Source organism: Eucalyptus grandis, chromosome 3 (assembly GCF_016545825.1).
Source record: "Eucalyptus grandis isolate ANBG69807.140 chromosome 3, ASM1654582v1, whole genome shotgun sequence".
NCBI lineage: Eukaryota > Viridiplantae > Streptophyta > Magnoliopsida > Myrtales > Myrtaceae > Eucalyptus > Eucalyptus grandis.
The window spans coordinates 63,268,758-63,340,846 of record NC_052614.1 but is presented as its reverse complement, the minus strand read 5'-3'; the positions used below and the strand labels follow the sequence as shown (position 1 = coordinate 63,340,846).

Below are 72,089 nucleotides of genomic sequence, written 5' to 3'. Positions count from 1 at the left end.
GAGAGAATAAACAACTTTGTTTTATCGTGTACAGATTGCACCTCCTAAGAGCATAATAAACTACTAGCTTGTCTTATCTGAAGTCGTTAACGTGCAACTTTGTTCATTTTCCATTAACGAGGTGAATTCCATAGAAAAACTTATGCTCACTTGGGCGATATACAAAGGAATGTATTCACTATAACATCAAGGGCCTCATTTTTAGGGATTGTGTCTTAAATATAAAGCACATTCATATTAGTAAATTGCTTTAATATGATGTCACTGCCCATATCATTTGGGACTGTGACCTTAAATTAGGCAAGGTACCTGACAAAGGAGGCATTAATTGATAGGGTACAGCATCGAATAAAATCCCAATTGGAATTGGGCTGGTAAGTCTAGGATAGTATAGACTTCTTTTGACTTCACGGTATCGTCCCACGTTGCGAGGGGACTCACGTCAAGTATCCACTAGTATTGCATGTATTAGATACGTATGAGCTTGATGTACTATAATCGTTACATTATATGGTCTCACATATGAATCACTATATCCGTTAGATCACATGTCGACTCTCATATGGTTTCACATGATTCAACATTTCAATTAACTGGGTTCATGAAATTAGTCAAAAAATAATACAAAGTACATAACTTGTCTTGGATATACATACAAATTGATTGGAACCATTACAAATCCAAGCACGTGCGGCAAGTGGGAGCATATTGAGCTATTGGTGGTACCGCCACCCTGGTGGGTCACATAGGTGTTTTGTATGTATAGGATGCAGGACCATACCACCTACAAACATATGGTCAATCTTAATTTACATGGTGAACGTACTGAATTGGGAAAAGTGCCAAAAAAGTCCTAAACATTTTGTCTTTGTTTCGATTTAATCCTAAATATGTTTTTGGTGCCGATTTAATTCTAAACATTTTTATGTTGTTCTAATTTAGTCCTTTCCAACTAATTTTGGTCGGATTTTGCTGAATGGGCCTTGCCAATCTAACATGGCCTGATCGGCGACGCGTGGACAACTTCTAATAATATTTTAATATTTTTGATTTTTTTATTCTTTATTCTTTTATTTTTTTTTTTTTCTCCTCTTCTTCCTCTAATCGCTCGCGGACCTCAACAACCGGCCAAGGTGACGGCGGTGAGGTCAACCTCGGCCTCGCCGGCCACCTCGCCAGTGGCCGTGAGGGTAGCCTTGCGTGGGGCAACGAGGCTCGCCCTCGTCGGATCTGCGAGGGTCGAGCCTCGCCCATGGTTGGCGAGGGCAAGCCTCACCCGCTCGGCGCGAGGCCGCCCTCGAGGCACGGGCAATGACGGCAAGCCCGCCAGCTCGGAGCAAGGAGGCAGCCCGGGCTCGCCCTCGCCGGCCATGGTGAGGCTCGACCCTCACTAGATTCGGCGAGGGAGAGCCTCGCTGCCCCAGCCTCAAAGGTGGCCTCGAGGCTTGATCTCGCCAGATCCGGCGAGGGCGAGCCTTGCCCACCTGGCACAAGGCCACCCTCATGGCCACTGGCGAGGTGGCCGGTGAGGTCAAGGTCGACCTCGCCAACCCTCACCTTTGGCCGATCGTCGAGTTTTGGCAACTAGCTGGAGGAAGAAGAGGAGAAAAAATCAAAAAATCAAAAAATAAAAATATTTAAAATATTATTAAAAGTTGTCAACGTCGGCGTTGATCGGCCATGTCGCCCGACATCCAAAAGGCAAAATCTGGTCAAATGGACGGAAATGACTAAATTAACACAACGTAAAAATGTTTAGGACTAACCCAACAAAACAAAAAGCGCTGGACTTTTGGCACTTTTCCTGATTTTATGAAAAGGTGGAGTTTATCTTTTTCTGTTTGTATGAGATGATACGATAAATCAAATATCATCATTGTTAGAAAATAAACTTATAGATATCATTAGATTCTATAAATTGATATCGAAATTGGGAGAGTTTCAAGGCTTGAAGATTTATAAATGTGGGCTAGGGGTTTGATGGCAACTGATGGTGATGTGTGTTGAGGAGAGAAGGGATTTGTCGGCAATAGTGGCTAAGGTTCATGAGAGGGTTCGCAGGCTTGGGTATTTGTATGGGAGGGTAATTTGGTCTTTTTAAGTGCTTTGTCTAGAGATAGCAAACCGGTGTAAATATGAAGATATGAAAATGGTCATCGAAAAAAAGAGCTAAATTATCTTTGTCAGAACTTTCCAAATAAACTATGGCACATTTTAACTCTATAACTAGGTACATCCGAAATGCTCGATCCATTTAGGTTATATGAAAATTCATATTTTGACTAGCATAAGTGCTAAACGAAGGAATCAGTGGGCCATTTGGTAAATCAGTCCAAAAGCAGTTAGGTCAAATTGTCAAACGTCAATTGAAGCATATCTGTAAGAAGCAAAATCGGATCATTCCGTTGGGACGTGTAGTGTAGCTTTTAGTCGTCGGTAGGTATCTATTTAGGATGGCCAAATTGTCAAACGTCAATTGAAGCATATCTTTAAAAAAAATAAAAAAATCGGATCAATCTGTTGGGACGGGTAGTGTAGCTTTTGGTCGTCGGTAAGTATCTATTTAGAATAATACGGTTCTGTTGACAGTCTTTAGTAGTTATCTAAATAGAAAAAAATTGATGTTTCTAATTCATCTATGTTTGTAGTTTGTTTGTAAAACAAACTAAGAGGTGCCTTGTCGATGTGAGTGCGTATGTAAACGAGATTTTGCACTAATTAACAACCTTTATTTTTATTCATTAAAATTCAAATTAATAATTATAAAATATCACCCACCGGTGGGTAGCTGAGTTGGTTCGGCTTTAGACACTTCATTATAGAGGTCCCGAGTTGAAACTCCATACCGTAACACGTCTTAAGTTGAGGGCCATGGTAGTGGGCTCCTGTACTAACTTCCCCCAAATATTGATACTTGGTCCGAGGTGCACTGTACACTATATGGGCCATGGGCTGGCGATTAGCGTAGCGAGTCGGGCTCGGCGGATCCTGGGTCACCAAAATAATAATAATAATAATAATAATAATAATAATAATAATAATAATAATAATAATAATAATAATAATAATAAATAACTTTTGCGTCCTATTGAAACAGTGTCATTGTTCATAATAGAGTGATGGTTACTTTTTAATTCTTTAAACTAGAATTTATTATTTTTGCCTAATAGTTATTAGGCACTTTTACAACCTTTGAAATGTTGTGTTTGCTTGGAAATAACTTCTTCATCTTTGAAAGGTTGTATCCATTCAAATATAATTATTCAATTCAATTCTTTGCAGAACTTTCAAGTCTTTTCACAATCTTCCTCTCCCCATTTTTGTTTTCTTTCAAAAGATATATAATCATCTTTTCCAAATGTTTTATAGAGAGATCCTGGAGAAATATTAGAATTACTATATAGTATTCTCATTTAAGACTTTATTATATTTTGGAGAAAATTTGCCGATGACCATTAACAACAATTGTGAAGCAAATAAATCTTCAAAGAAAGTAATATCACATCTTAAAGTTTGACTTGATTACTCTAAAGATCTGACTTCAGTATTCTACCCAATTCGAATCAATATTTTCCCTACAATCCATTGTTATCATCTCATGTATGTACAACTATCAGTATGTCGAAAAATTCATTATTCCTTCTCATACTTCAGAAGGGAGTCAGAAGCAGTTGATCACCATTTTTAGATCTTAGATAATCAAACCAAGCTTTTTGGATTAAAGCTGTACTTCGTACACCTGTTTGGATGAAAATATGCTGTCTTTTCTGAATAAGCAAGTCCTATCTAAGCACTCCGATAAATACTTTCCGCTTGACCTGCCCAAGCAAAGTACATACATCCCATATCGCATGGATTACAAACAGCGAACTAGCTAACACGGTAGTGCCAGATACTCTATGGACCAGCTCTTATTTGAACCCGTGAAAAGCACACGACATATACATTTATTGAAGAACGCATACTCAGTTCTCAGTGGGAGGCTTGTGTGGTGGCTTGTGGTGCGGCGGCTTCTCACCCTTGCCCTTCTTCGGCTCCTCGCCTTTCTTCGGCAGCTTGTGTTCGGGGAAAGGCTTCTTTGAGTCCTCTTCCACCTCCTCTACTAGAACGTGTCCCTCGTGTGGTGGCTTTTCTCCCTTGCCCTTTTTCGGCTCCTCACCTTTCTTGGGCGGCTTGTGCTCAGGAAACGGCTTCTTTGAGTCCTCTTCCACCTCCTCTACGAGAATGTGTCCCTCGTGGGGTGGCTTGTGCTTTGGGGGTGGCTTCTCTCCCTTTCCCTTCTTTGGCTCCTCGCCTTTCTTTGGCGGCTTGTGCTCAGGGAATGGCTTCTTAGAGTCCTCTTCGCCCTCCTCTATGAGAATGTGTCCCTCGTGTGGTGGCTTGTGCTTTGGTGGCGGCTTCTCTCCCTTTCCCTTCTTTGGCTCCTCGCCTTTCTTTGGCGGCTTGTGCTCAGGGAATGGCTTCTTAGAGTCCTCTTCCACCTCCTCTATGAGAATGTGTCCCTCGTGTGGTGGCTTGTGCTTTGGTGGTGGCTTCTCTCCCTTTCCCTTCTTGGGCTCCTCACCTTTCTTGGGTGGCTTGTGCTCAGGGAATGGCTTCTTTGAGTCCTCTTCCACCTCCTCTACAAGAATGTGTCCCTCATGGGGCGGCTTGTGCTTCGGTGGTGGCTTGTCGCCTTTCTTTGGGGGTTTGTGCTCGGGGAATGGCTTCTTTTTCTCATCAGCTTCCACTTCCTCGGCAAGCAAGTGGCCGGGGTGGTGGGGCGGTTTCTTGCTGGGGATTGGCTTTTTGTGGAAGTCTTCCTTTTCAACCTCCTCGACAAGAATGTGCTCGTGAGGGTGGCCGTGGTGTGGGGGCTTGTGTTTAGGGAATGGCTTGTGCGAGTCCTCAGCTTCGACGGTCTCCAAGAGACGGCGACCACCAGGGTGATGCTTGTGGTGGTGTTTGTGGTGTGGTTTATGCTCTTTTTTGAAAGGGTGGTGGCCGTCGGAGAGGACGGCAGCGGCAAAAAGCACCGCTCCCAGGAGCAAAACTAGCAAGTACCTGGAAGACATTGTGTCACTAGTTTCAGAGAAGAGGATGTGTGAGAGAGAGCCGATGGTCTGGGACTGGAGTGAAGGGAGCGTCTCAATTTATAGGGGTTTTGAGATTATTGTCGTCGTCAGCGAGCACGTCACTCGCTATTTGGATTTTTCTTTTAGTAAATTTCTTAGGTCGATCGTGATTTTGATAGGGCCCCACTTGGGCTTTCCAACTACTGATTGAATTAGTCGGACGGGGCATATGAAACAGCACATTGAATAAGAAAGTGAGGTGCTATTCTGGACTCTTGTGCTTTGTACTAGCCATATCACTCTTTAATCCAACGTTTAGTCCAATTTTGCATTGTGCGAGTCCTTCTTTTAGATAAATGTTAACTTCGCTTTATGCTTGAACTCAACCGATTTTTTATGCGTGAAAATGTCACATATTATGCCAATCCAAAAAGTGTTCACGTAGGTTCATTTTCCAATAATTGTGGATTTGAAAAAAATTCTTTATTATTCCGGTTCAAGTCGAAAGTTCAGTAGCTTCAATCAATAGCGAACCAATGCTGATTATTCACCATAAGACGGATCCATGCATCATATTAAGGGTTTGAATCAAATTCATGTCAACGCATAAATGGGCAAGTCCCATTCACATCGCTAACTCTTCGCTTAGTTTTTATGGTACTTGGGCAATGAAATTTCTTCACTAGTAATTGAACTTGTAGAAATCTAATTTTTACACCCTTTAATTGGGGTTCTTCCACATTGATTGTGTGAAAAGCTAGTAGTTGGTTTATAAATGTGAGGAAAAACTCCACTCCTTAAGTTAACTTTTGGGACGAGTAAGGCTCGAAATCACCTGATATCATTATTAGAGCCCAGGTTGAGTTACGGATTATCGCGGCTTCCAGTCAACGCCTGATATGTGAGAAGGAGATTATTTGAATTTCGATTGCAGAAGTTGGCAATCAATTTATAAATATGAGGAAAAATCTCATTCTTTAAGCTAACTCTTGAGATGAGAAAATGACAAAATCATTCAATACTTTGCATATCTATGAATAGGGAATTGTCAAACGTGCTTGTGAACACAAGATTATTATATGATTAAATGATTAATGTTCTCATTTTACGAGTAAGCGCACCACAGGGCACGACAGAATCCTACAACACCTACACACAAGTTGCACCCCCATCATTATAAAATGAACAATTTCTAGGATTTCTATTTCTAAGCTGACAAGATTCACATGGGGTCGAGAAACAAACAAGTGCAACTATTAATTGTATCGAGGCTTTTGATTTCAAAAACATGTATTCAATGAATATATTATTATGATATTACTAATTATTTTCTAATTTTGACGTCACTGGCGATGTCAGTTAGGACGGTGCCCTTCGATTGGCAGAGACAAGCTAGATTGTGCCATAACCGGGCGAATAAGAATCGGGTGCAGTTTCACGCACGTGTGGTGAGTGGGGCAGAGAGAAACAGTGCCGACCACCTTTTGTGTGGCTCCCATAGGTTGCGATGGCATTATCATTGCAGGACCACGTCGGCCTGCAAGATCGTCTCTGTATCTTATGCGGTGAAAAGAGTGATTCTAGCTATAGTAGCAGAAAACCCAGCAAGAAAGAGGGTTCGTAAGAGGATAATCTGATACGTAATGAAGGACAAATGACGTGCTATTGATTTCTTATAGTAAACCAACGTTATATAAGCATGACATAAATTGCTGATGGAAAAGCTCATGTTTTAGTTATCATTGTGACATGAGTTCCTAATGTGAGATGACTCGGTACTTCTTACTTCTTGCCCCTATTCTAGATGATGAGAAAACTAGCAACATGTCAGATGATTTAGAGGATATAACCGACATACCATGCTTGAAATACTTTTGTACAGTTATTCAGTGAAACATTAGATTCGTTTCAAACTTATTCATTTATGTTTTTCTAAGAGCTGTCAAGTAAGATATGTATTATTTTCATGTATGTCGTGGTATAATTATATGAATTATCCTCTAAGTAAATTAGACAGCATGTAAGCTTTTTCTGATAGACGTAAATGTCTAGACCCGCATATCCGTGCAAAGTATTCAGGGCCAAAAGTTTCAATGAACCGTATAATTATTAAAAATGATGTACATTGCGAAACTTTGAGTCCTCTTTCTTATACTTTATGTTTTTTTAAAAAAGAATTTGGGTAGGAGTCATAAACTAAATGACAAAAGATAAAAAGAAAGAATATACCAAGCAACTCAATGGGCAGTCCAAGCAACTCAATGGGCACTCTATTAAAGAGCGAAACCTTGATGTTTTCATCCAATTTAGTCAACCATTCAACTCTCACTGATACCATGGCTCAACTAAAATTATCACTTCACATATTGATTTTATATGAGAAATTCAAAGTTACTTTCCGAACACGATAGAGATACCGCGGCTTAACTTTTTAAAATATTGAAGTCAAGAAACACGAAAAGACTGATAACGAAAATAGACAGAAATTTGCTTAGGCTAGTCGTAGTGCAAGGATGAAGAAGTTTGACATGATCACGGAAACCACAGAAAAACGGAAGGATGAGGAGGAATGAGGTGTCAAGAACCTGGGTCTAGTCCACCTCTTACTCAGCAGAATCGGGACTGAAAGCCAGGTAAAATACGCACCACCGATGTCGGCGCCGTTCGAGTCAAAAGAAGATTTTGTCGTAACTAATCCCAACATGGCGAAATGTCCACCATTTCGACCGTTCACACTGGCTTTTGCCACCAAAATCGCAATCGACGGTCGCAAATCCTGTAGCCTCCCGATCCGATCTACTCCGTTTCTCTCTCTCTCTCTCTCGGTTCTTTATTCATTCCGGCGCAGGATCCGGTGAAATCGCTGTCGTGTCTGACATGCGCGGTGACATCATATTTGAATTTAAGTGATTGCAGGTTGTCCTTGGGAGAAGGGAAAGGAAGATGCCGTGCGCACAGAAAACAAAAGGGTGTCGGAGACTTACAAGGTTGTTAGTGAGATTTAGTGTGAATACCATGCTTGAGATATTAAATAACAGATTTAAGCTTTTTAAATACTTATTAGTGATCCCACGAAAAATTTGATTAATATATATTTTCAACTTATGTGCTTCAGTTTTAGCAGAGGCAATCGAAACCAAGTTGACTCAGTTCTTGATCACAAGCTTTAATGTTAGTATGAGTGATTGGTTTCATACATCAAATTAGGAACCAACCCCATGAACATTGGTTACGGAAGATTCGAATCAAGAACCGAACCCGTTGGTTTTGCAACTAATAACCAATCCATAAATCCAAAACAGGTTGGTTATGCATGAGATGGAGATTTAAAGTCTTTTTATATTAAAATGGTGCTCACTTACCCAACCACGGGTGACGAGTTGGTGTGAGTTCTCTCCTCATCGCTTGAGAGGTCGAGGTTCGAACTCTCTTGTTGCTAAAGTGTCCGGGTGGGAGTCCTGGTGTTGGGATCATGGGCTCGTCTAAATAGTGGCTTGCGGCAAGGCTCAATGGTGCCACCGGGACTTGGAGGGTCGTGTGATTCCTGAAGGGCGATCTCCGACGGTTTCTCGAGTAAAAAAAAAAATAGTGCTCACTTTCTAAATCTTATATCAAAGTTTAATTTATGTGCAAGAGGGAGTATAACAGTCATCCAATGCATCTAATAAAAATCCACCTATCCATCTCTTATCACGAGCTCACCTAACAATGTTTCAATGTTCATCCCCCCTAGTTTTCGTGCAAAATGTTGCCTGCGGAGATAAGGAAAAATGTGCAAAATATAAGGAAAATAATAGACAAGATAATAATGAGTGGAGGGCCCTTTTTCATCGTCTCTAATGCCTCCACGTTTTAGTTAAACGTATGAAATCAAAGGGTCCCCATCTGAAATGGGAAACCAAGAAAAGACGCCGCAAAATCCCTCTCTCTACCGGGACTCAACTGATCAGGATCTCAAATGCTCACATGCTGTTCCCTTCATCGTGCAACAATTTGAACAGTGAAACTGGTGCCTTTCAATCGAGCCATCAGCCTTTCGCTTTATTTTGAGAACCCATTTGTTCCCAATAGCTCTGCGTCCTTTTGGCGAGATCAACCGGTTCCGGACTTGGTTTTGATTTCATTGACTCAATTTCCTCTTCCATTGATCCATTTTTCCTTACTAGGGCAATTCGAGCCTCATTAATATTTCTTGGCTCATCCTCATCTTGTGGAGCAACCATAAAAGTTTCCCTTCAATGCCAAAACGTCGACGGGGAATACTTTGGCGACTGTTCGCCTAATGGGAGATTGTACACTTTGCACATCATTTCCATTATGCTCCCACTTGGATTAGGTAATGATGTCGCCTCATCAAGTGGTTGCAATTGAGAATGAGTTGAATTCAATTCATCACTTCTCATATTACTCCCACTTGGACGAAGTCCACTAAGGTCATTATCCCGATCCAAGGTTTCAAATAGAGAACAATCTTCCCTATTTCTCCCTTCTTAGGAAATTCATCCTCTAAGAATGTGACATCTCGTGATTCAAACTCAGTTATACTTCCACTTTCGCTCACCTATGAACACATACCCTTTTGAGTGTTCGAGTATCTTATGAAAATACTCTTTTCTTCCTCACGGGACCTAATTTCCCAAATTTGTGAGAGGACTCATGTGTGTAGGCAGCACAACCTCATGGCTTAAGAAAACTTAAGTCCGGTTTCTACCTGTCCATAACTCATATGGAGTGGAAGTAACGATTTGGAAGGCACCCGGTTAAGTATATAGGCAGCAGATTAACAATGCATCACTCCAAAAGGTGATAGGTAAGTTAGCATGCGCCATCATAGACTAACCATTTCCGTAAGAGCTGTTTCTCTGCAACACCATTTTGTTGAGAGTATACGGAATAGACAACTGTCTTTCTATTCCTTTTTCATCACATAATTTTCTGAACTCATCGATAAATATTCTCGACCTCGATCGGATCTCAATGTTTTTATTTTCTTGTCTAATTGATTTTCTACCAGGTTCATAAACCTTTTGAAACAACTTATTGCTTCGACTTATGAGAAATCAAATAGACATATCCAATCAGTATAATCATCAATAAAGGTGATGAAATAAACAGCCCCATGCCTTCCTCTCACATTCATTGGACCACACGACATCGAATGGATTAAATGCAAAGGAAATTCAGCTCTTTTCCCTTTCCCAAATGGTTTCCGTGTTGTTTTTCCTTCTAGGCAATGCTTACATATGGGTAAATCGACTTTTTCAATGTTACCCAACAAGCCCTTTTGGCTAGGTCTATTCATATTGTTGGCCAATGTGACCAAGTCTAGCATACACACATTCACATCATTATCATAGGTATTAGAAGATGATAAGGGAATAAACATTAGCATTAACATAATCAATATCTAATACAATAAAAACCATCCGTAAAATAGCTACAAACGTAGGTAATTTGTCTCCAAACAAATTCACACTCTAATACGGTTCTATATTAAAAACCTAATTTAACCAACATTAATACTATTAATTAAAATTCGACGAATCTGGAGATACAATACATCATGAAGAAACAAGGTGTCCACTACGCATATTCAGTTGGCAGCAGCACCCCTTTCACTTCCTGAGGTTGCTTCCGTCATTGTATCCACTTAGTTCCATTTGGTACTCGTTTAATTCCACGGGCGATCCTCTATCTCAAGGCATGGTCCGTCGCTCCTAAATCCACACCCACAAAGGATTAGACTCATGAAATACGTAATCCCGACACATAAGTGTTTCGAAAAGTACAAGGTGATATTTTCTTTGGCTCACGACAATGCGAGGACCCTTCTGCCGCCAGCTTGTAGCATTTCACCCTTTGCAAGCTTTCTTTTCATGGTGACGCTCTCCTTCCATGTTGGTTGAATTTGGGTTTCTCCCGAAGGACCCGCTTCTTCCTTGCCTTTCCTTTACAAACTAAAGGCTAGGGCGCTTGCGCTTGGAGCTCAAGCCCATTTGAGCTGAACCAAGATAATAGAGTTCAACATCTGGCTTTGAGCCGCCAACAAAGGAACCTTTCCAAATTAAGATGACGCATCGCATCCTCAAAGGTTTTGATGTTTTCATTATGAGTCGCACCTTCATATGCTCCCAACCGAGGGCAAGGAACGAATCACCGCTTGCACTTGCTGCCATCTCGTGAGGACATGGCCAAGATCTTTTGGCTAGCTATCATGTTTGACATCTTTTCTAAGATGTTGCTTCATGGTCCGACCATGAGGCTTTATAAGAGTCAAACCTGGAGAAAGGACCGCCCTCGCCCAGTCACCGGCGCATGACCATATCTAGCCGCCAATGCCTCCCACAATTCCTTAGCATTGTCAAAACGCCGAAACTCGCGCATGACGTTTTCCATGTCACGCAACGTGATGCGAGCTAGAGAGTTCATTCTTTCCACGCAGAAAAGCTTTTGTTTCTTTTTGTCATGCGTATAAAAGAGTTCCTCTTCAGTGTTCTACCATGGTCATGACAAGAGCCTCAAGTGCTTCTTCGCTTCTTCCAGCACATACGGATTTTCATTTGCCAAATTTCATAGTTGTCTCCATTGAGCTTTTCACCTTGTTCAGCTTCTGCAACTATGCTCTTTTGTGGTCAAGCCATTGATCCAACAAATCGCATAAATATGCACGAATTATTAATGCCTATCATTTATGCATCCCTCATTTACATAGACCCATCATATTAATAAATAATTTCAAGTAAGGTTTCGTAATCAAAAGGTCACTATGTTTCCAATCATCCTCCAAAATCCTAACTTAAAACTATCATCAATATAATTGTCTTATGCAAAGTCAATTCTATGAAGCTATATAAACTTCTAAAAACTACCCACGCCTAATTACCCACAAAGAACTTCCAAGAATAACAGAAAAGTAATATATAATAGAACATCCAAAAAAACAATAATGCTTTCAATTAACACAATTAGGTAGTAATCATTACATAATATGTCCAAAATCACACTTAACATATATCAAAGAAATACAACTAACACTAAGTCGCAAGACACGAATCGGAAAGATCCTCTTTTTGTTCAATTTCTGATCTTTTCCCTCTCGAAACAATACAATAATATTCATTTACAAAATCCATCACAATTTTCTTATAGGAAGTGAAATTATTGACATCCCATATGCGATTCAAAATACATCTTGCCATTCAGTGGAAGAGTGTTTATGAAAATCGCACCATCTGATCATGACATAGGACGACCATTCCATACGACTTGTTGAATTTTCCATGACTTCAAGGACATGATCAATTAAGTCACCTCTCTCTCCCATCGATGACAAATTTACTATCAACTTAGACAAAGCCCTATCCTTTTGTCTCACTCCAGAATCGCGCAATAGGTGTGCGAACCTCGTGGGAGGCATTGCTTCCCGCAACAAATGCAGAACAAATAAGGGATCACATTATAATCCATATAGACTTAATGAAAAAGAAACACATTCTTTTTCCTCTCTTCTTTTTTTTTTTTTTTTTCTGGCCAACGGTCAAAGTCAACGGTCAAAGTCAACGGTCAAAGCTAACGGTCGTCGGTCAACGGAGGTCAACGGTCAACGGTCGTCAACGGTCAAACGGTCGTCGGCGGTCAACGGAGGTCAACGGTCAACGGTCGACCGGATCGCGACTTTGCCGAAAGCCGACATACCGGCCCGACCGGTTGACCGGGGTCCGCTCGCGCGAATCGACGGCAGACGCGTCGCGGCTGCGGCGCAGATGACGTCACCAGACGTCATCCGGCACGTGCCGCGCGCGTGTCGGGTCTCGCGCGGGTCGGGTCGCCGCCAACCGACGCCATCGCTGACGCCATCGATGACGCTACTTCAATGCTGTTATCGACGCTGGGTGACGCCATCCGACGCCGCACCCGACGGTCCGTGGATCGGCGTGCCGGTTCGCCGCCGGCGGCGCGCACGCTGGGCTGAGCCTGCCACCGGCGCATGTACCGCACGTACCGGCGATCGAGCGCTGGCACGCCGCGCCCACGCGCAGCCGCTCCTAAGCCGCGTGTGGCGCGTGCGGCGTCTCCCGCCGCGGCCGAGACATCTCCACTGCCTCGACGCTCGCCTTTCTCCCAGTTGCTTTTCAGAATTTGTTTTTGACATTCGTAAACTCATGAAAAATGGGTCAAGAAGTCTCGGTGTCGTGATTTTCGCCGTTCCTGTGACGGCCGAAAGTTTCTTCGAAAACTCAATCAAAGAACATGAAATTGATCGGGAAAACGTGAAAGCGGGCTCGATACCAATGTTGGGAATGACTCGATCTCTAAATAACGGATTCGACACTAAATCGAACCCCTAAATCAATGCGGAAGACGGCTCGGAAAACGAACACGCATCACCGATCCTAAAGCACACCACGGTTTCGAGCGTACCTTTTAGCCACAGCATTAAACACCGACGTTGATGGAGGAAGAGAACCGAGCACCGATCCGATGAAGCCTTGAAGGGAGGAAGAACAAGCCGCATGCTTTACTGTCTTATCTTTTTTGTCTTTTGAGAGAGAATACGCGCGGGAGAGAGACTTCCACGTGAATTCTGATTTCAACCAACGTCTTCTCTCTCTCTCCTCCCTTTTTATACTCCTCTTCCACGGGCCTTATTCGCGGGGCCGGGCTTTCTGCCCAACTTGGCGGATGGGCCTTAAGCCCAAATCAAATAAAGCCTTCATCCTGTAAAGAAAGCAGAGCAGAAGATACAGATGCTGAAGACTTGTCGTCATCCATGCGTCAAATGGAACGACCAACCAGAATTAATCCTAACACAGGGACTAGGTAGTGTAGATTAAAGAAATTGACAAGAACGGTCTTTCAGTGGGTGAACAATCGTCTGAAGTTTATTGAAAGCATTCAAAAAGGTCATAACACAACAGAGTCACAATCTGTATTAGAAACTATTGTGCTCCAATCTCAAAAGATTGAGGAACGAGTGCTTATTTTGATGTATGCCATAAATTTGATCAAAAGGCATCAATATATGTGCCTGCAGATCGTCATCCCATCACCCAGCGCAACTTGAGATATATCGACCTGAGGATCGCCCGCTATCATCTTGTTGAACTCGATCGTGTCCTTCCATGCGAATTGCCTCATTGGGTGAGCGGAGGATGGGTCAGCCAAGGCCACAGTGCCTCCCCAGAGAGTGCTGTCATACATGATCACACCCCAACCCTCACCAGCCTTAGTAGCCTCTCGTGATAGTTCTTCAGGGTTTGCCCGGTCAGCATCGACGAATGCAAAGTCGAAGCTGCTTTCATTTTCTTGCTGATACGCAAAAGAGAAGCAAGATGAGATTGTTGAGAGTCTAACAAGCTCAAAAGATGTCATTTTCATTGCACAAGTTCAAATGAGGATTACTTTACTAGAAAAGTTACACTCACGTTTTCTAGTAATTTGGTGAGGACGGGCAAAGCTATGATTCAACGAAGTCGATCTTGTGTTCGACATTGGCCTTCTTGATAAACGGCAATCGATCTCATATGCTTCTCGGTCTACGATCGATCGCTATGATCTGCGGTGGAAACATTGTGCAGATTAATTCTAGCTTGACAAATAGACTTCCAAATTTTTTTTCCTTTTTGTAAGCGAGAGATGGCAGACCTTGCCATCTTGCGGAATCGTGAGAGCCGTGAGGAGGAGAGAGTATCCAGTGAAGACGCCGACCTCAATAGTCTTCTTTGCGTTCAATAGCTTCAGGAGCAGCGCCATGAACTGACCCTATCCGCGCAGTCGCAAAAGTAGGACCTGTTCAGCAAGATTCCCATCAACACTGAACATACGAACTTAAAGACACTCTGGTTTTAAGTACGTGGATAACCGCCTTCGGTCATTGAATTCTATGGTTATGCCGGATTTACTCAATTAATCATCATCGTGACACGAATGTCCGGGTTTGAAAGTGACTAATGAACATGTTCATACACTCTAAGTCGAAGGGAATCATTCTGAAGTCATAGTCAAAGGAAATCAATGAAAATGAATGTGGAATTGAGTAATGAGTATGAAATAGAATTTACTGTGGATGGTTTGCAATAGCATCTCTGAGCTCCTTCAGAATCTCTGCTTCTCTGGGGTAACGCTAGTCATCAGCACATACTGCCATGACAAAACAACAACTTAGAACATTCTCAAACTGTTACAGTAACTTCATTCAACAGAAAAATTGCTGCAAACAGAAAAACATAAAAAAATAGAGAAAGAGAGACTTTACATTGTATAGTTCATCACTTGCAACAACCCCGATGGACCCTAGACCAGTTTCGCAGTTGGTTCCATCTCTGCAAAGCCACTAGATCAATCAAACACCAGATAAAAAAATGTGCAAAAGAGAAAAATTGTGTGATTTCTGCATGCTTTATACTGAAGAGTATATGAGGTAGACAGGCACTCAAAATAATTATATTGATCATTGCACAATCAGGGAAATGCACAATCTAAGAAATACCGGCACCGTCCTAACAGATGCAGAAGATCCCTTAGATATCTCTAACCTCCACAACCATTTAAGGCTAAGAAATGCTGCATTCTTTCCTCATTTAGCAGCAGATGAGAAAAAATCATATAGTTTGGGTGCTAATGCAGAATACAGGTGAAAGGAAAGGGTTCTGCTTCATTTTCACCGTGCAGAGGCAGAAACTTGAGTAAAGCCAAAGATGACCTCCATGTCTCGACCCTTGAGGATTTCATGGAACCCCAGAAAGATTGCTGTGAGAGAAAATAGCAGCAAAAGATAGAGCGAGATCGGCGAACTTCATACCTCGTACTCTGGAGAAAGAATTGCCCAGATCACAATCTAACTTGGGAAAGCTTCCGCAGTTCCATGGGAAACATGGGCATCGTATAAAATGGTTCTCTTCCAAGAAATTGCCAGAGGCTTATCCTGCGTCATTCGGGTGTTGTTTTGTCAGCTGAATAATATTATTTTATGATCAATACGTTTGACCGGGCTCGGCGGCTGCAGTGAGAACACGATTTCATTGGAACACCGTGAAAAAGAACTGATTCTCTTCCAGCTAACATAAGATTTCCATCATGCCGGCATTGATCCAGACATTTTTAGTGCTTGTTTTCGACCGATGCAGGTGTCGGAATGCGATGATTGTCGTTCTCATTCCTCTCTCTCCCTGTAGTCACTAGAGACGTTTGGTCAGAGGACTCCTCGTATGACATGAAGTAGAGTACGATAATGTGAGACTGAATCTGTCGGAGCCCTCTGTGCATTATAACTAGGCAAGACCAGAGAACCTTCCAGATGGTAAATGCGAGAGTTGCTGTTCTACGTGTTATCATCATGGGATGACCACAAAACTAGCCACGCATAAGGTATTAAGAACAAGGAGAAGAGTAAAAAAGGAGAGGTCAAGATTGGCCACCGCTAGAACAGAATAATTATCTAGTACAAATAAATTTTTAAACCAGCTTATTTATAGTAAAATACATATAAGAGATGTCAAGAGAAATGAATCGATCTCTATTGAGTATATATAAAAAGCCTCGTCTCGGAGACTCAACAACATGATTAGATAGATTGGGCACGAAAAAGTGATTTCATAATTATCGTTATTAAAAGATATAACCGGGTCTCACCTTCAATTTTATTAGATTAATCGACAATCGAGAATGTCAGTCTCATTTTGTGCCCAAAATGTCCAAAATCACAAACTTCTTTTGATTGGCAATATCAGTTTTAAATGTCCAAAATCACAAACTTCTTTCAATTGGCTATATCAGTTTTCCCATGCTAGCTTGCAAAGCATCATTGTTAGCAATCTAATTTTGACTCTGTTGCCAGACTGTTCCTTATTTTTTTCCCCCATAGAAGCGTCCCGGAAGATTATATCTATAAACTATTATATATTTTCATTTAGTCAAAAAGGATTTATTGTTGGTGAAACGTTATGGAAAAGTTGTGAACCTTTTTTTTTTGTACGTAAGAGTCGTGCAAGTAATCTCTCTAAGATATGGCTCATCACATCACTTCATTAGCAGGTCTCATGCACAGACTCGCATTCAACAATTTTTCCAGGACCTGCGTAGTAGACGTATGTTCCAGTCCTACAGTTCCTTCAATAAGCTCCAGTCTCTCTCTCTCTCTCTCTCTCTCTTGCATCCATCACCGAGCATGTATGTGGGTGCTCGTGTCGAGGTTTTGTTAATATACAGCTCCTGATGTGAAGTTCGATTTGATCTCCAGAGAAGAACCGCACCAGGTTGCCCATAACAACGGGACCATACACTCACCCACAAGAACCCCGAAGGCTGTAGCCTGCTGCCTGATGTGAACAGAGAGTTCCGCCATCGCGAGCCATCTCTAACTGCTCAAACACACTCGCGTCGTATAATAATGCGGGGGCAGGTTTTGCAATAGCACGATTTAAAATAGCACGCGACCTCACCTATAGGGAGAGAGCCCAATTGCTGACATCAGCAAAGGTTGGAGTGGAGTTAGGGTTAGGGTTAGGGTTCGGGCTTCGATTTCGATTTCGAGTTCGATTTGTCGGGTGTTCCCTCTAAATCTAAGGGCATTTTTTTCTTTTCAAGATAATGAAGTATTAATATTTTAGGATCTCTATCCGCATTTTAGCGTGTTGTTCATAAACTTTATGATGATATAAGAAGAAGTGTGGTAAAAAGTATATTGTAAAATGTTCATATGGCGTGGAAATGAAAACACAACTTGTCATATCAAAATCCATATGAACATATATCATAATGATGTTTTCTCTAGGCGTTGCCTTTAATTATGCAACCTAAGATTATAGATGGTTTTTTTTTTAACAGGATTATAGGTGTATATCTCATATAATCTAATCTAATCTCCACCGGATCTCTCTCTTTCACATGCGAGGACAGCAATAAATGTGGAACATGCGGATTGGTCTTTAACCATTTGACTGTCGATTCTGCAGTCAATGAGTTGAATCGTTTTTCTCCGCCGGCTGTAAGAAGAAGAGCCAGAAACCTCGGAGGAGATAAAAAGTCCCCGTCCTTTCTCGAGACGCTTTCTCAAACGGAAACGGAAGCTCGATATGGCGGTCAGATACGGCCCGAAAGCGGGCCTGGAACGGCCCCTTTTCCCACTGGGCCCTTCCCCGGTCCGGCCCGGTCTCGGTAGCCCGCGGCTAGTGCTGGGCCGGAGGGAATTTGTTTTAGTGCCTTTGGGTTGGGGCCCGAGCGTTGGCCCGTAGGATGTTTAGCTAACTAACTGCCGGGGTTTGGACTTGAAGCGTGGACGTCAAACGCCGGTTTGCTGAAGAAGAAGAAGACTCCCCTTCTTTTTTCCTTTTCCTTTTTTTTTTTTCTTTTTCTTTTCCTCTCTCCCTCACTTGTCTCTCACGTCACTTCTTCTCTGCACTTTTTCTCATGTTTTTTTTTGCTGACTTTTCCCTTTCTTTTCTTCTGCAGGTTTCCTCTCTCCCTTTTTTTTTTTCTTTCTTCTCACTTTCACGAATTCTCTCACGCTTGCTCTTTCCACGAATTTTTTTTTTTTTGCGAATTCGTCTTCCCTCGTACGAGAAAAGCCCCCCTTTTATATACAATGAAATTGAGCCCACATATAGAAGAAGCAAAATTTCCTTCTTCTTTTGATTGCATCTCGTGCGGTCAAGGTATAATTTTCACGATTTCATTTCATTTTCTTTCCTTTATTCACGCCTATCAACAATTGAAAGATCTAATGTTTTTTTTTTATTATGTCGAAAATACATATTACCCAAAGATTAACGCCAAATATATATATCACATTTGAAACATTTCATCGAAATCTTTCAATTTTTAACGAATATACCTCTCGGAATATATCGTTTGAATATATAAAAATTTTACTAAATATATCAAATACGTCTAAAATTATATGCTATGTAATTTTATTTCATTCTTTTTTTGCGTAAAATTAATCTATTTTTTATACAAAAATTTAGGTATCAACACTAAAGCATTGCTTGTGGCATAACTTTTCTTGTAGAAGATAAGTGGGCATGATAGATCTTCTCACATGAGGCAGAGGGAGAGATTGTTGGCTGCGTATGCCTCGTTCGTGGGGCTAGCTAACATTGAAAAAAATAAGAAGAAATAAATTGAAGAGAAGAAACGTAAAAAAAAAAACAAGTTAAAAGAGAGAGAAGGCTTCCTACGTGTGTCGGCAAGTAAGGAGAGAGAAAAACAAAGTGTGCCCAAAAAAGGTAAAGGGCAGCGGTGAAGGAAGGCGAGAAAACAGAGAGCTCCCGAAGGCGTTCGTGGATAAGAGGAAGAAAAAGGCTTGAATCTTTATGGCCTTGATTCGAAGGCCAAACGTTGACAGAATTGACTCAAATTTGAGTATGTTTTTCGTGAAACCGAGAGCTATGAGGTGATTGGTTTCGTTTGTTAAGCATCGCTTCCGAATTCTCCAATCACAATTAGAATTTTCTTACTCCAAATTTATTTATCCACTTGTGTGATAAGAAAATATGGTTATAATATTGATGTTGAGTCTCTAATGTGTAACTAGAGAAAAATACTTTGTATATCCTTCTATTCTTGGTGATTAATAGATATTTTTAGCGGTTCGTAATTTTTCTAATATTGGGTTTTCCATATTAAATCCATGTTGTCATTATTCACTTTGCTTACTTATTATTTCGGCATTATATTTGCATATTGTGAGGTTATATATTGCTAATTGTTACTGAAGTTAAGAGAATTTCGATTGATTTAATTTCAGGAGAAAAATTGATCCTGGATTGAATTTAGTTTGTGGTGAATTGTGTCCCCAGGTTCTCCCCGGCATCTAGAACCACTTGATATTTTCTCGACATGTAATGGGTCTTTTGGGGTTTCAAATGTTGATTTTCTGGACCGCTATGTATCGCATTGGTTCACAAGAAGTCATGGTCTTTATGGACTTTTGGTGATGTTTGGCCTTAAAATTATGAGTTATACCCATCATTAATCGAACCATTTACACTACAGGAAATTTGTATGGGTTAGTATGAGTCTCATTATTTCTTGATACATTGCCTATTGATAATGCATTTTAATCTTATTGGAAAGACTAAAAATAAAGCAATGTCCTATATAAACTGCTTCTCACTCCTATAGCATAATATGAAGAAAGTTTAACATGTATCAAATATTATTTCTCTGCATTTTACGTCCTCACAGAATCACAATGCTACGACGGGTACAATTCTACTATTCCGTACTAAGAAAAGAGTTGGTAAGCGTGAAAAACAAAAACTAACGGCTGGCCAAAGTTATGTATCCTGTTTCATTTGAATTGTCCTCTTCTGGACAAGAAATACGAAATTCTACATTCTTATTATTTAGAATGTATGATATACCTGGATTTTGCAATAGTTGAAAATTCCTCTTTGTCGCTGTTATGCACATAGGATGTATTTCCTATGCAATCGACAATTATTGCAATTTTGAAAGATGATGACGATGATGATGATGATAATGCTGATGATCTTCAAAAGAAATACTTAATAGGAATAGTTACACTGCTGATTTGTAACATTAAGACTCGTAAAAAGGGCGAGCGCTAAGGAAATGGAAGAATCTTAGTTGGAAGCATGACGAGTGAAAAGCGTAAGAGAACTTCTCATTGCGAGAGAAAAACGAGCAACGTCTTGTTAATTACAAATCCAAGCGGCACTCATTAAGGACAGTACTAGAATACTTGCATTGACATATTTATGTAGACATAAATTAGTTTCTAGGAATCTGACCAAAAAAGGAAAAATAGTTTCAAGGAATAAAATTTACAATAGATTATTTGTTTCTGTTACAATGGAAAGGTACACATTGCCGATAATCAGAGAAGATGAATTTCTGCAACATGATAATTGTGCGGTGGCCGGTAGCCCTTTCTCGTAAATATCAAGGTTAATTAATGGTGATTTGATTAGAATTTAAACAGGTTATGTGTCAAATTAGGACACGTTCAAGAAGTCAAGGTCTTGGTCGAGTACCCAATTCCAAAGTCTAATGTAATTGAGCTTCATTTTCATGTACATGGGTCGTCTACACAATCAAGAGAAGTCTTGGTCTTCTGTTGTTTATGTGATGTCTGATCTTTAGCTAATGTGAAGGAAACATCAATTTTGAAATTTGCCGTCTTCAACTAAAGAGAAACGATCCTCCAAATACGTAGCGAATTTCCTTAACAAGCCATGCATTCATGGTAACAACAACACATTATCACTCATCACACGTTTCGATCTTACTAAAAAGACAGAAATATAAACGACCATTTGATAAATGCTTCTCACTACTTGGTAATGGTTACCTAGGAAAATTTTAGCCTAGCTAGTATAAAAAATTAACATGACTTAAAAAATTGCAAGGGCCGCATACTTCATGACCTCAACCATGTTCGCCAATTTGCAGCATCATTTCATCAACCGACTCTTCACTTGGTGAAACTTATTTGCTTGTTTTGGGACAAGTACCTCATGATCCTTGTTCTTCCTGTGGGCTTGAAGAATTTTCTGTCGATCCACCTTCCCACCATAGTCCTCGATTATTTCCTAGGAGCTGCGCAAGTGAGATAGAATAGAAGGGCTTCGCCAACGCTAGTTTTGGAGCTAGAAAGCTTCCGAAACTTGTTTCATCGTGGGTCGCAACTTTGGATTGCTATTTAAGCAAGCAAGCTAGAAAAACTACCAGAATGATACTTCTTGCAATAGAATTCTCTCTTGAATTGGCAAGCGTGGATCAAATACTTGATGTAGCATAATATCTTCTCTGAAGAGAGGGGACATCATTGAGATGATCTCACCAGGATGCTCACCCATTATTATTTCCATTGCTACCACCCCAAAGCTGTATACGTCACATTTCTCATTGATGACCCAAGTGTAAGCGAGCTCTTAAAAAAAACAAAAGGTCGTAGATTAGATGAGGCTCGAAACAAAGTTCACAATCTTAGTTAGTGCATCATCAAATGATAAATATGTAAGTATGCTGAAGCGTCATCATGTTATTACCGCATGAGGGGTGTTTAGTATATTGATCTAGCTAAGTGCATCCAGTAATAACGTTCCACAAAAATATGGACGATTGTTGCTTACCTGGTGCTATATATCCACGGGTGCCTGCGATATTTGCAGTGAGATTAGATGAGAAATTAGGTTCTAGGAGTCTTGCTGTGCCGAAATCTGATAAAAAAGCCTGCATAGTGTTGTCTAGCAAAATGTTGTTGCTAGATATGTCTCGATGAACGATCGGTTGAGCGCAATCGTGGTGCAGGTAAGACAAGGCATGTGCCATATCCCATACAATGACGAGTCTTTTAGACCAATCTAGTTCCATCGCTTCAACGTCATCTCTTAGAGCACAAAATAGACTCCCCTTTCCATGTACTCATAAACCAAGAACATACATTGCTTGTGTAAGCAAAAACCATAGAGCTTAATTATGCTTCTATGCCGTACTTCAGTCAAGTGCTTCACTTCATTTCGGAAGCTCTTGTCGAAAGATGGGTCATCTGCTTCATGATGGTGAAGTTTCTTCAATGCCACGATTTTCCCATTAGGCAATTGCGTTCTATAGACACTACCATATCCACCAGTTCCAATGCAATATTTGATGTCAAAGTCTTCTGTTGCATTGATTATGTCTTCATATGCAATTCTCCCATCATAATTCCATAATGACAAGAAATCTCCATTTTTTTCTATCATCTCTGATTGAGTGCTCTTCATTCTATGCCGAAATAAGATGAAAGGCCTCAAAAAAATATATATATAGGAAATGAATGATATAGCAATTAGTGGTATAAGTATTATCACAAATACAACCCTAGACATTCTTCTAGAACCATAAGTCTTTTCCAAACCTTCATTGCCTATGAAAGCTTTATAAGGAACGTGGGCCAGGTTATCTGGAATTTTTCCCGTGAGATGATTAGACGACAAGTCGATGTCATCTATGTGACCAAGAGTCATCGGGATTGTCCCCAAAGTTCATTATAACTCAGATCCAAGTAGATCAGCCTTTTCAAATTACCTATTTCTGATGGGATAGATCCACTGAATGCGTTTATTTTCATATTTAGATATGTCAAGTTCGTCTGTTCGTCAAGTTCCCTATTTCCGAAGGAATGGATCCATTGAAAAAGTTATGTTGCAAATAGAGTTGCGCCAAGTTCTTCAATTTCACTAGAGTCGTAGGGAATTTGCCATCTAGCAAATTGACACTGAGATCTAGGTAGATCAACCTTTTCAAATTACCTATTTCTGATGGGATATATCCACTGAATCCGTTATCTCCCAGACTTAGATATGCCAAGTTTGTCAAGTTCCCTATTTCCAAAGGAATGGATCCATTGAAGAAGTTCCCTCGCAAATAGAGTTGAGCCAAGTTCTTCAATTTTGCTAGAGTCGTAGGGATCATGCCATTTAGCCTATTGAAACTGAGATCTAGGTAGATCAATCTCTTCAAATTTCCCAATTTAGGAGGGATTCGACTATTGATTCGATTATTATGAATGTCAATTACTTCTAACGTGGTGAGATTTTGGAGACACAGAGGCAACTCACCGATTAGATAATTGAAGGACAAGTCGAGGTGCCTGAGCTTTGGGAGTGCACATATTTGAAGAGGAATAATATCGCTGAGGCATTTACCAGATAGCTGAAGAGAGGAGAGATTCGGGAGTAGAGAGTAATTCATGCTGCTTAAATAGCAGGAGAAGTAGTAGTCTCGTGATATGTTTATTTCAACAATGCTTCCAGAATCGTCGCATGAAATGCCAAGCCACGTACAATGCGACACGGAAGTGTTGCTTGTAATGGAGGAAGGCCACCACCCACTGCGACGAAGAGCATCTGCCTCTATTTTGGTGGCAAGGGCAAGGAAGTTGTGGGAGAGAGCCAGCACAATAACAATCCATGTAGCTGCAGTCATCAGCTGACAAACATGTAAGCCGATGGGTTTGCTTACAAGATTCATCCTTGATTGAGAGAGAGAGAGAGAGAGAGAGAGAGAGAGAGGACCTCTTCTTGCTTGGGAAAGGAGAGCCTAAGTTTGCCGTGATAAATAGAAGAAGGGTGATCCATAAGAAAATAACTTGAGTGGACATAAAAAGACTTGAAAGTCTCCCCGAACGAGACAAATGATGTGATCATCAGACGGAGGGGCCTGTGGTTTTAGTGCGGATCCAATCCACACTTTGCATTCCATGAAACATGCTCACAAGATCCCTTTGAATTTTAACTTTTAGATAACCTCAGTCTCACATGTAGCACCTTTTTTTGTTTGAATATTGTTGGGAAACACATGTTACTTTAATTTTAAAAAAAATATATTAAAAATATCATGATTTTTATGCAGCGCTCACCTTAATACCAAATTATTATCAGCGATTAGTTGAGTACTACATCAATCGAAAAAGGATAAGTGTCTCTGACGACAAATTCCAACAATTCTTCCTACGTGGCATTTTAAATTAAACTTTGACTCTGATTTTTTTTGTTTAATAAGAGATATTGAAGTCTAATGTCAAATATTCTTCGTCTAACTAGGCAAAATGAGCAGCACAATAACGCTTCATTTAAAATTGGGGGAACTTCTCTCTCTCTCTCTCTCTCTCTCGCTGAAAGAGCTCTATTTCTCCAAAGCAAAGCTCAATTTTCTCGATGGAGAAACAGAGTTCCTTGTTTTAGCCTCCCGTTCGTCTTCATGAGCTCCAGTTCTCGTTCGAGCATCTAGGACAACGAAACTCCAAGAATCGGCGAAAAAGAGACGGGTTCTTCAAGCTCGGGGGAGGAAGAAATGGCCTTGCAATGAAGATGAGGCCATGAGTTTCAAATTCAAAAATTTTCTCTGACCATTACTCTTTGACATTCCAACAGGTGATTTTCGTGGCAAATAATTCTAGAAAAGACCACCTATTGGAGTAGCTACCAACGACGCCTTGCTGCAAAAAAGAAAAAGAATGTAAACAGGCATGGATATGAAGGAACTTGTAGGCATCCATCAAGAAGTCAAGGTTTTTTGGGGCTTCCTATGTGTTGACTTTTGGATGTGGCCGATGGTTCATGGGAAGTCGTGGTCTACACGACACTTCTATTGGTGATGTTTGGCCCTCAAAAAATTCTAACCCATCGTAAAGGAAAGGTTTGTCTTACCAAACTTTCTACACGACATTTCTATCGGTGATGTTTCACCCTAAAAATTCTAACCCATTGTAAGGGAAAGGTGACTTACCAAACTTTATTCAATTCTCATTGAAGTCATTCGAGCTCAAATCTAGACAAGGGAGATTAGTCAAATCTCCCATTTCCAGTGGGATGGCACAGTCCAAGCCAAGAGGCGAGATTGGGCTCAAGAACACTCGAGCTTGTTAAATTGACCAAAGATGGAGGAATGGTGCCAATCAAGGAGTTTAAGCTTAGTTTTTTTTTTCCCAATTCTGTGTTATTGATGATGATATTACACACAATCGGAATAAATCACTATTATCATATATTAAAATTTCACATTTTATTAAAATTAGTAGGTCTTGGGTGAATAACCATATAAGCACATCAATTTTCTTGAGTAAAAGTCACAAAAACTGGATTTTACCTTTAAAAGTTATTTGGATTCTTTGTGTAACATTTGGATTGGACTGGCCTAGCTTGACCTATTTAATTAAACAGAATCATGTGGGTTGGGGCTGGATTACCTATTGATTACATTAAACATATTCTGGCCAATCAATTTAAGAGTATCCCCTTAACATGACACCACATGAATACTGGCCGTCGACACAGATTGACACCCCGACTTTCGTCCTTAATTCGCTCCTCATTCATGGCATTAGACCTCGATTCGCTTGATTACTTTAATCCGAAGAAGGTTCCTGATCTCTTCCCAAGCATGCCCATGCGATATGCTCAGAAAGTTATAGAGACAGTATGCTGCACGCTCTTTCTTTTCAATTCGAGTTCCCATGAAGTAGGGAGAAGACAATGATACCGAATGAGCTCTCTTCATTTCGATTTCCGGTTCCTAATTCTCCGACAACCCAACAAACATCAATGAATTCGTCACCACCGTGAGTGTTGATCGGTTTACTCGAGAGAGCCAAGTGTAACGGCACGACTAGAACATGGTTATGTTGGATCAAACCGGTCCGGTAGCTCGAGATCCTATTTCAGAGAGAAGATAAATTTAAATAGCGGGTAGCTTAAAACTCCACAATAGAAGATGGGAGTTGATGATTTCCACTTTGGATTTTGATGCAGCCTAGCCTAGTGCGTGTAAAACCAGGCACGCGTTCAGCAGTTGGGGTCTTCGTCGTGCACGCTCGCACTCAAGAGTCGGAGTCGGAGAAGTCGTCGGATCGACACGGACCACATCACCGCACCGCAGGAGACGTACGTCCAAAGACAAAAGTGGATTCCTTCTTTGACTTCATTTGGCAGACGCAGAAATTTAGTTTGAGGAGCGAGACAAGGAGATAGCACCGAGCACAGAAATTTCGTATGAACTAGACGGATTGGAACAGATGTTTCGTGAGAATAACGCTGAGTCTGATTTTGTGAATTTTTAGTGCTCGAGTCATCCGCCATCACAATGGGGAAAGGTCATCGCACAGTGGTGGATGTGTTGGATATATTATTAATATAGTCCAAAATAATATGCTCACATACAAACCAATAAGTAAAAGATGGTATTTGGGTATATGGGCCGAAGCCCTATAACGCCGCATATAAAAACTCTAGGGTTTCCCTACGCTGGAGCAGAATATTGTTGAGCTAGCCCAAACTTGACGCCTCTTGGTGTAATACTTTCAAAGAATCTCTTTCTCTCTCAAACCTATTACCTCCAACAATCTTGAAGTATTAAGTTCGTGTGTCGGATTTGAGCGAGTAAAGTGTCTTCTTGAAGATTTCGTCAAGACGAACTCATGGCTGTAATTTACTTTCGATTTCACGTGATATTGGCCGATTCGAGTTTGAAGATTCGGTGACCGAAATCTTTGATTCAAAAACCCAAAAATTATAGCCAATTTTAGAGGGTGAAACCACTTGGGCTTTGATCTACTTATCGATATGAACGTTGAGTGGTCACCGCGTCAATCGAAGTCGAAAGAAGTTACGCACCCGGAAGTTTCCATCTGAATTTCTAGCGACTTTCGAGGACTAAATTTCTAGCTAATTTCGGGGGGCGAAATTTTTCAGCGAGCCTCAGCGACAAAGGCAGTCCATCTTAAGGTTTTTGGGCGCTCTCCATCTGTTTTTGGGGTTTGTTTTGGCAAATTCCATCCCTACAGAGTGGTTTGATCAAGATTAGGGAGTTATTCAACTTTGTTGCCGAGGACTTCAAGGTGCACTATTTCTAACACTTTGCTTTGATTAAAATGGCAAAGCGTAGTTCCTATGATATTATAAAGTTGCAATCTTTTGATGTTACTGAATTTCATGGCTGGAAATTACATGTTCAATTTGGCATGAAAGAACGTGACATATTCTATACTGTATTGAGCGATTTTGCATCTACCACCGAAGATGTGAATGAATATCAATGGAACAAAGATGAGGATTTTTGTAGAGATTACTTGTTGAACTCTCTAAATCCTAATCCGGCTATGACTTATAGTGAGTATAAGACGGCGAAAGAGATATGGGATCACTTGAATACTCAATTCCAAAAAACAAGAGGGGCTATCTAAAACTCTCATAGCAGAGAAATTCTTTGACTTTAAATTCACTATGAATTCAAGCATCACTCTCTCAGCTAGTTGAATTTGAGAACATGAGGAACAAGTTGAAAGATGATAATTCCCGATATGTCCGATAATCTTTTGGTCTTGTGTTGAGTAAACCGCCAACCTAATGGAGTTCTTTCAAGACCGAAATGCACTGCATCAAGGTACAGATGGGACTCGGATGAATTAAAGAGGTATATTCACATTGAGGATCAAAATATCACTAGAAGAGTTTGGAACAAGCGGGACAACAAAAGTCAGTTGCCAACTTAGTTTCACACTCCAATAAACCTCAAAAAGTCCAAGTCACCAAAAGGTGAACCTCTTTACGCTAGGAGGCAAAAAGACTATCTTCAAAAAGAAGAAGAAGGGCAAGTGCCATAATTGTGGAAAGTGGGGTCACTGGTAGCAGAGTGTAAGTTGCCAAGAAGCCAAATAATGACACACCACATAATGAGGCCAATATGCTAATTAGAGGATCTCAGCCTCAAGCCTTTATCGGAATGATGAAGAATGGAAAGGCCAAAGATCTCTTCGAGTGGTGGTTGGATAGTGGCGCTCTTGTCATGCTACAAATGACAAGAAATTACTCACTAATGTCACGTAACCGAAAGACACTGTGGAAAATTGCAATGGTGGTGAGGCAAAGGTGACTCATGCTTTGGTGCTTTCTTCGTAAATTACTAACTCGAATCATGTTAGAGTAGTACCTTTACTTAAGAAGAATTTGATATCTATGAGTTTACTTGATAAAGCCGGTATGTCTTTTCAACTATGAATGATAGAGTAACTTTATCTGTTAACTCATATTATTTTGGTTGTGCATTCATGGTTAATGGTATGTATAGTTGAGTTTAAATGTTGATAGCATAAACCATGTGAATTCTACTTTTGATTGATCCAAAGTTGCTACAATAGACTTGGAGATGTGAATTATAGGAAAATGCAACATTTAGCTAAAACTCATAACATTCCATTAGATACTTCTATTCGATTTGATAAGTGTGAAGTGTGTGCACATGTGCAAAATCACTAGAAAACCCTTTAAATTGGTTTCTAAAAGCACACTACTTCTGAGCTAATACATTATGACATTTGTGATTTAAAATTACATTACTAAAGGTGGTCGGAAGTATCTAATAACATTCATAGACGATTTTTCTAGATATTGTCATGTCTATTTGTTGAAATCGAAAGATGAGGCTTTTGAAAATTTAAGATTTTCAAGTCTAGAGAAAAATCAACTCAACTTGAAAATTAAGAGGTTTAGGAGTGATAGAGGAGGAGAATATACTATGTCAAGGTTCAAGGAATTTTGTGCTTCGTAGGTATAATACTTGAAACCACCGCTCCTTATTCACCCCAATCAAATGGTGTTGCAGAGCATAAGAATAGAACGTTAACTGAAATGTTAAACCTATGTTACTTACAAACTCAAGGCACCTTCCTCCTATCGGGGAGAAGCAAGCCTAATCGCTAATCACATCTTGACCAGGTTGCCGCACTCTAAGTTGTCCATGACACCTTATGAGATATGGCATAAGCGCCTTGTAGATATGATACTCTTAAGACTTGGGACTCGTATTGCTTATGTAAGTATACCATCCTAAGAAACCTAAAGGGGATCTAACTATTACTGTGTATATCTAGGTAGTGTAAGATAGCGCCGCAAATAGGTTTTTTAGATCTATCTACTAACACAATGATAGAATCTAGAGATGCAAAGGTTCTTTGAAAACAAGTTTATCGAGATCAAGGCTTGAATGTTTCGGATCTACGTATATGATTTCAGAATTTCCTCAGAATCTGAATAGGCCCTTCGACACTAATTCAACACAATTGGCTATTGAACCAATTCCAAGAAGAGTATCTATAAGAGAGAGAATTCCCAAAAGTTTTGGTGAGGACTTTGTTGCTTACCATCTTGAGGATGATCCATTCTCCTATCGTGAAGCAATGAGATATAGGAATTCTACTGTAAGCGTAAGCCATAGATGATGAAATGAGCTCACAGAATCACACTTGGCAACTAGTAAATTTGCCAAAAGGCTAAAAGCTATAGGCTGTAAATGGGTGTTGAAGAAGAAACCGGATAGTGATGGATCAATAGCCGATACAAAGCACGTTTAGTAGCTAAAGGGTTATAAACAACAGAGTGGAATAGACTATTTTGATGTCTATTCACTGTGTCATCTATCAATTATAAGAATTCTTCTTGCTTTGGCATCTATTGAACACTTTGTAGTGCATCAAATGGATGTAAAAACAGCTTTCTTAAATGGGGATTTAAATGAGGAAATTTACATGGAACAACCGGAAGGATATGTTAAGAAAGGTCTTGAGGACAAAGTTTGTAAATTAAATAAATCTCTATATGGTCTTAAACAAGCACCTAAGATGTGGCATCTAAATTTGATGAAGTGGTAGAGTTATGGCTTTCGCCTAGTTATTCAGATAAATGCCTTTACCATCGTTCTATGTCAAATAAGATAGTCATCATTTGTTTGTATGTTGATGACATGTTAATTCTTGGTTCCGATCATTCTCAGTGAGTGAGTGACGTGAAAGCTACTTTAGCTAAAGAATTTGACATGAAAGATCTTTGGTATTGCTAATATCATTCTTGGTAGAAAGTAAGCTGAACGGCAAGTCATCTCCTTAGCGCACTCATTATATTGAGCAGTTACTTTCTACTTGGGGATACGATAAGTGTAAACCGAGTGAGACACCATGTGATTATAATAATAGACTGAGTCCTAATGAAGGAACCATCGTGGATCAGTTAAAGTACTCGAAACTAATTGGTAGTCTCATGTATGCTATGAGTTACACTAGACCCGACATAGCCTTTACAATTGGCATGCTGAGTCGTTTTACTAGTAATCCTAGTAAAGAGCATTGGGATGCCCTCAATAGGCTAATGAGATACCTTAAAGGTACTAAAGATTATGCTCTTTATTATTCCGGTTATCCTCCAACCGTGGATGGATATTCCCGATGCCTCATGGTGCCTTATTATTGAAATAGTAAGTCCACTAGTGGGTATGTATTCACTTTGGGTGGAGCCGCTATTACTTGAAATCTAAACGACAGACTTGTATTGCATTGTCGTCTATGGAATCGAACTTTTGCTTTAGCCTCACTGGTGAAGAGGCAGAGTGGATAAAAATCTGATTATGGATATTCCTTTGACTTGGCTAAAGATTAATTCTTTAAGCCTATTTTGTGATAATCGAGGCAACTGTCCAAGTCTGTCGTCAAGAATTCTCTCTTTAATTCAAAGAGAAGACATGTGAGACCGAGACATGCATTGTTGAATTATCTGAGAGAACAAGGGGTTATCACCTTGATCGATGTGAGATTGAAGGATAACATAGCCGATACTCTTCACCAAAGGTATGCCTAAAGATTGATTATTCAAAATGCTGGGGAACTGGGGTTAAAGACTATATAGGCAAGTCTTAACTACCATTTACTTACCTTCTAATTATGTGTTTTGAATTATCAAATGTTTCTTTATTAGCTACAATGATAAGCACATTTTATATGTTTCATCGATGTTCACAAATGTCGACTAATTTGAAGAGGGTGAGTTGTCTCATTCCAAATTTGATGAAGATGACTTTAACCTAATTCAAATGTTCTATCTGAAAAATTGTGTCATTCCAAACTTGATGATACAATTCAACTAGAATGGACTATCCTTTTTGGTTAAATGATCTCATTCCAAACTTGATGCTAGATTATTTGACTTTAAGGAATCAGTAATTGTGACATTCCAAATTGAAACATAGAAACAATTGTTTACATGTAATAGCTTATTTGTCTTGTTCTTAATTGAAACTTGATATTACATGACTAGGTTATTGTAGTGACTTGACTATTGGTCTTGTTCTTTGAAACTAGACAATAGTTATTCTCCTACAAATAAACTTAAGTTAATGGCTCTTTTGTAAATCACATTGTTTAAGTCTTGTTCATAATTTATGAAACCGGCTTGATGCTTATGACATGATATTATGATGCTTTATGACATCAATATATGTTCTTCTCCTCCGCTTGATGGAATTGTGCTAAGTTTTTTATTCAAATGATTGAATTCATGATAATATGAAATTCATATTTGACATTCCACGGAGATGGCAGAGATGGAGGAGAGCTTAATGAGTGGGATCCCGACCAAGATGACTTACTTGATGAATGAATATATATCATTTAAAGCGTGTAGGGACTTGGACAGCTTACTCCGTTGTTGCCTATTTTGATGAAGTCCATTCACTTGAGACTTGCATTTTGCTATTTCTATTTTGTGGACATTAATATGCATATATTGGTTGTGAACTGAATCTGAGATTTATTTTGGGATTTGGATTTTTAATCTCGTAACGATCTATGATAATAATGATTCACTTATTTAGTTTGCACATGATGATTTAGTTTAATACTTTCCTGCTAGAATACTCTTTGACCGATCCGAGTTGATTGTCTTGGACTGAATGTGGATGATTCACATTTGTATGAACATTACACTGACTACCTTATTGGATTGTGATGTATGGTGAACATAGGAGGAGATTGTTGGATATATTATTAATATAGTCCAAAATAATATGTTCACATACAAGCCCAATAGGTAAAAGCATGGTTATTTGGGTCCATATAGCCGAAGCTCAATAACGCGCATATAAAAATTCTAGGGTTTCCCACGCCTGAGGTAACACTGCATGAAATACCCAAACTCGACGCCTCTGTGTAATACTCAAGCAACTATCTTTTCTCTCAAACCTATTACCTCCAACAGATGTCCCACTTAGTATAACTCATATGCTCTTGTCCCGGAATGTGGAAAATTGTTGGTTGATCACTCAATTCGCTTGGTATATCTCAACTTTTTCTGCTTCAACTCCATCGACAATCCATCGTTTTCTACTATGAGAGCAAGCTTAGTGTCACGGAAATAAGTAATCAAATAGTAAAATAGACAGTGCAAAGATATAGATTGGACATCGAATTTACATGACTCTATCGGGATGACCTACGTCCGCGAGGAGTGCATGACAATATTTCACTATAGATCAATCGATAAAACATATATTATAACCATTTTTAAGTCACTCAAACACTCTCGATATTTCTCAATCCCAGTTATGCCCAACAACTCTTATAGTGTTTACCCCTCACAAATTCTTCACAAAATAATCTCTCAATATCATAAAGAAATTAACAAATTTTGCCCACAAGAAGTAATCTCTCAATAACACCTTTTGATAAGCCACGATAGATTATATGCCACAATGGATTTTCAAGTAAGGAAAATAGGCAGTGTAATTTAGGTGATAAGTTTCTTGGAGTCATAGTACAAATTTTTTTACAAGCAAAATATTCTATTTATGCAATCTCTAAATTAAAGAATTTTATGATTAGTTTACAATTTAAACTAGCATACCTGCCAAAAGAAAAGGATTTAAACAAGCTTGCAACATGGATAGAACTTGCAAACATCCATCAAGAAGTCAAAGTCTTTTCGGATTTCATGTGTGTTGACTTTTGGTAATCAACGGTTCATGGAAAGTCATGATCTTTACAACACTTTTATGGTGATTTTTGGCCCTAAAAATTTCTAACCTATCGTAAGGGAAAGGTGGTGGACCAATTTTTCAGCAATCTTCTTTTGATTAACAAGCCTTCAACTTAGAAAGAGAGATCCTAGTCATTCCAATCACGTGGTGTGGAAAAATACCAAAGCAAGTGTGACCCTATTGGAATTATTTTTCAAAACACAAATTAGACTCCCTTCAATCAAGTAATCATAAACCCTAAATACATGGCACTTGTGTAAGCAGAAACCATGGAACTTCTTTATGCTTCTAAATTGTACTTTCGTCAATTGTTTCACTTTGTTTCAAAAGCTCTTGTAAAAAAGATGGGTCCTTGCTTCAACATGATGAAGTTTCTCCAATGCCACGATTTTTTCATTGGAAAATCACGCTCTATAAACACTATTGTAACATTCACTCACTATGCAATTTTGATGTCATCATCTTTTGTTGCATTTATTATGTCTTAATATGCAATTCTCCCATCGTAGTTCCTTATCGAAAAGAAAGCTCCATTTTTCTTTATTGTCTCTAATTGCATGCTATTCGTTGTAGTTGAAATAAGAAGCAAGGCCTAAGAACTAGATGAGAAATGAGTGTTATAGATAAATGAGATTATCCAAACACATACATTAAAAAATGTCCAGTTCAACAAGAGCCACAATTCCGGATGAATAAGATCAAAATTTTTCTCATGGACCATATAAAATTCTTCAGTCCCACCCAAAGGTTAACACCCAATTATCTTAGGCGACCCTTTATGTTTCTGAAATTGGTTATTATTGCTTCGAGGACATTGTAGTTGTTGAGTAATTAAACATTGCATAAACCATTCATAAACCCCTTTTTAATTATTTCATTTAATGACACAAAAGACTGCTGAGAAATTGCAAGGAACTGCAATGAAAATGACTATCTGCTGAAATTGTATGGTCTCTGGAACAAGAAAACTCGAGTCAAAAACAACTTCCAATATACTTTGCTTAAGTTCGATTTTGGCGGCCCCAAGACCTATTTACAACTTTTCTACCCCACCCATAGTATCTGTTAAGAGTCTTATTTCATTTGATTTCTTTGAACCCCATGTGATCATAGTTTGAGGAGATCACAAAGAGTGCATGTGGCACGAGCAAAGAATGTTGAATAGGATTTACTATGGATGGTTTGCAATAGCATCTCTGAGCACCATCAGAATCTTTGCTTCTCTCGGGTACACACTAGTCGTCAACACTGGGTGAGCAACCTAGAACTTGAGAACTGGCTAGTGGGAACCTGTCGGGTTCTAGGTTTCAAGGTATGCAGGGTACATTTCAGGTTCCAAAAATTAGAGAATCTATTTCAATGGGTAAATTTCAAGTTTTAAGTCGGTGAAACCTGGAACCTGGAATCTCCAATAAGTTTGTGTTTTTTTTTTTGTTTTCCGGTCTATGTCTTCGTGCAATCCTACGGTATTCCATGGCTTTCATTTTCTTGCTGACACGAAAAAGATAAGCCAGATGAGATTGTCGAGAGTCTACCAAGCGCAGAATGTATCATCTTTATTGCACAAGTGCAAATGAGGATTACTTTACTAGAAAAGTTCCACTCACGCTTTCCAGTAATTTATCCAGGATGGGCAAAGCTTGCGATTTGACGAAGTCGATCTTGTGTTCAACATCGGCCTTCTTGATAAACGGCAATCCGATCTCGTATGCTTCTCATTCTACATCGATCGCTATGATCTGCAGTGGAAACATTTGAGTAATGTGCTGATTAATTCTAGCTTGACAAACAGACTTCTAAATTTTTTCCCATTGTCAAGCGAGAGAGACGGCAGACCTTGTCATCTTGCGGGATCGTGAGAGCCATCAGGAGGAGAGAGTATCCGGTGAAGATGCCGACCTCTATAGTCTTCTTCGTGTTCAATAGCTTCAGGAGCAGCGCGACGAACTGACCCCCGCTGGTGCAGTCGCAAAGTAGGACCTGTTCAGTAAGATTCCCACCAACACTGAACACACAAACGTAAAGATACTCTCTGGTTTTAAGTATATGGACAGCAGCTTTCGGTCATTGAATTCTATGGTTACGCCATATTTACTCAATTTATCATCGTCATGACATGAATGTGCATCTCCGAAAGCGAGTAATGAACATGTTCATACACTCTTAAGTCGATGCGGAATCATTTTGAGTAATGAGTATGGAATAAAATTGCTGTGGATGGTTTGAAATGGCATTTCTGAGCTCCTTCAGAATCTCTGCTTCTCTGGGGTAGACACTAGTCGTCAGTACATACTGCCATGACAATACAACAACTTAGAACATTCTCAAACCGTTACAGCTACTTCATTCAACAGAAGAAACTGCTGCAAACAGAACAAATCAAAAAGGAGAGAGAGAGAGAGAGAGAGAGAGAGAGAGAGAGAGAGAGAGACTCTACATTGTATAGTTCATCACTCTGCAACAACCCTGATGGACCCTGGGAGACTACTTTCACAGTTGGTTCCATCTCTGCAAAGCCACTAGATCAATCAAAAATGCTGGTAAAGCATATCCAAAAGTGAAAATTGTCTAATTCCTGTATGTTTTGTAATGAAGAGTATATGAGGTACTCATAGGCATTACAAGACGACTCTTATCGATTATAGCACAATTATTTGCTGATGGATATAGCTAGGTGATATTCCCAGCTTGGTTGTGAAGAAACGTTTTCAGATCAGGCTCTGCTCCTTTGTCCAAATCAAACTATCTGAACCATAATCATCAATTACTATGCCTAAGAACTAGTGGAACCGCCATTTTTCACAACACTTTATCCTGTAAAGAAAGCAGAGCAGAAGATACAGATGCTGAAAACTTGTCGTCATCCATGCGTCAAATGGAACGATCAACCAGAATTATTCCTAACACAGGGACTAGGTAGTGTAGATTAAAGAAATTGACAAGAACGGTCTTGAAGTTTATTGAAAGCAGTCAAAAGGTTATAACACAACAGACTCACAATCTGTATTAGAAACTATTGTGCTCCAATCTCAAAAGATTGAGGAACGAGTGCTTATTTTGATGTATGCCATAAATTTGATCAAAGGGCATCATTAGATGCGCCTGCAGATCGTCATCCCATCACCCAGTGCAACTTGAGATATATCGACCCGAGGATCACCCGCTATCATCTTGTTGAACTCGATCGAGTCCTTCCATGCGAATTGCCTCATTGGGTGAGCGGAGGATGGGTCGGCCAAGGCCACAGTGCCTCCCCAGAGAGTGTTGTCATACATGATCACACCCCAACCCTCACCAGCCTTAGTAGCCTCTCGTGATAGTTCTTCAGGTTTGCCCGGTCAGCATCGACAAACGCAAAGTCGAAGCTGCTTTCATTTTCTTGCTGATACCCAAAAGAGAAGCACGATGAGATTGTTGAGAGTCTAACAAGTTCAGAAGATGTCATTTTCATTGCAAAAGTTCAAATGAGGATTACTTTACTAGAAAAGTGACACTCACGTTTTCTAGTAATTTGGTGAGGACGGGCAAAGCTTGCAATTCAACGAAGTCGATCTTGTGTTCGACATTGGCCTTCTTGATAAACGGCAATCCAATCTCATATGCTTCTCGGTCTACATCAATTGCTATGATCTGCGGTGGAAACATTGCGCAGATTATTTCTAGCTTGACAAATAGACTTGCAAATTTTTTCCTTTTCACAAGCGAGAGATGGCAGACCTTGCCATCTTGCGGAATGGTGAGAGCGGTGAGGAGGAGAGAGTATCCGGTGAAGATGCCGACCTCTATAGTCTTCTTTGCGTTCAATAGCTTCAGGAGCAGAGCGATGAACTGACCCCCATCCGGCGCAGTCGCAAAGTAGGACCTGTTCAGTAAGATTCCCACCAACACTGAACATGCGAACTTAAAGACACTCTGGTTTTAAGTATGTGGATAACCGCCTTCGGTCATTGAATTCTATGGTTATGCCAGATTTACTCAATTAATCATCATCGTGACACGAATGTCCGGGTTTGAAAGTGACTAATGAACATGTTCATACACTCTAAGTCGAAGGAATCATTCTGAAGTCATAGTCAAAGGAAATCAATGAAAATGAATGTGGAATTGAGTAATGAGTATGAAATAGAATTTACTGTGGATGGTTTGCAATAGCATCTCTGAGCTCCTTCAGAATCTCTGCTTCTCTGGGGTACACGCTAGTCATCAGCACATACTGCCATGACAAAACAACAACTTAGAACATTCTCAAACTGTTACAGTAACTTCATTCAACAGAAGAAATTGCTGCAAACAGAAAAAACATTAAAAAAAAAAAAAAAAAAAAAGAAAGAGAGACTTTACATTGTATAGTTCATCACTCTGCAACAACCCCGATGGACCCTCAGAGACCAGTTTCGCAGTTGGTTCCATCTCTGCAAAGCCACTAGATCAATCAAACACAGATAAAAGAATGTGCAAAAGAGAAAATTGTGTGATTTCTGCATGTTTTATACTGAAGAGTATATGAGGTAGTGACAGGCACTCAAAATAATTATATCGATCATTGCACAATCAGGGAAATGCACAATTCAAGAGATACCGGCACCGTCTAACAGATGCAGAAGATCCCTTAGATATCTCTAACCTCCACAACCATTTAAGGCTAAGAAATGCTGCATTCTTTCCTCATTATGCAGCAGCAGATGAGAAAATCATATAGTTTGGGTGCTAATGCAGAATACAGGTGAAAGGAAAGCGTTCTGCTTCATTTTCACCGTGCAGAGGCAGAAACTTGAGTGAAGCCAAAGATGACCTCCATGTCTCGACCCTTGATTCATGGAACCCCAGAAAGATTGCTGTGAGAGAAAATAGCAGCAAAAGATAGAGCGAGATCGGCGAACTTCATACCTTGTACTCTGGAGAAAGAATTGCCCAGATCACAATCTAACTTGGGAAAGCTTCTGCAGTTCTGTGGGAAATTAGGGCATCGTATAAATACAGTTCTCTTCCAAGAAATTGCCAGAGCAGGCTTATCCTGCGTCATCCGGGCGTTGTTTTGTCAGCTGAATAATATTATGTTACGTTTGACCGGCTCTGCAGCTGCGGTGAGAGCACTATTTCATTCGAACACCGCCAAAAAGAACTGATTCTCTTCCAGATAACATAATATTTCCATCATGCTGGCATTGATCCAGACTTTTTTAGTGCTTGTTTTCGACCGATGCAGGTGTTGGAATGCGATGATTGTCGTTCTCGTTCCTCTCTCTCTCCCCCTGTAGTCACTAGAGACGTTTGGTCAGAGGACTCCCTCGTATGACATGAAGTCGAGTACGATAATGTGAGACTGAATCTGTCGGAGCCCTCTGTGTATTATCACTAGGCAAGACCAGAGAACCTTCCAGATGGTAAATGCGAGAGTTGCTGTTCTACGTACTCTCATCATGGCATGACCACAAAACTAGCCACCAAAAGGTATTAAGAACAAGGAGAAGAGTAAAAAGGAGAGGTCAAGATTGGCCACCGCTAGAACAGAATAATTATCTAGTACAAATAAATTTTTAAACCAGCTTATTTATAGTAAAATACATATAAGAGATGTCAAGAAAAATGAATCAATCTCTATCGAGTATATACCAAAAGTCTCGTCTCGGGAGACTCAAAAACATGATTAGATAGATTGGGCACAAAAAAAGTGATTTCATACTTATCGTTGTTAAGAAATATAATCGGGTCTCACCTTCAATTTTATTAGATTAATCGACAATCGAGAATGTTAATCTCATTTCGTGCCCAAAATGTCCAAAATCACAAACTTCTTTTGATTGGCAAAAGTTTTAAATGTCCAAAATCAAAACTTCTTTCAATTGGCGATATCAGTTTTCCCATGCTAGCTTGCAAAAGCATCATTGTTAGCAATCTAATTTTGACTCTGTTGCCAGACTGTTCCTTTTTTTTTTTTCCCCCATAGAAGTGTCCCGGAAGATTATATCATAAACTATTATATATTTTCATTTAGTCAAAAAGGGTTTATTGTTGACGAAACGTTATGGAAAAGTTGTGAACCTTTTTTTATACTTTTATTTGTAAGAGTTGTGCAAGTATCCTCTAAGATATGGCTCGTCACATGACTCATTAGCAGGTCTCATGCAGAGACTCGCATTCAACAATTTTTCCACGACCTGCGTCGACTGTAGACGTATGTTCCAGTCCTACAGTTCCTTCGATAAGCTCCTTTGATAAGCTCCAGTCTCTCTCTCTCTCTCTCTCTCTCTCGCATCCATCACCGAGCACGTATTTGGGTGCTCGTGTCGAGGTTTTGTTAATCTACAGCTCCTGATGTAAAGTTCGATTCGATCTCCAGAGAAGAACCGCAGCAGGTCGACCATACACTCACCCACAAGAACCCCGAAGGCTGTAGCCTGCTGCCCGATGTGAACAGAGAGTTCCGCCGCCGCGAGCCGTCTCTAACTGCTCAAACGCAGTCGCGTCTTAAAAGTCTCGACTTACTGAGCGGAAAAGATAGAAGACCAATAAAACAAATGAAACGATGCAACTCTGGTTCGATGAAGAAGTGGCCAAGAAAATTCACGCGATTAGGTATCAATTTATTAAGAGATCAAATAAAAGAATAGCTCAATATCACCCACTCAGCCAGCAAAGCCGGAGTATTACTGCACAAATACATAAGAATCCAAGTTTATTCCTCCCTCAGAAAATAAATAATATCAAAACCATGCACAAAAATGACCGACGTGAATGTACCATATCCACAAAGAAAGACCAAAAGAGTTACTTCCGATTAGCTCGAAGTGACTGCATAGTGGCAGCAAAAGTATCATAGTCGGGAAGCTTAGGATGAACGTGACTTGCTCGATTGAAGGAATCCTCCCTAGATGCAGACTCCAAGCTCGGAGTTGCAGCCTTAGAACTTTCACTCATCTCTGACTTAGCAGATGAAACCTTCTTTCGAATGGGCAAGGAAGGTTGCTCTCTTGCGGTAGACTTTGGACTATCTTCACTCATACCTGACTTACTGGATGAAGTTTTCTTTGAAATTGAAGACGAAGGTTGTTCCATTGCAGTAGAATTTGAGGTCTCCTCACGAGACGATCTTTTGGTTTCCGAAATGGGCTTGCCCTTTGCTTCCTTACTGTACCTCGACTGTTCAGAACTTCTTAAACTATAGGCTTCATTGGCCGCAGAGTGAGGCCTTGTTGAAGTTTCAGTTAGATAAGAGCTCCTCAGAGAGGATCTTGAATCCGCACTACGTTCTTTGGATTCATCAGAGGCAAAAGTTGACTTCAAGTTGGTATTTCTGTGAGCACTTGGAGCACCTGCCTTTGTCCTTCGAGAAAGCCCAGCACCTATACGTTCTCTACTGTTTGTGGATGAACCAGTGGAGCCTGATCTTTTATTCACTTCGGACTCCTCCTGAGTATAAGGTTCAGAACCACTGTTATAAATCTGTTCTTTCATAGTTCCTTCTGGAGCATAAATGCCGTCAGAGACCAGAGATGGGATCACTGGCCTCGTGCTTGCTCTTCTTGTCAAGTTGTCATCCACTTCTGGCTGCATCTTCTCTATATACCGTTCCCGGCGGGTTCTTGAACCACGCTGTTCTTCTCTTAATTCAAAAGATGCACTTGAACCTCTGGAACTTGATCTTTCAGTTTCATTTACTTCTGACTCCTGCTGAGGGTAAGATTCCGGATGGCTGTCTGAAATTTGGCCTTGGCTAGTCCTTTCTGAAGCATAACTGCCATAAGGACCAAGAGATGGGATGACCGGCCTTGTGCTTGCTCTTCTTGTAAACGTATCATCCACTACCTGCTCCACCTTCTGAACCTGCCGTTCTCGATGGCTTCTGGAATTATCTTGCGAAACAGTTTTCTCAGGAATCTGATCACTACCAGAACCAAAAGATGTGAAAGCTGGCCCTCTGGAACCCACTTCCACACTCTCCGGTTCTTGCTGAACTACAGAATCATCTGATAAATTAAGTCGGAAAGAAGAGGATGTTTCCTTTGCCGTGTATTCAGCTGTTTGTTTAGATAACGAAGCATCACCTGCTGAGCTCCTCAAATTTGCGGGATGCCTATTACCTTTATTTTTCAGACCACCAGTCAATCTTCCAAATGTCAAACCCAAATCACTATCGTAACTATCTTCATGTGAAGATTTAGAATCATCTATTGTACCACGTTCTGAAAATACAGAAGCACTTTCCTCAACTTCATGAACCAAAGCATCTTCATAAGCATTGAAGGGCTGACTCTGGTGCTTCTTATCTACAGGATCATCAGAGGTATCCAATCCTTTATTCTTTGAATTAAGCGAGTATTTCCCTGAACTAGAAGGTAAATCACCAATTCCAAACTTTTTCTGAGATCCAAAACTGGAATATACTCTCTCTTCCTTATAATCGCTCTGCTCCACTTCACTTTCTGAACTTGGCCCATCTGACTCATCAAAGGTCACAGGCGCAAGTTCATCTGCTTGTGAATGAACTGTAGAATCAGCTAAATCGCCAGAAAATATAGGACCGTGCTGGCTAGTGGAGAAACTTGATTGGGGAGTAATCTTTGTAAATGTGTCAACTGTGGTCCTTTTGGGGCTTGGCGAACTGATACTTGCTGATGGATAGCTAGGTGATTCCCAGCTTGGTTGTGAGGTCTTCACACTGGGCTCTGCTCCTTTGTCCAAATCAAACCCATAGTCATCACCATCTGAACCATAATCATCAAAAGCTACTGCAGTGCTTTCAATTGCTGATTTATTATCTTTCTGGAAGTTTTCTTCATCAAAATCGGCAAAGGGGTTTTCAGCAACATCCTCCTCCTCCTCCTTCTGATTACTCATAACATCTTGCTCATCAACGTAAGTGCTTGAATGTGACAAATGAGAATGATAGGAAGCACGGGTAGAATATTTAGCAGATATAAAATCATCCTGCAAATCATTAGTAGATTCCACTTCACCAGAGTATCTTCTCTCACTCAGTTCATCTAAAGTGCCACTAGTCTCTGGTCGAAAAGAGTGTCTCATCCCACTTGATTTATCCAAAACATTGCCACGCTCAGCTCCAGACGAGCTGTTCTGGGTATTTCTGCCTGCTATTTCATGTTCATTCACAAGTGAGTCGACACCACTGAAATCTGCACTAGACTTTCTAGAATTAGACCGGCTGGATTCACTGCTTCTCCTGTTACCCTCTCTGTAAAATCTTTCATTCACCCCTCCAAGCCTATCAGTGTCTCGGACATCAGCTTGACTGCGATGTATGCTTGGAATTCTGGCCTCAAAAGTATCATTTACAGGAAGCCTATCAGAGGATAAACCCTCTGATTGTGAGCTCACGTATCTTTCGAACTGAATGTTGTTTATACCATAACTAGAGGACTCTGCAAATGCGTTGTTGTCCATGGAGTCCATATTAGACTTCTTCAAACATACTGGCTAGGTCTGTCATTGCTCGTATGGCCATCTTTATAGAACCTCTCACCTACTTCTCCAACGTGCTCTTCTTTTGCATAATTCTGCTTACATGCTGTGTGAGGTTGAGCATTTCTTCCATCAGAAGCCTTATTACCTGCAACTTTAGCATAGGCTTCATCTTGAAAACTGGAGCCTGCAGATCTTCCAGCCCGTTCATCCATAGGACCGTGAGCAGAAGACCTTTGTGGCTCTGTAGAGTATTGCGTAGAAATCCTCCCACGGCTAGAAAGTTGTGCAGCAGCTCTGGCAGCCATGCTTGCCCGTTCAGCAGATTCTGCAGCAGCTTGAGCAGCAGAGGTTGCATCTTTGAATTCCATATTCCAGTTTTGCCCGTCCATGTAATCAACATTTCCTTCCCTGCGATACATATGTCCAGCTTCAGCATTTCCTTCCATTGCATAACCTGTAAATGGAACTTCCATTAGGATGAATATCAAAGCAAGTTTCTCAAGTAATAAAATGATTAAAAGCAAACCTTTCGTCAAATGGTACAACTCATCATACCTGGAGTTTTCAGCTCCGGATGTGAAGTGATAGGAACATTAGCATGTCCAGGGGGAATATTTTGGTGGTCAAATGATGACCTGCTACTGTTCTGATGCAAGCTTACAGAGGCATCCTCCTTTGCTACTTTTTGAGGTGCGACATGCACATTGGTTCTTTCTCTGTCAATATCAGGCACTTGGAAGTTTGAAAATTGTGTCTGCAGGTTACTGGCTTTTTCAAAAGTACTCGGTCCATTCTGGTAAGCAATAATACACAAATGTTGTATCAACAAACAGAAGAAGAACATGCTAAATTACTAGTCCATAGCCAGAACTCAGAAGCAAGACTACTGAAGCAATCATAATTCAGAAGTACCAACAAATCTCCATGATTATGCGAATCTTTATCCCCAAATGAATTAGGATCCCATTTGATGTTGTGTTCCTCCGCAATTGAGGTTAAAATCTTTACTTTGGTTGGACCATCAGGTGCTTTGGCAGAGAGTTTCTCAACTAACTGATAAACAAAGGGCAAGAAAAGATTCCATCAAGCCCAATGAAAGAAGTGCAACCAAGAAACTTTGGACATTTCAATTCATTCATAAAAATAAAGGAATGTAAAGGAAGCTGAACAATCATGGACTTACAGAGCGGTTTACACCACAATCAGGACGCAACTCAACAGCTGCAGTAATGAAATCTTTTCCATATTTTGAGGTAAAATGCTTGCGGATATCCATAAGTTCAGGAACGTCTGAGCATCTCGGAGATGCAAAGACTACGCTTGAAACAGCCTCCTTCAAGTCAATTGGGCAGTTTCTGGAAACACACAGAGAATTAATTACACATTTCTCACCGAAAATAATTACATAAAATTTTATGCAGAAATTAAAAGGCAAGACTATCATTTCTTTGGGAACTCCCAAGCATCGTGGTGGGCCCACTTATGTCCCTGTTGTGCTAACTCAGTGGAACCAAACTGTGGACTACAGGGAGAAGGTTAGAATTCCAGCCAATAGGATGGGCAAGGTCTGGCAAGAAAGAGGAGAGGGGTCGGTATAGTGAATTTTACACAAAGGAAGTAGAGCCCATTGTGCAAAAGTAAATGAAGGAAGAAGAGGTGAGATTCTACACATCTCAGATAAAGCTTATTATCAATCGATAACAGGGAGCAGCAAGGTGCCACAAGAGTTTGCATGAGAAGCCCTTTCAAAGACATCCTCGAGGCACATAACTCTACCATGGACACTATCTTTAAGCCAGACATGGAAGAAATATCAGATAATTCATCATTTTGTTTGACGACCGACGGTACTTGCTCTAGCTATGTGCTGTCTTCTCATCTCGGCGCCTATATCCAAAACCCAATAATCTCACACCCAGTACTCTTGTTCTCAATGACAAAAAAAAAAAAATAAAAAAAAAAAACTCAGGATTAATGAAAGGAAATAATCATCACCACATACTTCTGTGACTCGATTATAGGCAAACGAGCTGCAATAAGTTCACAGAACAGCTCAACAAGCTCGTAGGCTGCCATCATCTTCTCTTCCCTCACAACATGTTCAACCTGGAAACAACACCAGAATGGACGGCATTAGCAGGCTGCCTCCTCTGAAATCACCAGTTAACATACAACAATCTCATGAAAACAATACAAAACCTAGAAAATTCAGGTTTTTCCAGTCACACAAGGACGAGTGCAAGAGAGATTCAATCAGCTCCATTCTAAGCAGGAATTCACTTGCCACGGGAAGAGCCGTAATTCGGAAGGAAAGATATAAGCTTTTGGAAGGAAAAAGTCACGAATTGAACCATAATTCAACGAGAGAAAGGAAAAGGCACAGTTCAACCGGCTTCAGAAAAACGACGGCGCAACAGATTTTCACATCGAACCGCCACCTAACCGAAACCGTAACTCGACAATTACGATCCGAAATCGAGCCCGCCTCAATCTCCCAACGATGCGACGAACGAACGAACGGACTCACCCGAATCCTAGCGGTCTGGTCCTGGCCGGACTCGAGCAGCTGAGCGAGGTCCCGCCTCATCTGCTTCACCTGGACCTCCTTCTTGTTCCTCAGCAGCTTCAGCCGCGACGCCGCGAGCTTCAACGCCGTCTTGCTGTACCACAAACAACGCCGCCACCAAAATCAAAAAATCAAAATCAACACACAGCACAGCACAACACAAGCCGCCGGTCAACAACCGATCGGGCGGGGGGACGGACTCACCATTTGGCGGGCTTGAAGCTCTTGAAGACTCTTCATCTTCGTCGGCGCGGGAACGGAGGACGAGCCGGGAGCGATCGCGGATCGGAGGAGCGAGCGGGGATCGCGATCACGCGGGGGACGATGCACGCGGAGGATGAGGAGGAGGAAGACGACGGGGCATCGGAGGCGTGTTCGGGTCGCGGTTTTGGGGATTGGAAAGCGTACGGGGAAAGTCCGAATTATATTCGGGCATGGGAAGCTACCTTTTTTCCGAGAGCGTTAAGTAATCGCGGGAGGCGGAAGGGGGGAGGGGTCGGTGCGGCAAGGTGCACGGGAGTTACTGTGGGCCGCGTCGGTCGGACTTTTCCGCTCCGTTGACTTTGACTTTGGGATTTTCAATCGCGACGCGGAGTGATATTTCCTTATTCGCACGGAGTCCCGCTGCTTTGCTATTTTTTTATGTCGAGGGAAAAAAAAAAGGTCGTTGTTATGGGTTTTTATCACCAAAAAGCCTTAGATCATGATTACTGTATTGCTAATATCGCAAACTTTTTTTTGTAATATCAAAACTCCTAAAATTATAACTACTATGACATCCATACCCAATTTTTTTCTTTTATATCATCAAAATCCACAAACTCATACACAAGGACGCGAAACTTTGGATCCCAAGAAATTTCCAATGGATTCTAACGAAAGTACCATCCCTCATTTATATCATCAGACCCGCAAGCTCTTAAATGCTGTACATCTATCACAAGGAACCTCAAGGACTAGACTATAAAATGGTTTCCAATGAATCCTAGCAAAAGTACCGTCCATTCGATACGTGCTTGGGGTGTTAGAGACTTAAAGGAAAAGGTTGGGGCATTAGTGTCGTGAAAAGACAAAGTTCAGGATTTTCAGCGATAGACTGGTAGTATTTTTGTCACACTAAGAATCAGTTCAAGGTACTAGCGACACGAAGTAATGAAAACATTTGAATGTTAGAGTTGCATTGACAAAAATTAGTTTCTTTAGTAGTAAATGAGGGTATTTTTGTTATTGTCCTCATGAGTGTAAGTTTTTTGTGCCAAGTTCTTGTTCTACGGCTTTTTGTTTCTCTTTGGCTTAAGTTAATATAATTCTTACCATTTACCCAAAAAAAATGAGAGTATTTTTGTGACGGTGAAACAAGTTTGGAGGAATTGATAGTACAGAAAAAAAAAATTGGGGCATTAGCGTTGAGTATAATTAAGGGGTTTTTTTGTGATTTTTTGTTTATGTTTTGCAATTTTTTTAGTTTGGTTATTACGACGAAAAATTTCAAATTGATACACCTATAATAAATTACCCAAATTTACACTCATAATATATTTATCCTCCATTAACTTTGTAAAATTTTGTCATAACATTACTGAATCAGATGATATATAATAATAATTGAATTGTGAAAATTTTATATTCTAAATTTATCACAGATATATCACTTTTGGTGTTAATACTAGTATGGGATAAATTTTCCACTCAAAAATTGATTCGGAAAAATTTATAAATATTCCACACATATGCCAATTTGTGAATTTTGGCAACTCAAAAATTGATTTGGGCTAAATTTGTAATGTTATCAATAAGATAATTTTCGTGACACTAGCCTTTTCTGGTTTACAAGTTTCGTCGTTTTCTTGAGTTATGGAACCGATCGTGGTGGGGCCGGCCTAGCTGTACTTGCGTTAAAACGGTGGGGGCCCAGGTTCGTTCCATGTCGCAATCAAATGGAAAGCGAGACGGACGTCCCTGATTTCGTTGTCTTTTTCTTTTTCCTTCTTTCCTTCGCGATCGCTGTTGATGTTGCCCCTACCAAGAGGATTACCTCGACCTCGCGCAACCATGGTGATGTCCCCTTCTTCTTCTTCCACACGTCGTACGTTGGACCGCCGATCCACGTGTCGCGTCCCGATTGACTGCTGCCTGCCTGCTGGTTTTACTCGTTCGAAAAGGAAAAGGTTATTCACGTTTCATCTAGAAGAAATGGGGTGGGCCCCGCATGAAGGGGGCGATGTGCAGTGCTCAATCCATGAAATCTTTATTCTTTCGTTTATATGTTGGGAATTTCCAAACATTCCATTCACATTGTCTAATCTTCGAATTTTCGAGCGGTGCGCAGGTGGATTCATTGTTTGATAAAGGAAAATATTTAAAATCAAAAAATCGTTTGTAAAGAAAATAATTAATTTTGATTTATTTTAGAGTTTATAGTTCCTTCCTTATTAAAAGGGGAAGTCATTTTATCCTTAAACTTGTGTTCCGTCGTTCAAATACTTTAGAGTCAAAAAATAATTTATCTTCAAGGCAACAGGGCTGTTTTATAAAAATAGATAAGTTAAAAAAACATATTTCTTAAAAATGATCATTTGTATCATTTATAAAAATTGATTGATAAAAATACTTTTATTATCCAACAAAATATTTATGCATACATTCTTGTCATTAAAGAAAATGTTCTTCATCAACAATTTAGTAATTATGACAAACAACCACTTTTAAGAAATATTTTATTAATTATTCATTTTTTGTGAAATAAATGGAATTTCCATCTACCATATGAGTTGGGATTCTTATGTTATAAACGTAGAAGATCGCAGTTTTGCGCTCAGAGGTATCTTTTATGAAAATTAACATTTCTTGTAATTAATACTAATAGCAATACCTATAATAGAAAAAGAAAAGGGCGATATGAACAGATGAAGCCGCTTTTGGAAGATTACCAACGCCTCTGACTTTTGTGACACCTCCGGTTCTCTATTCAAGATTCGACCGCTTGTAGGCGAAGGTTCTTCCAATGTTTGATCAGGTTGATAAGTCAACATACATATCCCACATTAATTGACAACGTTCTAATTGAAATTCATGCTTCGCATGACCAACCATATTGGACATTTGCATTAACTAACAAAGTTACAGAAAAGAGGGGGACAAAAAAAAAAAAGATTAAAAAATTAGCAATAAATAGCCAAGGAAATTGCCCAATTGACAATGTATTGAGGCAGAAACCATGCGCGATTGTGAAACTTTGCATTGACTAATAAAGCTACAGAAAAGAAAAGAGAGGACAAAATAACATATTACAAATTAGTAATAAATAGCCACATAAATTGCCCAATTGACAATGTTGTGCATCACAAACCATGGCGATTGTGGAACTTTGCATTGACTAATAAAGCTACAGAAAAGAAAAGAGAGGACAAAATAACAGATTAAAAATTAGTAATAAATAGCCATAGAAATTGCCCAATTGACAATGTTGTGCAGCACAAACCATGACGATTGTGGAACTTTGCATTGACTAATAAAGCTACAGAAAAGAAAAGAGATGACAAAATAACAGATTAAAAATTAGTAATAAATAGCCACAGAAATTGCCCAATTGACAATGTTGTGCAGCACAAACCATGGCGATTGTGGAACTTTGCATTGACTAATAAAGCTACAGAAAAGAGGAGGAAAATAGATTAAAATTTAGTAATAAATAACCATAGAAATTGCCCAATTGACAATATTGTGAGGCAAAAACCAGTGCAATCGTGGAATTTTGTGTTGGCCAATCAATTTGCACGTGCTCCATTCGTATTAAACACAAAACCAAAATCAATTTGATGATTATTTTAAGAGAGAGATGATTATTTAAATGTAATAATCCAAGAATGATGATTATTTTAATTAATCATAGCAGAGAGGAATATGCTCAGATGATGCCCAGAACGAAATTGCGCACCAGAATGTCACATCTTTCAAGTTTGGGAGATCAATTATGGAAAAACACCATGACCCATCATTATAGAAAGCATGAACAGTTGAATCACGATGTCCCATTTTAAGGATGTTTGGCTCGGGCCCTTTTCTTTTTCCGGTCTCTGGTGTTTTTCCATGTGCTTATAGATTAGTGCAATCCCATCGAGAATTTACATGCGCCTCAAGAAGGCAGAAAGTGAACTCACTAAGCTGAGGCAACACCATCCAAAAGACCCAAGAGAAACCAAACTGGCCCTTGCTTGCTTTTGAGAGAACACAAGAAGGCTATCGAAACCTTAAAGAAGGCCAAGATTTCCTGGAGGATATCTTGTCAGTTTTCAGACATGGTAGCCGGCGATGGTGAATCCCCGTCCCACGATCTCGCCTATGCAGAACCATCCGTAGCATTCCAGACCAAACAACGCGGCGATGCCAACCTAGGTAGCACGGACACGTTGTCCGTGCTTCCGTGTCGTGTCCGACACGTGTCGACATGCTCGGACACGGTCGGACACGCGGTCAACGCGCGTCGGAAATCCGACACGCGGTCAACGCGTGTCCGGAAGATGATGGAGGGTGGAAGCGACGGCGAGGAAGTAGAGACGAGGCCGCGACGGTGAGAGACGGCCGCCACTGTGATATTGCCACGGATCCGTCGAGGTTGCAGCTGTGAGGGAGAAAGGGCCAAAGGCGAGAGGAAGAGGAGAGGAAGGCGGTCGTGCGGCGAGCGACGAGAGGCGACGAGCGGCGAGCGGCGAGCGGTGAGGAATCAGAAGAGGAAGGGTCGTGCAGAGCTAGGGTTTTTGATAGGCAAAGCGTATTGGGGGAGGGGAAGAGACGGATGGGTTTTTGAGGAGCCATTGCGTATTGGGGGAGGGGAAGACACAGGGACAGCCTGTCTGTCAGTGAAGGGGCGGGAAAGAAAAATAAATTTTGGGGGAGGGGATAAATGGACGAGGGAAAGAACTAGAAGAGGGTGGGGTGGAACTTAGTGGAGATTTTTCTTTTAATGGAAAAATAAAATGAGATTAAAATATAATTTCAAAAATAAAAATACTGAATTTGAATTAAATTAATTAAAAATAAAAATATTCATTTAATATATAACGTGTCGAATTTTTTACTTTTTGAAAAATAACGTATCGAAACGTGTCGAAATTCTCTACTTTTTGAAAAATAATGTGTCGCGTGTCGTGTCGCCGTGTCCGTGCTGCCCAATGCCAACGTCCTCCACCTTCAAGTCCCCTCTACGCCTCCGCAGATGTTTAACACTATCGAGTTCCTTCCGGAATGCCTCGTAACGAAGGGGAACACTGCGAAGCGAATGAGCAGCGTTATGACCGGTCAAAGCAGCATAACTTTTCAATCAAGCTGTCTGAGACATTGAAAACTGCAATTTATAAGAACAAAGACAAGTTGGTTCTGTTCGAGGATGAAAAGCAGCCTTGGGAATGTCATAAAGGACGCATGACACATGAAATTTCATGTTCCCCCTTTAAAAAAATGCATTGCCAGTTGATGCTCTCAATTAGAAGTGCTCCATCTGTCTTGTTTTATTACCCTAATACTTTTATATAGACTCTACACAAAGACGGAAGTTTCTTTTGATATTATCAAAAGACCTAGCGGTCACATATATTGCCCTAGTGCTTTCATACAGACTAATTTTATGCAAAGACTGAAGTGCCATTTGATATTATTAAAAGACCCAGATATTATCAAAAGACTCAGCAGTCATGCATTTGAAATGCTCACGCTAAGTTCAGACCAAAAAGTATAGTTTTGACTAGAGAAACTTGAATAAACACGGATGTCATGATAAGCGTTTTAGCCAATGAATATCTCCAACTGCCTAATTAGTGATTGGTGCCTTGGGGGGTGCAAAGGACAAACGTGCTAAGGGGGAAAAGCCGAACCAAAACTCTTGTGCCCTCGGTCTACGTTACAAGTCCGACAATTCTCTTTCCGTGCAGTTACTATTGACAAGAATGGTCCCAACTTCCACGGAAGAATGCTTTTCTCCGTTTTATAGATGAGGATTATCAACTAGGTATGGTAAACGCCAGTTAAAACCCCAATAGAACAATCATTAGTCAACCGATGTGCAAGAACAGACACAAAGTATGCTGCACATACAAGACACCAACTTGCCAAAAGGTTTACCTTGCAAGGCGAGTATAAAACAGCTGCTTCGATAATAGATTACATTTCTCTACCGTAGGTGGCTCCTGTATATATTGCTTGTTCTCCTCTAACAGCTTCTTGTAGTATGCAGTTCCATGCTCGGCAACAAACTGCGTCACTTGATTGGCCTTTGCTTTTAGCTGATGGAGCTTTGATGCCATCAATCCTAGAATGCGGGACAGAGAAATAACTATGACAAAGAGCGAGAGTAAGCAATTAAATTTTTCCCATAAGAACAAAACACCAGTTTACAGCCTTAGATGTTTGGCACTACATATTAGGATTGTAAAGAAACCATGTACAGTTGCCCAGATTACAATGAGAACAATCATCCTACAAGAATCACACCACATGTACCAAACATAGAGCTCCGACTTCCGGTTGCTGATGCCTTTCAACCTCACAAAAGCAACTTTGCAAAGACTGAATATAATCTACTAGTTGGAAATAGATCTGCTGATCCATTTTCAGGAAACTGGATCTGACTGGCCAACTGGTCCAATTGACAGGGAGGAGAAATGGTCTAAGGTTAGGGTCGATTAGATCACTGGATTGTAGGGTCAAAGACCAGATTGAACTGGCATTGGCCCAATTGATCAGGTCCAAACAGGACAGTTTAACCAGGTCAAGAAAAATATGAAGCCGATTCTGTCAAAGAAGGAACAGACAAATAAATGCAGCAGTGTTGTGACCTGGTGCCAGATCGTTAAATAGCACCATGGGCGACTAGAAGGTGTACACTAAATCAACAAGCAATAATTGCAAGGCAAAATGCAATACAAAACACTCGTGTGCCAGTTTAAAGGCTGGACGCATGACATGGCGTGAAGCACACCGCCAAGCCACTTAAACCTAAGCAAAACGGCTTGAGCTTAAACTGGCCGTTTGTCCGCTGGAACCCTGGTCCTGTTTCAAGACGCTGCTTTGACACATAAACTGCACAACAACAAGCGATGGCGATTCTGGGCAAGATTCCAAGAAAGCCATGACCAGATGTAAAAAAAATGCAGTCCTCAGCAGTTCAGATCAAACAGTGATCGTTTCTTATCTCTACTTGGAATTTTGTCAGGAAACGGATTAAGAATTACATTAACAGCAGAGAGCTCAACGCTCCCCCTCATGTGTAAGCCCGTCCTTGCACACACGAGACAAGTTGTGGCCAAATCACATCAACACGATTTATAGGTAGAGCAGTAAAATGCGAAGGAGGTGCCAGGATTTGAAGCTGACCTCTGTCCAGACACCCTGTTTCCCCAAAAGCTGAAGCTGTTAGGAAACCGGCTAACAATTTATTTACAGCAGGTTACTTGACGACAAGTACACCCGATATTCCTCCCAACTAAATAGCAGAAAACTTCTATACTTCTATGGCTAAACTAGGACAAAGCATGCCAGCAATAACACCACAAGAAGCGATTAAAAATAGCGAAGAAAAGTGGAACGGCTCGTCTGAGATGGGCAGCAGATACAACACGTAGTGCCCAAAGAAATGGAAAAAAAAAAAAACGCAAAAGAAAAATACTGCCTAGAAAGAAGTTGCTGTCTCCCAGGTAAGAAACAGGAGCATGGACGTCTCCCACGAGCTAACCAGTCGACCTCACTGAGCTAAAACCTCCACGGCACATTACAAGAAAACCTCCTGAAAACTTGAAATACACATCGTCCCCAAAGTTCTTAAAAACTCGACCAGAGACAAACGAAGCACGAAATCTGGATGACACAGAGAGAGAGAGAGAGAGAGAGATACAGAGAAAAAGTAAGTTTCTGTAGTGCGTACACGTGAGCTCGGTCCCAACTCGCAGTCGACGATCGATACGAACGAACTGAAGCGAGATTTCAAAGCGGGAAGTAGAAGGGTGGCGCTCGCGAATCGAAAGGAAGAGGCTTGGCTTCTTCGTTTGACGTTGCTGCAGGCGAGAGTGATGCCCGCGCTTGTGCGGTGCTGTGCTCTGGGCTAGCCGCCGCGTGGCGAAGCGGTGGCGGTGGCGGTGGCGGTGGCGGTTTCGGAGATCGCCGCCGAAATCTTGGGCGCAAGGAAGGGAAAATGGCCCCGGGCCCGGGCCTGGACGAGGATTATTTTGGCCCGGTCCGAGATCATTCTCTTCGGGCTAAAGCCCGAATTCTTTCTTTAATTTTTTTTCCTTACGGAAAAATATTTAATATTCATATGCCTTTAATATTCAAGGCTTATCCGCTTTACAAATGAAATTACTACAGAGAAACTAACCAAATAGTAAAGACAAAGGAACTAGAAAGCACATTTAAAACACATTGATGCTTGATATTTGTTTCTTCTAAATTCGTATGCCATTCTTGGAAAGTCAAATAGTCACTCTCAAAGATTAAGAAATATAAAATGAAATTATCCAAAACAATCTCCAATTGCCAATTAGTTGATTAGTAGTCTCGAAGTCGACAATGAACATGTAAATCGATATCTAGGTGATCGATCAGCAATCATGAAAATCAACAAATTCATTTACTAAATCGATAATTTTTTTGCAAAATCGATATCTTCAACTTAGACTCATTTGATTAAGTTATAGTTTAAATTGGTTTTTGCTCGTAAGAACAAGGATCAACCGATCAATTTGGAGTTGAGCTTAAGAATTAATCGATAGATCCCGATGCTCCCACAACTTCGCGCTCCGATAGGTGAGCACTTCTTCATTCCCCGCTAACGATTCCCTTGGTTCCTCTTCGCTTTACGATATGATTATATAGTGAAAAAAGGCCAAAAGCGCCTTGCTTCCATATGCGCAATCGAATCGTCGAACGTCGTCGTTGTCACTTCGTCCTTTCTCGTGCATATTCTATCTTGAAAAAATGTCGCGTCGCGTCCCGCTTATAAATCTCGTTTTCCGTCAATAAACATTTTCGACCATCTATTTTTCCGGGCACTCTCGGCCGGGCTGTGATTGCGAGAAAGCCACTCCCTCCCATGGCACCGCCCTCCGCCACCGCGCCGCCGGTGCCAGCACTGTCGCCGTCGTCCCTATCGCCTCCTCCAGTTCTGATGGAGCTCCACGTCCGAAACCGCGACAAGCTCCTGAGGACGCTCCGCCAGAGCCTCTGCGACGCGGGCTGCCCTCTCCACGGCTTCGTCATCCTTCAGGTTTCGACTATCGAGTTCCTCCCGCGCGCGCGCGTACTGAATCTCTGATATCTGCGATGCTATTTTTTTTTTCTTAATCTCGGTTCTTTTGTTGTGCTTTTGATCCGATCGTGGGAAGGGAGGGGAGGAGCAGGCGCGCCACGACACCGATCACATCGAGCTCTTCAAGTGCGTTGTTGTATCTGCAATTTGGTTCGGATAGGAGGTAACAATGCGCGTGCATGTCTGTGAGTTCTGGTGAATTTGCTGGTAAAATGAGGGAGGCAAACTGCAACTGTGAAATACACAAGTCTTTGGTGCCTATGCTCATGATGGCTATCTTGGCTTGGAGAGCAAGAAGAAATCTCAACCATTCAATTACCTAAGCTTGTCCTTCAAGCTTGGGTGTGTGGCCCTCTGTCTCCAATGTGAAGATTAGTTTTGAGCAACTTCCAAAATTAATGTCATTACCTTATCAAACGAATTCAAAAAATTATGAAAATTTAATATGTTGTAGAAAAGATATTAAATAACATTTTTCATGGGGGAAGACAAGCGTAAATCATTTTGTATAAAGAGGAGAAAATCACCAAAGACAACCCAACATTTCGTCCGTCGGACAGATTCAATGACTAGAAGAAAATTCATTTTAACATCCAAATTTGATAAAACACTTTGAAATTTTAGTATATTGTAGACATGGATATCCTCTACAAGTTTTGTGAAGGTAGAATGTGTTGGAGAAATCCTCGTGAAGTGTTTTGAAGTTGACAAAACGTTTCCATCAGTCTAGTCTGAAGGTCTGCAGACTCTGTTATTTAAAGTCTGAAGACTTCCGGACAGCCAGACTCAAGACTCAAAGTCTATCCTCATTGACGTCTCTAATCCGTTGAAGAAAGGTTATCCGGAACTGGATGTTTTGTTCGGATTTATCCTTATCATCTGGAGAAGATCTCGTGGCTGGAAAAGACGTAATGAGAATCCTTTGATTGATCAAGATTGATTCAATGATTGAAGATTCGATGATTGTCTAAATATTATTGGAAGGTTCTACTTATGGAAACCGAGATCCTCGATTGTATGGGCGAACGAGATTGATGGGCTATCAACACGTTCCTTTAATAGCTCGAACAATCTTCCTAATTGATTCCGTCCAACGGGTAGATTGGAGGAATTCCTTTGGTAAGTGCCAACGGGTATGATGGCATAAAGGAGTATATAAGGAAGACGTTCTTAGTTGTTCGAGGTGTGCGCGATAGATGAATTCTAAAGTCTCAAGCTCCTTTTTGTTTAGACAATTCCTTTGAGCGAATACTTGTATACAAAAGAGAGTCTATATTTGTGAGAAACCTTGAGAAGGTGTGGTAGAACATCTACACTGTGGAATCAAGGCAAAGCTGTGTTGTAACTTCTCTTTTGATCATAGTGAAATCCAGCCGGTGGGCTGTCAGTGCGGAAGAGTGGACGTAGGCTTGAAATAAGCCGAACCACTATAAATCCTGTGTTCAATTTTCTCTCTCTCTATACCTTGATCGTATTTCATTTTGTTAAGAATTGCTTCCGTATTTCAACAAATTGTTTGTGCGCCTATTCACCCCCCTTAGGTGTTTATACTAGCTATCTCAATTGGTATCAGAGCCTGTGTACTCACTTTGTTTGAAGTGTTTTACTTCAAAGTTGAAGATCCATGGCTAGTATGCTAGCACTAGGGCTGATGGAAGGGCAAAGCAATACCAGACCACCCTACTTTGATGGAAAGGATTACAACATCTGGAAAAACAAGATGAATGCTTTCCTACGATCAAAGGATCCTCTGAAATGGGACGTTGTAGAAAAAGGAATTACTCCTACGGTTGCATCGAGTCTACGAAAGAGGGAAAGAAAGCTGTTGAGACCAAATGGAATGACTCGGGAAGAGATAAACAAGAGACAAGCACTCGATGCAAAAGCAATTTACTCTTTATATTGTGTTTTGTCACAAACTGAATATAATAGAATATCTTCTTGTGTTACAGCAAAAGAAGTCTCGGGACGAGTACATATCACCTATGAAGGAACAGTCGAGTGAAGGAAACCAGAATTAACATTCTTCTCGGTCAATATGAAGCCTTCAAAATGAAACCAGAGAGAATCTATAACCGACATGTTTAGTCGTTTTACAAATATTGTCAATGGTCTTGAGAATCAAGGACAAAAATTTCTGATCCCATGAAGGTAAACAAGCTACTGCGTGGACTCTCCAAGGATTGGAATCACATAAAGACTTCGATAAGAGAGACGCAAAGAATTATGCCACTATCTCGTCGACGAGCCGATTGGAACTCTTCAATCTTATGAAGTGGAAATGATCAATGAAGATGAAGATCCAAAAGGTAAGAAATCCATTGCATTAAAATCAAATGATGATTCGATGATCTGATTACGAAGATGATATGGACGATGAGGAGCTTGCTCTCATGACAAGGAGATTCAGAAAACTGAATAGAAAAGGAAGAAGGTTCAACTCAAAGAAACAAAGCTTTCAAAGACAACAGACCAAATCTGTTGATGATGAGGAACCAAATAAAGATGTAGTCTGCTTTGAATGCAAGAAGAAGGGACACATCAGACCCAACTGTCCTCTTCTGAAGAAGAAGAGAGGAAAAGCTGAAAAATTCCAAAAAGCTCTCAAAGCTGAAGCCTGGAGTGATACTGAGTGTGAAGAAAGTGATAATGAATATGCCAATCTATGTCGATGGCACACCGGACTCCGGACTGGATCGGACTTTGGATCGGACTCGAGATAGTGAATTTGAGGCAAGTAATTTAAAATTCCTGTCAAAGTTTCTAAATACATTGATGAACTGTGTTTTAGTCTTAAGACTTCTCTCAAAAGAATTTCCGAACTGAAAAGAAAACTCAGCTCTAAAACAAAAGGAAAATGTTTTAGTAGAAAGAGTTAAAAGTCTAGACTTGATTGTTTCCACTTTTAAAGAAAATGAAGATAATCTTTTAAAAGAAAATGCTCTTTTAAAAACAGACTTATCAAATATTTCAAAGAAATTTTCAATAGGTCTAGAAACTTGAAAAAATTCTTTCAGCTCAAAGACCTTACTTCAATAAGTCCGGTCTAGGTATGTCAGCGAAAACAATTCCCTTGATTGATTTTCCTAAAGTAAAAGAAAGAATTAAGAAAAGACCCTCGAAAGAGGCTTACAAAAATCATTTCAAGAAAGTTTTTGTAAAACCTGTAGGTAGAAATGCTCTCAAATGTTCAAAGTGCAACAGTCCGGATCACTTTGAAAAAGAGTGTCCTATGGTATGGAAACCTGTTAAGAAAGTATGGGGTAATACTGTTTATATTACTAACACCAAAGGACCCAAGAAAATTTAGGTACCAAAGTTAGCTTGAGACTTTATTTTAAATGCAGGTCTCCGTCAAGAAACAGGTAAAGTGGTATCTTGACATCGGATGTTCAAGACACATGACAAGAGACTCAAATTGCTTTATAAAGCTTGCTCAAGTAAACGGTGGAAAAGTTTCATTTGGAGGAAATAGCAAAGGAAGTATTGTGGGATTTGGAACCGTGAAAATCGGAACTCTCACAATAAGTAATGTTTCCTTAGTGGAAGGACTCAATTACAATCTTCTCAAAGCATTAGTCAATTGTGTGATACTGGTTTTAAGATCTTCTTTCAAGAAGGAACATGTTCTGGAATCAGTAAAGACTCTACTCAGTCTTTCATGGGTCAAAGACATGGAAATATCTATCTTCTGGATGTGAAACCAAATGAATCGCAATGTCTTCTCTCAATTCAAGACGAAGCAAGCTTATGGCACAAAAAGCTTGGTCATGTCAACATGAAGCAATTAGCCAAAATCTCATCAAAGCAGCTTGTTCGAGGTCTACCTAAATTGCCATACCAAAAGACTGATCCATGCACTCCGTGTATTAGGGAAAGCAGTAAGAAATTCATTTAAGCCAATAAATCATGTCTCTACTAATCATGTACTACGGTTGCTGCATATGGATCTCTTCGGACCAACCGAACTCGAGTATTGGGGTAAGAAATATTGCTTAGTAATTGTGGATGATTACTCCCGTTTTACTTGGGTATATTTCCTTGCAAGTAAGTCCGAAACCTTCTCATATTTTGAAAAATTTGCTAAAAAGGTTCAAAATGAAAAATGATGTGTTATCTCTAGTATAAGAACAGATCATGGAGGTGAATTTGAAAATCAAGATTTTACAAAATTCTGTGATGAATCTGGCTTTAAGCATATGTTCTCCTCTCCATATACTCCTCAACAAAATGGAGTTGTGGAAAGAAAGAACAGATCTCTTCAAGAAATGGCTAGAACTCTTCTAATTGAAAGTAAGATTTCTTCACGATTTTGGGCTGAAGCTGTTTCAACAGCATGCTATATCATTAATAGAGTCTTCTTAAGACTTATTCTAAAGAAAACCCCTTATGAGATATTCAAAGATAAAAAGCCTATTGTTTCATACTTTCATGTATTTGGTTGCAAATGTTTTATATTGAAAAATGCAAAAGATCGAGTTGGTAAGTTTGAAGAAAGATCAGATGAAGGTATCTTTCTTGGATATTCTACATCAAGCAAAGCCTACGAGTCTATAACAAGAAGAGCCGATCTGTGGAGGAGTCAATGAATGTCAAATTTCAAGACTCAACGCAAGATGAATCAAGTCGACTCATCAAGAAGAGTCTCGAACTCGCTCCGACCTTCCAAAGTCTACAACTCAAGAAGCATTTCGGACTCACGGAAAACCAGCATCGGTTGTTAGTGAAGATCCAAATAAAGAAAGAGATCATCAATCAGACAAATCAACAAGTAACTGGAAGCATAAGTCCAGTCATCCAAAAGATCTTATAATTGGCGAAATTAATGAAGGAATTCGCACCAGATCCAAAAGGTGAGAAGAGTCTAGTGCTGTGGCACTCGTTTCTGAAGTTGAACCAAAGAGCATAGAAGAAGCTTTATCTGATGAAAGCTGGATTGAAGCTATGCAAGAAGAGCTCAGACAGTTCAGCATTAATGATGTCTGGGAATTGACATCCAAACCAAAAGGTAAAGCTGTTATTGGAGCTAAATGGGTGTTTAGAAACAAGATGAACGAGAAAGGAAAAGTCGTACGAAATAAAGCAAGACTCGTGGCCAAGGGATATACGTAAGAAGAAGGAATAGACTATGATGAGACTTACGCTCCTGTAGCAAGGTTAGAAGCTATTCGTCTATTACTTGCGTTTGCTTGTTATAAGAATTTCAGGTTATTCCAAATGGACGTCAAAAGCGCCTTCCTAAATGGATTTATCCATGAGGAAGTCTATGTGGAACAACCACCAGGGTTTGAAGACCCAAAGAAGCCATACTTAGTCTTCAGACTAAAAAAGGCTTTGTATGGTTTAAAGCAAGCACCTCGGGCTTGGTACGACAGATTAAGTAAGTTTTTAATTCAAAATGGATTTGTTAAAGGTAAAGTGGACACTACTCTTTTTATTAAAAAAGAAAGCAAAAGTTTTCTGCTTGTTCAAATATATGTCGATGATATTATTTTTGGATCCTCTAATGAAAGTCTGTGCAAGAAATTTTCAAAGACTATGCAGGATGAGTTTGAAATGAGTATGATGGGAGAATTAACATTCTTTCTTGGACTTCAAATAAAACAATTGGAGGAAGGAACTTTTATTCATCAAGAAAAGTATGCAAATGATCTAGTCAAAAAGTTCGGTCTGAGCAATTGTAAAAAGGTTGACATACCAATGTCAAGTACCTTGAAGATAGACAAAGATGAAGAAGGGAAGAAAGTCGATCAAAAGCTGTACAGGAGTATCATCGGATCTCTTCTTTATCTTACTGCTTCTAGACCTGACATTTTGTTTAGTGTTTGTATTTGTGCCAGATTTCAATCAGACCCAAAAGAATCTCATTTGGATGCTGCGAAGCGTATTATTAAATATGTTTCATCAACTTCAAGCATCGGCCTTTGGTATCCTAAGAAGGGAGACCTTAATCTTATGGGATATTCGAGACGCATCTGGCCGGTTGCGAGTTGATAGAAAGAGCACTTCGAGAACTTGCCAGTTGCTTGGAAGCAGGATAGTGTCTTGGTTTTCTAGGAAACAAAGCACTGTGTCTCTTTCAACAACAGAAGCAGAGTATGTAGCTCTTGGAAGCTGCTGTTCGCAAATTCTATGGATAAAACAACAGCTAAGAGACTTTGAAATTGAAGACTCATGCACGGAGATTAATTGCGACAACACTAGCGCTATCAACCTCACCAAAAATCCAATTCTCCACTTAAGAGCAAAGCACATAGAGATTCGACATCACTTTATTAGAGACCATGTTCAAAATGGAGATGTTTCAATCCAATTTGTTGACTCAAAGAATCAACCGCGGATATATTCACAAAGCCTTTGGAGAAAAATCAATTTGAGTCTATCCGTTCCGGACTCAACATTTTGAGGTATGAGGATATCAAAGTCTAAAGACTTTCAGACTCAGGCTTACAAGAATTTATCTACAGTCTTGGCTCGACCGTCAGACTTGTAAGTCTTTCTCTCTCTAATTTATTCTTGAAAAGGTACGATCGTCAGACTGTGTTTTAATTATTGCTATATTTAATCGACGCAAATATTGCATCGTTTCATTTTCAAAAAGGAAGTTATTTTTGAAATAGCTATTTTTGCGGAAGAAGACAGTTATTTTGAAAAGGCATTTTTTATTTCCTTTGTGACGGTTTGTTTATTTCTCTTTTTAACCGATCGTGCACTTGTCGATTCCTTTTCACTTCACTCTTGAAAACCCTAGAAAGCATCGATCCTCCATTTCCATTTGTCTTCTTTGATTAATCTTCAAAAAGTTGTCATCTTTCCTGAGAAAATCAAGCAAGGAATCTTTCAAAAAAAAAAACTGAGAAAGATTTCATCTTCAAGAAAGTCGTCGAGAATCGCAAGCAGGGGACCACGGCAAATGAGTGAGGGCCTACGCACTTCGATCTTGCGAGGAGGAAGAGAATCCAGAACAGAAAGCAAGCCCACAACATTCTCAGCAGCGTCATTCTCCACCATCTAGTCCTCAAGGCGTTGTTCATCAGCATCAAGAAGAAATCATCGAGGATGCAGATCCCGTAAGAGTTCAAAAGCCCGCTTTTATTTACAAGCTATATCGTGCCTTAAAAGGAATTTATACTCCTTTGAACTATGTTGATGATTTTCTTAAAGACAAAGGATATAAGAACGAATATATCTTTCTGCGAAAAATGGAAACTTTAGGAATTGCTCGTAAAGGGGTGGCTGAGGAAACCCTTGCGAATATCCCAAGTGATCCTCGTGACTGGGGGCCGAATCCTGTAGATGGGAATGACGATGACAATTTGTTCAGTCTATTTCAACCGAAAATGGGTATTGCGGCTGAAATTCAAGGAAAAAGGGGAGATTTGTTCAGATCAAAGGAACAAAAGGATCTGTACTCGAAATTGCTGAAGCGTGGGGTAATAAACCCTAGGAGTGTGGACTTTGATTTTCTGGATCTTTGTGAAAGTGAACTTGAGGGAAAAGTTCAATTTTCTTCAACTTGAAAAGTTACGCTCGACTCTACCGAGGCCTATCTTTGGATTAACTTATTTCCATTCAAATCTTAGCTTTTTGGATGCGAATAGATTCTCTTTCAGCGTTAAAGATCAGGACTATGTTGTGGATATGGACATGCTGGCAGATGTGTTAGAAGTTGAGAGAGGCAGATATCAACCAATCAAAGTTTCCATTGCTTGGGCCACACTTGAACTGGTGAAGAACAGGAGAACAGATGAGAAGATCACCTACTTAAGGATGAATGCATTCAACATCTTGCTTCACAAGATTGTGATTAATTGCCTTCGGCCGAAATCAACTTCCAAAACTGACGTTTCAAGCTCTGAAGCAAAGTTGATGTATGCCATCCTCTGTGGAAAGAAGTTTTCTCTCCCTCATACTGTTATGTTTCACATGTATAGAGCAGTGATGAAGGACAGAGGTCAACTCCCTTACCCAAGCCTTGTTACGAAGTTATTCAGACATCTGAATATTCAGCCTCCGCAAATCTTTTGTGTTAGATCATGCGATCATATGGTGGTAGGACTGAAAATGGTGACCAAAATGCGTCTGAAGGAACTGAGCAAGGTGTCACGCCCCGATCCTCGGGCACGCACACATCCTTCTCCCTTGGTCGATTTTATAATGCGATATCCCAGGACTAGTATCGCCGACCCTTTCATTTATTAAGCGCATGCGGAAGCAGTTAAAATCCCCAGACAATAAAACGATGGGCTAGAAAAGCAGGACCATATTTTTCATATTGAAATTTATAACCAAACTTTTATACAAATCATAAATCACTTTATAACTATTCACATCAAAAAGGAGATCTCAAAATAAGATAGGATCTCAATCCATCCAGACCGTACTCAAGGCCCCTCTCGGGACTATCTTCTTCTTCCAAAAATCCTTCTCTTCAGATCTCACCTCCGAGTTCTCCTTCTCGGATTCCTCCTCCTCAGCTCTTCAGCGGGGTCCTGAAATGGTTTCCCCAAGCGGGATGAGACTACGTCTCAGCGAGTTCTACCCCACTAAGCCCGATTAGTAAACTATTATACTAAAGGCTGCCTAAACACGCACAGGGGCAGAGGACTTACCTTGGCCTCGATCCCACCTGCAAGTCAGTACAATTCATAATAGGCACCCAAGCAATCATATCACCGATCGAAACATCGATCAAATCGACCTAGTCGATTATATTCCAACAAGACCACTCACGGTCATTTCCATTCAGTCAATCAATTCACAACATCAAATCAAAGCATCGACCTAGTCGATTACATGTCAAACAAATCAATCCCCACTGTGGGATATTTAAAAGCTAGGCCACGTGCATTCTCCAGGATGACCTTCCAAGTCTCCGAGTCCACGTGCCTCAAACCTCGGACCCACGTGCATTCTCTAAGGCGACCTCTTCGCCAAGGTGGTACATCAAGCCACCGAGCCACGTGTCCTTTTTACGATGCCCGGGCCCACGTGCATTCTCTAAGGTGCTATCTCACCAAGGTGATGCATCAATTCACCGAGCCACGTGCCCTTTTAGATGCCATTCCGGAATGCTGGACCCACGTGCATTCTCTAAGGTACTCGCTTACCAAAGTGACGCATCAGATCACCGAGCCACGTGTCCTTTTAGATGCCAAATCCTGTCACCGAGCCACGTGCATTCTCCAGACGACATACCGAGTCTCCGAGCCACGTGCATTCTCTCGAGCGACCTTTTCGCCAAGTGACATATTCAACCACTGAACTCACGTGCATTTTCCAGGTGACATTCCAATTCACCGAGCCACGTGTCCTCTTTGCAGTGGTTACCAGTTCACTTTCAATATCGACAACCAATGCCCAACGATTTCTCAATCAAATAAATAAATCAACTCAACAAAACATTATAAATGCTGAATAAACATACTTGGCCATTCACCAATCAATACTCAATCAAATAATTAAATTAACTCAACAAAGCATTATAAATGCTGAATAAACATACTTGGCCATTCACCAATCGATAATTCAATCTCAATCGATTCCAATCAATTTAGGGTAAATCCTAAAATATCACAATTTATTCAATTCCATACAACGTGGAGCTCAAATAAATAAACGGACTGCACCACGACGATCAGCACGAGATTTCGGTCACGGCCATCAAAATCTTAATTTCCGAAAAATAAATAATTAATTAATTAATTTCGAAAATTAAATAATTAATATTAAAAATTCAATTTAGCTCAAAATAAAGCCCGATTAAATAAACGGACTTCACCACGGTCATCAGCATAATTTTCCGGTTCCAGGCCATCTCAGTTGAATTTTCGGAAAATAAATAATTATTTAATTTAATTCCGAAAATTAATATTTAAATATTAAAAATCCACTTAGGCCCGAAAAGCCTAATTGGAGCCCTCTAAGGGTCGGGAAAAATCCCGAGGCACTTCCAATAATTAGTAGACCACGTCTACTTGTTAATTGCGCAATCAATTTATCTAAATCGCATCACAATTGACTAATAATTGCCAATTTATTCTAATCTAACAACCTAAACATAATTAATTAAATCTAAACCAACCTTAAGCATAATTAGCCAACTAATCCAAGATTAGTGAGATTACTCACCAAATCGCGCACAAATCGGATCAATCCGACGGCGGCGGCGCGAGGAACGATTCTTCCCAAAGCACCGCTCGGGTTCGGGGCCGGGAAACGGCCCAAAACGGGCCCGAACCAGCTGGAAACCCATTTCGTGGGTTTCTGCCCTTGGCTGGTCGGAGCAGATCCGGCGGCCAAAACGGCGAGGGAAGGCCGGCGGAGGACGAGGGGAACGCAGGGAGGTCCGGCGGAGCTGGGCTAGTGGCCGGAGGTGGCCGGGCAGTGGCTGGTTGGAGCCGGAACAGGAGCGAACAGCGGCTGGTTCGCGCGGCGGGCGTGCGCGGACGGTGGAACGGCGGCGAGCGCGCGGGCGGCGGTGCGGCGGCTGGACGAGCGGCTGCTGTCTTCGTCTGCGGTGATGCTCGCTGCCCGATCTTCTTCGGCTTCGGTTCGCACACGAAGAAAGAAGAAGAAGAAGCTGTTCTATCGTGTGCGGGAAGGAAGAAGAGAGAGGAGAGAGAAGAGAGAGAAAAGAGGGATAAGTATTGACTGGTCAATAAAAGAGAGAGAGAAAGTGAGCGGTGGGGGCAATTCGCACGAGGGGGAGGGGAGAGGAGAGAGAGAGAAAAAGAGAGAAAAAGGGAGAGAGAGAAAAAGAAATAAATAATATCATTATTCCACTTTTCCTTTTCTCTTTCCCTTTCCCTTTCTATTTTCTTTTGGTCTTCGATTTTTCTTCCGATAATTTCTTTCTTGAAATTTCGGACTCGTCAATAAATTGATAGACGATGAGACGGTCCTAAAAATGAATTGTGACACGCTCGAATATTCGATTCCCGAAACCAATTTAAATTTCATGGTTAGAATCAATCAAACGCGATTTTAGTCCAATCCAACCAATTGAGTAGCTTTTAGGGATTTTACCGCGGATACATCCATTAACGGCTTCACCCAATAGGTTAGTTAACTCGTGAGTGATCAGCTCGGAGAAAAGGACCATAGGCACGTTGACGACATGCCCATTTCACTTTATCGAAACGAGGTCGAATTTCAGGATGTCACACAAGGAATTGGAGAAATTCAAAGAGAAGACTCCCGCCAAATCTCATCAACTCTCTTCTGCTGCTAAGAGAAAAGGGAAGGAGCCCATGGTTACTCCATCAAAGAGAAGAAGAGCTCTCCTCGTTGAGGATGAAGATGATGACGAAGACATCACCATCTCTGCAATGGCTTTGAAGAATTTAAGTCGTCCTGTTCCACAGAAAGAATCGAAACGAATGACGAAAGAAGCAGAGGAGAAGGAAGAAGAAGAAAGAGAAGCAGAGCAAGAAGCAGAGGAAGAGAGACCTGAAGAAGAAAGAAGAGAAGAAGGAGAGCCTGAGGAAATCTCTTCTCCACTTGTAGGCATGGAAACAGGGGGAGATCAGGAGAAAGGAGTGACGTCTTCACTTCCTGATGCAAGTGAAGGAGTCAGTCGCTCGCCTGCAGATCCTGAGGACGTTTATGCATCTCAATTTCCAGAGGAAGGTCATGAAGCTTCATCGCCAATCCTGCGAGATTATGCTGATCTACCGTCTTCTGCATTTATTCCATCAGATCGAGTCGAAGCAAGTACTCAGACTGATAATGGAGCAGATTTTCGCAGAATCATGGATATTCTCTTAGAAATGAGAGGTCAAATTTATGCCTTGGGATGCGAAGTTCAAAGTTTGAAGAATAAAAGTCAAGCTTCTTCCTGTACATTGAATGATAAGATGCAAGCCCTCTCGATTCGAATCGGGCCAATGCCAAGAGTGAGGAGGTTGCACAGTGAAGGAAGACTTCAAAAGGCTGGAAGGCATCGTTCAGTCTATGAAAGATTTCCAGCTTGTCCGCGTTCCCAAGCAATCTTGACTTCATCTCATCCTTTTTAATGATGACAAAAAGGGGGAGAGATGCATGATTTGATCAAACTTTCAATCATTAAACTTTTATTTATTTGTTGGATTGTGTTGTTTAACTGTTTTTGACAGACTTTGACTTTGTTTTGTGTCTGGATGAGAACTGAACTAGACTTGGACTTGACTGCTTCTATTAACAAGTGTTGATATCTTATGGATGGTTTTATTATATACTAGACTAACCTATTTTCTGTGGTTGCAGATTCTAGTGTTAATCTTTTAGCCATTCATCTCTATAAGATATGCATATGTGTTTGAAAAATGTTTTGCGGGTCAAAGTTATCCAAATCTGCGGGAAGGTTTTGTCACCATCAAAAAGGGGAGATTGTTGGAGAAATCCTCGTGAAGTGTTTTGAAGTTGACAAAACGTTTCCATCAGTCTAGTTTGAAGGTCTGCAGACTCTGTTATTTAAAGTCTAAAGACTTCTGGACAGCCAGACTCAAGACTCAAAGTCTATCCTCATTGACATCTCTAATCCGTTGAAGAAAGGTTATCCAGACTGGATGTTTTGTTTTGTTCAGATTTATCCTTATCATCCTGGAGAAGATCTCGTGGCTGGAAAAGACGTAACAGAATCCTTTGATTGATCAAGATTGATTCAATGATTGAAGATTCGATGATTGTCTAAATATTATTGGAAGGTTCTACTTATGGAAACCGAGATCCCGATTGTATGGGCGAACGGATTGATGGGCTATCAACACGTTCCTTTAATAGCTCGAACAATCTTCCTAATTGATTCCGTCCAACGGGTAGATTGGAGGAATTCCTTTGGTAAGTGCCAACGGGTATGATGGCATAAATGAGTATATAAGGAAGACGTTCTTAGTTGTTCGAGGTGTGCACGATAGATGAATTCCAAAGTCTGAAGCTCCTTTTTGTTTAGACAATTCCTTTGAGTGAATACTTGTATACAAAAGAGAGTCTATATTTGTGAGAAACCTTGAGAAGGTGTGGTAGAACATCTACACTATGGAATCAAGGCAAAGCTGTGCTATAACTTCTCTTTTGATCATAGTGAAATCTAGCCGGTGGGCTGTCAGTGCGGAAGAGTGGACGTAGGCTTGAAATAAGCCGAACCACTATAAATCCTGTGTTCAATTTTCTCTCTCTCTATACCTCGATCGTATTTCATTTTGTTAAGAATTGCTTCCGTATTTCGACAAATTGTTTGTGCGCTTATTCACCCCCCTCTAGGTGTTTATACTAGCTATCTCAGAATGTTCAAATTCCAAAGGGAAAATTTTATAAAAAAAAAAATTGAGAAGACAAATAGGTCACTGTTTTTACTGCACTGGGCAGTTTTCACACGGTAAAAGAATAGGCTCTCTTACTAACTATTTCACCTCAGAAAAATCTCAAATTAAATTATGTTATACATCAAGATATTTTGAATGACTTTAAGAAAGAAGTTTCTCCAAATTCGAACCACAAGAAGTTCTATAAAATCGGAAAACAGTGAGGGTCTAGGAATTTCGAAAACTGGAATCAAAGTAGAATTTAAGAAACCAAAGGCGGCAAGTCTTCTTGCAAGACCAAAGTCTTTGTCTCTTGTAATCATGGCTTCTAGAAGGCATTAATGAATCAAGACTTTGAAGGCAAGCCTAAAATTAGGCTTCTAGAGGTTAAGTTACTATTCACGCACACTATTCATTAGGGCTTGGGCTTGGGTTTGGGCTTGAAAAACTTGGATTTGGGCTTAACTCATCTAATTTGGGCCTTTAATTTGGGTGTGAGGCCCATTGGGCCTTTGCTTGGCCTAGCTTCCTTTCCAACTTCCAATTCTCGACCTACTAATCCTTGTCCAAAGATTAAGGCTTATCGATAAATTGATAGATAAATGAGGTGACGCCCGATAGGTTGATCTTGGAATCCTTGAAAGTTCGATACTCGAAATTGGATTAAAATCCATAGTTGAAATCGATCAAATGAAACTTTAATATGATTTAAACTATCAGGTGGCTTTCAGGGGTTTTCACACATTTGACCAGTGGTTGATAATTTTCGATCCACGTTTGTGCCTCTTCAAATCATGGATAACCCTCGATTATCACGTAATCACGAGGAATCAATTACTCACCTTGAATACAAGATTAATAGAAAATTGATTTACTGTTGTTTGCAGCAAGCATTGTAATCGTGCGGAATCACCCGCAATCTGACTACATACCTCTATCGAATCGATTTATATCCATTTACTAATTGACTTGTAACAATGTAATATTGTCCCTTGTCGATCCTTATGGTCAAGCGATCTATCCTTGATTGAATTCTCTGGTCGTTCGCGTTTTTAACCTTTTACGACATCATCCAATAGATTAGTTAATTATGAATAATTAGTTCAAAGTAAATTAACTATCGGTGCATTGATGAAAATAGTTATTTTCATCAATGCACCGATAGTTAATTTACTTTGAACTAATTATTAATAAGTTAATTGATGAAAATAACTATTTCATATATTTTGAAATGGGTCAAATTTCAGGATATCATAACCTATGTGGTGAGAAATATGATTATAATGTTGATGTTAAGCTTCTAGTGTGTGACTAGAGAAAAATACTTTGTATATTATGCTATTCTTGGTGATTAGTGGATATTTTTTGGCAGTTCGTGATTTTTCTAGCATTGGGTTTTCCACGTTAAATCCTTAGGGCTTGTTTGGCAACTTGCCAAACAGTGCCAAATTCTGATTTTTGTTTTCAGAATTAGTTTGGGACGAGAATCGCGTTTGGTAAAATTTTTGTTCCCGGGAACGATTTTGGACAAGATTTGAGAATAAAAAAAAAATTGATTCTACGTCCGAGAATCAGAAAAAGAATCAAAACGGTAAAACCCTCGTTCTTCTCTTTCATCATCTCGGTTGCCGTCCGCCATCGCCCGCCGCCATCCGCCACCGCCCGCCGCCACCGGCCGGTCGCCGGTCCGCCGCCGGTCGCCGGAGGCTCGCTAGGCCAGGGCGAGGTCCGGCGAGCTCGCCGGAGGCAAGCCCAGCCATCGGCGAGGCTCGGCCTCGCCAAATCTGGCGAGGCCAGCCTCGCCGGTGGCCAGGCGAGCCTTGCCGGTAGCTGGGCGAGGCTCGGCCTCGCCAGATCGAGCGAGGTCGAGCCTCGCTTAGCTGCCGACGAGGCTCAACCGACGAAGGCCGACCTCGCCGAGGGCCGGCGACGCTCCGATGAGCGTCCCGGTCGGCCAAATGAAGAAGAAGAAGAAGAATAGGAAAAAGGAAAAAGAAAAGAAAAAAGTAAAAAGGTAAAGAAATTATTTAAAATTTATTTAAAAATCAAAAGAAATTAATTTGGAACAGAATCAATTAATATGGTACCAAACGCAATTCTATTCCAAAATCAAAAATTTTGAACAATTACTAAACACGTTTTTTTACTCAGAATCAGTTCCTGGGAACAAAATAAAAATAATCATTTCTAGTCAGAATCAGCTCCCAGGAACAGAATCGTTGCCAAACGCGCCATTATTGTCCTATTCGTTTTGTCTACTCATTATTTTGGCATTATATTTGCGTATTGTGAGGTTATATATTGCTAGTTATTGCTGAGGGTTAAGAGAATTTCGGTTGATTTAGTTTCAGGAGAAAAATTGATGTTGTATTGAGTTTAGTTTGTGGTGAATTGTGTCTTGGGTTCTCTCCAGCATCCGGAACCACTTAATATTTTCTCGACATGTGGTGGGTCTTTTGGGGTTTCATATGTTGGTTTTCTGGACTGCTACGTATTACATTGGTTTGCAGGAAGCCATGGTCTTTATGGACTTTTGGTGATGTTTGGCCTTAAAATTATGAGCTATACCCATCATTAATCGAACCATTTACATTACATAAAATTTGTATAGGTACTCGTGTTTTGAATAGGGTTTAGTATGGGTCTCATTATTTCTTGATACATTGCTTATTGATAATGCATTTTAATCGTGTTTGAAAGACTAAAAAATAAAGCAATGTCCTATATAAACTGCTTCTCACTCCTATAGCATAGTATGAAGAAAGTTTAACATGTATCAAATATTATTTCTCTGCATTTTACGTCCTCGCAGAATCACAATGCTTCAACGGGTACAATTCTACCATTCCATACTAAGAAAAAAGCCGGATCTTTTCTATATTAATAGAATTTGAAAAGAATTGGTAAGTGTGAAAAAACAAAAACTGACGGCTGGCCAAAGTTATGTATCCTGTTTCATATGAATTGTCCTCTTTTGGACAAGAAATACGAAATTCTTCATTCTTATTGTTTATAATGTATGATATACCTGGATTTGGCAATAGTTGAAACTTCCTCTGTCGCTGTTATGTACATAGGGATGTATTTCCTATGCAATCGATAACTATTGCAATTTTGAAAGAAGAAGAAAATAATAATAATAATAATAATAATAATAATAATAATAATAATAATAATAATAATAATAATAATAATAATAATAATAATAATCTTCAAAAGAAATACTTAATAGGAATAGTTACATTGCTGATTTGTAACATTAAGACTCGTAAAAACTAATGGTATTGAATGGGGCGAGCACTTAGGAAATGGAAGAATCTTCGTTGGAAGCAAGACAAGTGAAAAGCGTTAGAAAACTTCTCATTGCGAGAACAACGAGCAACATCTTGTTAATTACAAATCCAAGCGGCACTCATGAAGGACAGTACTAGAATACTTTGCAATGACATATTTATGTAGACATAAATTAGTTTCCAGGAATCCGACCAAAAATAGAAAAATAGTTTCCAGGAGGAAATTTACAATAGATTATTTGTTTCTGTTACAATGGAAAGGTATACATCGCCGATAATCAGAGAAGCTGAATTTCTGCAACATGATAATTGTGAAGTGGCCGGTAGCCACTTCGTCGTAAATGTCATGGTTAATAACTGGTGATTTGATTAGAATTTAAACAGGTTATGTGTCAAATTAGGACACGTTCAAGAAGCCAAGTTCTTGGTCGAGTACCCAATTCCAAAGTCTAAGGTAATTGAGCTTCATTTCATGTACATGGGTCGTCTACACAATCAAGAGAAGTCTTGGTCTTCTGTTGTTTATGTGATCTCTGATCTTTAGCTAATGTGAAGGAAACGTCCATTTTGAAATTTTCTATCTTGAACTAAAGAGAAACGATCCTCCAAATACATAGTGAATGTCCTTAACAAGCCATGCATTCATGGTGACAACAACGCATTATCACTCATCACACAATTCGATCTTACTAAAAAGACGGAAAAATAAACAACTGTCTGATAAATGCTTTTCTCACTACCTAGTAATTGTTACCTAGGAAGATTTTAGCCTAGCTAGTATGAAATTTTTTAGCATGACTTAAAATTGCAAGGGCCGCATACTTCCTGACCTCAACCATGTTCGCCAATTTGCAGCATCATTTCATCAAC

The 72,089-nt window shown here is 40.3% G+C and overlaps 5 protein-coding genes and 2 pseudogenes across 5 annotated transcripts in view; all 7 read right to left on the bottom strand.

Annotated features, from left to right (window-relative positions):
• Positions 1-3,965: 3,965 nt before the first annotated feature.
• Positions 3,966-5,054, bottom strand: LOC104417226 (early nodulin-75). The gene has a single exon (XM_010028536.2). The coding sequence runs from the start codon at positions 5,052-5,054 to the stop codon at positions 3,966-3,968; it is 1,089 nt and encodes a 362-aa protein (XP_010026838.2).
• Positions 5,055-13,980: 8,926 nt separating this feature from the next.
• On the bottom strand, positions 13,981-35,865 carry LOC120292041 (annotated as a pseudogene).
• Positions 35,866-36,314: 449 nt separating this feature from the next.
• On the bottom strand, positions 36,315-38,643 carry LOC120286419 (annotated as a pseudogene).
• A 1,484-nt stretch (positions 38,644-40,127) lies between these two features.
• On the bottom strand, positions 40,128-42,770 carry LOC120292040 (serine-rich adhesin for platelets-like). The gene has a single exon (XM_039309905.1). The coding sequence runs from the start codon at positions 42,768-42,770 to the stop codon at positions 40,128-40,130; it is 2,643 nt and encodes an 880-aa protein (XP_039165839.1).
• Positions 42,771-42,781: 11 nt separating this feature from the next.
• On the bottom strand, positions 42,782-46,236 carry LOC104440388. The gene is made up of 8 exons (XM_010053320.3): positions 46,177-46,236; positions 45,553-45,572; positions 45,310-45,442; positions 44,785-44,888; positions 43,966-44,137; positions 43,695-43,835; positions 43,338-43,575; positions 42,782-43,236 (listed from the first exon to the last, which is right to left on the bottom strand). The coding sequence occupies exons 1-8, from the start codon at positions 46,234-46,236 to the stop codon at positions 42,782-42,784; spliced, it is 1,323 nt and encodes a 440-aa protein (XP_010051622.2).
• Positions 46,237-49,640: 3,404 nt separating this feature from the next.
• LOC104440389 lies at positions 49,641-51,647 on the bottom strand. Its single transcript, XM_039308632.1, has 3 exons — positions 51,466-51,647; positions 50,528-50,615; positions 49,641-49,739 (listed from the first exon to the last, which is right to left on the bottom strand). The coding sequence occupies exons 1-3, from the start codon at positions 51,645-51,647 to the stop codon at positions 49,641-49,643; spliced, it is 369 nt and encodes a 122-aa protein (XP_039164566.1).
• Positions 51,648-71,859: 20,212 nt separating this feature from the next.
• The window catches only part of LOC120291218 (MDIS1-interacting receptor like kinase 2-like), a 1,641-nt gene continuing 1,411 nt past the window's right edge, over positions 71,860-72,089 (bottom strand). Inside the window, exon 1 of the mRNA XM_039308288.1 lies at positions 71,860-72,089. This exon is cut by the window's right edge and continues 1,411 nt beyond it. The gene's annotated coding sequence lies outside the window, so the exon portion shown is untranslated.

Bases quoted from the DNA above. Each gene is read 5' to 3' on its own strand.
- LOC104417226 (XM_010028536.2), bottom strand. From the start codon at position 5,054: ATGTCTTCCAGGTACTTGCTAGTTTTGCTCCTGGGAGCGGTGCTTTTT.
- LOC104440388 (XM_010053320.3), bottom strand. From the start codon at position 46,236: ATGGTACTTTCGTTAGAATCCATTGGAAATTTCTTGGGATCCAAAGTT. The intron at 45,443-45,552 runs GTGAGTCCGTCC...TTTGTGGTACAG, and splicing joins AGCTTCAAGCCCGCCAAATG to CAAGACGGCGTTGAAGCTCG. The intron at 43,836-43,965 runs GTAAGTCCATGA...TTTGTTTATCAG, and splicing joins ATTGTGGTGTAAACCGCTCT to TTAGTTGAGAAACTCTCTGC.
- LOC104440389 (XM_039308632.1), bottom strand. From the start codon at position 51,647: ATGGCATCAAAGCTCCATCAGCTAAAAGCAAAGGCCAATCAAGTGACG. The intron at 50,616-51,465 runs GTAAACCTTTTG...TTCGCTTCGCAG, and splicing joins TTTTATACTCGCCTTGCAAG to TGTTCCCCTTCGTTACGAGG. The intron at 49,740-50,527 runs GTTGGCATTGGG...CGTGCTACCTAG, and splicing joins GGGACTTGAAGGTGGAGGAC to GTTGGCATCGCCGCGTTGTT.
- LOC120292040 (XM_039309905.1), bottom strand. From the start codon at position 42,770: ATGGACTCCATGGACAACAACGCATTTGCAGAGTCCTCTAGTTATGGT.